Source organism: Zosterops lateralis (assembly GCF_965231275.1).
Source record: "Zosterops lateralis genome assembly, chromosome: 9".
NCBI lineage: Eukaryota > Metazoa > Chordata > Aves > Passeriformes > Zosteropidae > Zosterops > Zosterops lateralis.
Genome location: NC_139769.1, coordinates 2,394,589 through 2,465,710, shown reverse-complemented (window position 1 = coordinate 2,465,710; position 71,122 = coordinate 2,394,589). Strand labels below are relative to the sequence as shown.

The following is a 71,122-nucleotide window of genomic DNA, read 5'->3' as shown; positions in this document are numbered from 1 at the left end:
GCAAACCTTTGTGCTCTTTCCAGTTTCAATGCACTGAACTGGTTGTTACAAAGGAACTTAAGTGAGGATATTTGAATAAAGCAGCACTGTTTACTCTTTAGAGAACAAAATTTTTATTTTATTTCACATAAAAACCAAGAGACCACAATAATGTTGATTTCCCTGTCATTTCTTACCTTTATTACTAAAAAGACATCTTGGGATGGGTAGGTGATAGAAAAGATGGCAGATCTGGCCAGGGTGGAAATAGCAGCAGGGGGGACATGAGGCCGAAGCATTCCCTTCATTTGCTCAGAGTTTAAGTCAAAGTAGAAATTCTCTGAAATCTAAGGAAGAAATTGGGTAGTTTCAAGCATTAGCTATATAAATATCTATTTTTTGTAAATTCTTAATGAACAATTTTAAATTGTTTTAAAATACATGTTAAAAACTCCTCGTTTCAAACAATGTATGAAAAGAAAAAAAATCCTTTTTGATTAAGAAATCAAGGCAGGATAACGAGAAAGGAAACAGAGGAAACACCACAAACTACCCATAAAATTTCCTCCAGCTCCTCTGAGTTGTGTAGCTCTATCACAGGATTAGGAATTACAACAGGGGAAAAAGGGGGAAAAAGGGGGGGAAAAGGGGGGGGAAAAGGGGGGGAAAAAGGGGGGGAAAAAGGGGGGGAAAAAGGGGGGGAAAAAGGGGGGGAAAAAGGGGGGGAAAAAGGGGGGGAAAAAGGGGGGGAAAAAGGGGGGGAAAAAGGGGGGGAAAGGGAAACAACATCCCTTGAAAAGACAGACACTGATCTTTCTACCCTGAAACACCAAACCCTTGACTGCAAAGCTTTAGAGCCAAAAAGATGTGAGCAGATTACCAACACCAGAGGTCACTAAAGAACTTACTACATTAGAGCCAAAATAAAAGAAGGGAGTAATGAGATGATAAAATTGGCTTATGAAATGTGATTTAAATATTAAACAAAGTTCACATAATATTCTACATACTCTCATCTACATAACTTAAATCTCAATGCATTAAATTCAAGCCTTAAAGAGATAAATGTCAAAACGCATATTTTTAACATTTTTCTCTCCACTACTGCTAATATCTTGAACAAGGAAAACTAAGAGACTCTTTAAATATTAAATACAGAACATAAATAGACGAATAAATGTATTTTGCATTCCCTGTAACTCAGATCTTGAAAAGATTCCTCAGTTTTGTTTTGATTTTAGCAATTTTAGCATGTGTGACTTTCTTGTGCATTATTGAAGTGTTGCTTGGCCCCATGCCATGCTGAATCACCAAAAAGAGATTAGGAAAGTCATAAAAAACCTAATTTAAATAAAAGGTTTCAGTTACCTAAGTTCTCTCTGGGGAAGGGACTTTTGAAAGCCAAATTGGATTTTTTTTTTTTTTTTCTGATTTCAGGCACTCACAGATAATATTTTTAGGAAATTGGTGATACCTCAACTGCTCTACCAAGAACACACAAGATGGTTCATCAAATGCCTTCATCATTCCTCCAACCTCTAAGTCACTGTCCTCTCAAAGCTTTGCCACCAGAATTAATTCCTCCATTTTTGTTCTTAAATTTCAGTGGAAATGTCACACTCAAGCAATTTAAAACCTACCTTCTTCTTCTCTTTAACATCATACAAAGCCAAACTCGCAAAAATGGGCTCAATTTCTATTTCAAACCTTGAAAAGAAGGAAACACAGAATCAGTTGATTTGCATTTTGTCAGAAGGAAGAACCAACCCTGTCCCCAAATCCTCCCTGGGTGATGTGAGGAACAGCTGAGCCAACCCAAGGGCTGCTCCAGCTCCAAAGGGATCTTGTTTCCCAATTTCCACCCCACTCCTGTCCTGCTCCCTCCCACCAGGACCATGCCAGAGCTCCATGGACCTTCTAAAAGCCATTTGAACTCGCTGAAAGCCAAGCAAAGCAGCTCAAAAGCTTCTTCCAAGGGAGAGGAATTGTTATTTGGGATAACTGGAGCACCCAGCTCCCCTGATTCCCTGGAGAAGCCAATTCCCTCTGCTGCCCAGGCTAAATGCCCAGCTGCTCCTCTCAGCATCACTGGCCAGAGGGCTCCTGCCTCTGGACACTCAGAACATCTATTTTAGCAATTTTCAACAGTTAACTGTTGTCAGAAAATAGCAAGAACTCCCTCAGAAAGGTGCCAGCTTTTCACAGTGACTGTTACCCAGCATTCATGCAAATTCCAACACTCCCAACAGGAACACTGACCCACCAAACAGAGCTGAACTTGTTGTCAGAACACCTGAGGAGTTAAAGGAATTTAAAAACATTCAAATCCTGTCCCTGCACCACAGGGAGCAGGGGCTGAAATGCCATTTTTGTCTGCACAGCCTGCCCACAAAATTCATGCTGGGATTCCCTCCACACCCAGCCCTTGCAGGGAGCTCTCAGCTTCAGCCTGGAAGCTGAGACACACCATGAAACAGGTGTTTTCTCCAGTTCTGCAACAAAGCTGAGATTAACCTGGAAATGACCCTGCTCAGGTCATCTGAGCCTTCTCCCTGAGGAAAATGTCCTTGTTTTGTGCCACTGAGATGACACAATCCTGGATTACATCTCCGAGCACAGGCTCAGAGATTCCCAGGTACACAAACAAACATGTAGCTGGGCAGATTTGCCATCAATTGGCAGCTAGCAAGAGATGCTTAAAGAGCAGAAAACATTAATTTCCAGCATCTAACTTATTTATGCTAAAGACACCCTCCTTTGGAGGGAAAGCTGCACTGCTACTGCATATTATGTTGTTCCAGTTCATAAAAGGCTGCAAAATCAGTTCATCTCTATGGCTATATTAGGTCCTGGAGTACTCTACGAGCAGGAGAAATGTCCCACACATATATCTCAGTTATGAGCAGCAACTGGAGCTCTCTAATAAGAAGGGTTGACCTAACTGAGGACACAGAAGATGAATACAGCAGTGTGGAAAATCAGTTTTGTACTTTATTTCTCCAAGGGAATAACAGTAAAATTTTACCTTGTGTTATTAGAGAAGAGTTATAGGCAATGAACCAGCTGCAGGTAACCCTATATTCAGGAGCTCCACTTCATTAAACTTGTTTAACAGGTTTCTATTCCTCCAGTTAATGCTTACTAAGTATATAAAGTCTTCACTCTTAAAGGGACACAGTCAAGGTTGTTGAGCCTAAACTTTGGCAAATCTTTGGTTGTCTTTCTGATTTCAAGGCTCGAGCATTTTTAATCTTTAAATGTAATCTCAAATTTCCTCGTTAGGGAGGTGAACACCAGTGAGTGGCCAACTTTAGAGCCCTGGAGGAGTGTGGTGAAGCCTCATGTCACATGCCAGGGACATGGAACAGGCAGAGCTGGAAAGCAACAAGGAGAAAAGCCAAGGGAGGAGGATATTTCCTGCCCCATCACTCTGCAGGAAGTCTCAAAGATACAAATGCATAACTCAACCCCTATAAAATTAACCTCAAAGCTTATGACCAAACAATGCAATGACCCTTCCAGGGCAATAAACAAGGCAGTGGAGTTATTCCAGATGCACGTGGATACAGCAGCAGATTTGAATTCTGAATTTCTGCAGCTGTCTGTTGACGTGGTACTTACTTCAGGGACAAACACTTCACCAGGAGTCTTTGGCCAAAGTGTTCTTTGGGTACTTCAGGGACACTGAGTCTCTCTATGGGCTCCTCCTGGAATCAGAGACACAACCCCTTGTACAAATCACCAGAAGAATCAGGAGGCAAACACATCAACCACTTTTTTCTTTTAAGACATGGCACCAATTTAATCCGAGGCTTCCCAGCGTGGTGCATTCATCAGCAGCTATAAATATGCTAAATTAAATCCCTTTAATGTTTCTGGGGATTGCATAACCAGAAGGGAAACCCAGTCTTCAAAAAGTAGTATCTATGGGCAAGACAATGCACTGAAAAACACAGAACAGCTGCAGTTCTCATGCATGTTAAACACAGGTGATCTTAAATCCTTTAAATCAGTGCCAGACTGACAACTTCCACATTCCCTACACCCTTCACTTTTCCAGTCCCACCCACATATAAAAATACCTCGTCTGGTGCTGGGTGTAGTGCAAAAAGCTCCTTATGCCTGCTGGACTTCCTCTGGTCCTCATTGTGGTGGTCAATCTCCTCATTTGGGGTTCTGTCCAGCAGGTTTGGGAGAAGGGCATCGGGCTGGGAGTTCTTCAGGTCGAAGATGCTGCAGGCCCAGCTGCCCCGGGGAGTGTCGTCGATCGACATTGAGCGTCGCTTAAGGTCATCCTGAGAGCCAACAAATTAAAACCAACTTGTAATGGGAAAAGGACTGCACTTTTAAAGCTGGACCATAAATTAGGTTTTATGTAGCGAGGTTTTAAAGGCACATTACTTGTTCATCCTGGTAGCTGTTGCCATCCGGAGCCTCATCGGACTCGAAGACCTGTTTGGGGAGCCCTTTTTGCCTCTCCTTCTGCTTGTCCAAGGTGTTGGGGTTGAACCCAGTTCCCAGCTTGTGGTATCTGCAAAAAGAGGATTTCAAACACGTTCTTAGCAGCCCTTTTGACCCCGACCCCAGAAGCAATAGCCCAGTACAAAGCCAGCATTATCAGCGTGGGTGCTCCCGAGGCAGGAGCTGCTCCCTGCAAACACAATTTCCAGTCAGCTCCACTGGAGCTGGGGCATCATCCAACAGCCACTATTCCCACACTACAATGTGACTCTGTTCATCTATAAAGCCACTCTGGGTGATGTCAAAAGGAGGATTATCAAGGGCCAATTAAAGTCGTTGTAAAATGTGCCATTGTGATGCCAGGCTAAAAACAGGCCGGGAACACCAGGGCTTGGAGGCCAGTGGTTCTGCTGGAGCAGGAACTGCCTTGGAGCAGATAAAATGATTAACTGGAAAACCAAAACAGCAACTCAGGAAAACCCTGAGCACCTCTGGAGAACAACCTTCCAACTCTGAGTAAAACACGTGTCTTCAAACAGCACCTTTGCAAGGGAAGTGGGTCCCTCAGAGCTCCTACAAGTGAACAGTTTGTTTGCTGTGCTGACAGGAGCAGATCTCTTTGACTAACAAATTTTTGGGTGCCAAATAGCACCACCTCTGTATTTATACACACACACGGGTAGAGCCAGGGTCTCCCTGCAATACTCACTCCAAGTCAGCTCCTGGAATCACATCTAGAATTAATTGTTCTTATCATGCCCTGGTACTAAAGTTACCACAGAGGGATGGTGCAGACATGGGGAAAACTATAGGTAGGCTAACAGTGAATAAAGAGGGAAGAGAAAAAAGGAGGAAGGCATTTATCTTATTCTGCTGTAATTCCTGAGAGCTGAACAATAGGATCTGTATAATCCTCACCTGGATTTCTGCATTTCCATCACAGCTCCACCAACAAGTGTAAATTATCTCTAATTCACACCTGACTTCCTCAGTCTAGCATGCAGAAATTACAACATAAGCTTGAAATCAGAATATCCTAGTGGTTTTTTTTTTTCAGGCCAGTGAACTTATTCACCTTTTCCAATATCATTAAAGAAATTACTGAATGGGTGGATTTCCCTGCCTCAAAAACATTTTGGTTACAAAAAACTGGAGGCAGAGATGGACATAAAGATTTTTTCCCCTGGAGTGGGGAAGAAAAGGATGGAATGCCACAATTCAGCAGTTCTTCCAAGGACTTTGAACCTTCCAACAGGATGGATTAAAAGGAAATTGTCAATATCCTTACTAAAAAAAAAATTCAGTCCTTCCCAGCTGAGCTTTTGGGCTCTTCCCCTGCTCCAGGAGTAACTCTTCAATTTCTACCCAGTGCTCTGCCATGATTTTATGCAAGCAGAAAGTGCCACGACTCTCAGAGGACAAAACCCTATCAAATAAACCTCATCAGAGCAGGAATCAAGGCCAGGAATTCCAGGTACCAATGAAAGTCACTGAGAATCCAAGACTGTCCAGATCTGTGGTGGATCCAAGACTCTGCTGTCAAGGCTAGGAGTTAATAAAACATCTCCCTCACTCTTGGGTTCCTTTCTGGGTGGGTTGGATTTTTTTTTTTTTTTTTTTTTTTTTAGGTATGAGATTACAAAACACTTTTTTATTAGGTCACGTTAGCAGCACCAAGCATATCCTGAGCATCCCCTGAAGTGGCTCTCAGGACAACATTAAAGCAGTGAATTGTGGCAACTGCCACAAGGGCAGAGCTGGAGCTGCAGCCAAGTCATTTGTAGGTGATGCACATCACATGGATCACTCACCCCTTGACAAGCAGCTCTTGAAGTCATCAGACTTCCAATCATCCGAGAGAGCCTGTGCTCCAGCTAAAGCCTCTCTGAACCCTTCCTGCTAATTTGCAGGGAATAATCAATGCATGCCCATCCTCTGAACTGTTAACTCATTAGGTAAATGTTGTGATGGTTCAAATATTAGCAGTTATTTGTTTGAATGATGTACTTTCCCCCAGGTCTCTCTGGGAACCAGTGGAAGCTGCAGAGGGCACCTTGTCTGACAGGTGGTTGTGACTGCAAGTAAATCGTGCATTGCTGTGAAATTCATGCAACTTGTCTCTGAAAAGAACTAAAACCAGATGGAACAAAGGGAAAAAAAAAAAAAAAGCTGAAAGTAATTTTACTTGTCCACATTCTCTAACTGTTCTACCATGGTAAAGGAGCAACTGTGGACTGAAATGGCCTAGATTTTCCAAAATGCCCCAAGGGGTTTTGATGTCCAAGATCCAATTTGCCAAACACAAAGCATCAGTTCAGCTGAACCAGGCAACTAAAAGCCAGAACAGACGATCAGCAGCCAGGACGATATTTTTGAACCTCCTTGTAGTACTTGGCCAAAGTTTAAATATGAACTGAAGGTGACAAACACCAGAGGGGAACTCACTTTCTGTTCACGATGGCCCAGTCCTCCGTGTAACTCCTGACACAGTCCCTGACGTGAGGGTCCATCTCACTGTAAAAGAACAAAAAAACAAAGATCACAGAGTTGATGACGATTTCTTAAACACACATTTAATTCTCTGGAGCATCACTGATGCCTCAAGTTTTAGCTTTCATGTATTTCAGATTCTGTGGTGCCCAGGGGTGCAGCTCTGAGCTCACAGTCAGTGTCACTCAGCTCTGCACACAGCAGGGACACAAAACAAATCTTTTTCCTGCTGCACACCAAGGACAACTCTCAGGCCCAAATGCATGAACAACAGTGGACTGTAGGGAGGAACGAGGATGGGACCTCACAACCTGGAGCTGGAATTGGACAATTAAATCCCAATATGGAAATGGACCAAAACTCATAAAAGGGTGAGACCTCGTGACCAGTCAGTCATTTTGTGACCATTTGGGGTCCACCTTGGGTGTAGTCCTGGCCAGGCTCTTGTCCTGCCCAAGGTGCATCCTAGAGGCCTTCCAATAAATATCTCCTTTATTCTCCAGCCCTGTCCAGTCCCTGCTGCAGGTCCTACCTCTCCTCGGGCACAGCCGACACGAGCGTCCGGCACTCGCGGGGGGTATAAACCACCTCGATGTCATCAGAGGGAAACTCCAGCAGGTCCCGCAGGGGCCCCGACTCCATGGCCAGAGGGTGGGCACTGATATATTCCTCCACATCCACAGGATCCACAGTTTCTGTGAGAGGCACCTGGGAACACACCAACCACCACACGGGACCTTAAACCGAGTTGAACAAACAAAGGAAAATAATACACAAATTTTTCTGCTCTCTTTTTTTAAACCAGTTCCTCTGCCTCGGTGAGGGATTTGATGCAACAGCAGGTGATTAAGCCCAGTGGTGTTAACCTCAGCTAACACACATCACAGAGCTGTTCCTCACGTCTTGTCTCTTATCTGATGCTCCTCTGCACGTTCCTCTGGTGCGTGCCATGGCCACGTAAAAACGCAACTAGAGCCAGAAAAGGTTACATCTGGTTTCAAGAAATACAACAAAAGGAAACGTAGGGCTTTATTTCCCACGTATCTGAGCCTGAATTTGTTTTTGCCAGGCTCTGATCACAAAGGGAACCTTGATCCTGATCCAAGATGCAGGAACTCTTCCTCCCTCAGGCACAGCCAGAACCCAGAGCAAGGCTTGATTTACCAGGAGCTCAGGCAGCCACACAGCTCTGAGGACTGATATTATTTTGAATTAAACCACCTCTCTGGGCAGCACAAAACACAAGGTTCACCCACCACAGGTACAAGTTTAACCACCTCTTCTCCCTGACATTAGAGCCTTAAGTGCCACAATGACTCTGCTCATGCCAGGGAAGGGACACTGCCCTCAATAAAATAAATGGGTGCTTAAAAATCATCTTTACTGGGCACAAAGCCTTTAGCTGAAGCACAAGGAACAACTGAAAACGTGCAGGAAAACAGTAGATTTCACTGGCAGTGCTGATCTCACCATCCTGAGCTTTTTTTAGCTACATTACAAGAAAATCTGCATGAACTGGCTACACGCTCACATTGCATAACTTGCATTTTTACATATCCCATTATATAAATACATATAAATATTCTGATATGAGATCATTATGCTGTGAACACAGACATTAAGAAAATGAAACACCAAAAACAAGTTTTGGGGAAGCAGCTGACAGATTTCCTAGAATTCCCTGGCACGTGCCAGTGAGGCTGAGTGTTTTAACAAGAGTCACAAAAAACACATCCAAATTCAGCAGTTTTCTCTACTAACTTCCCCCTTCCTGTCATCCAGATGATTTCTGTGGGACAAGGAACTCTCCTTTAGCTTGTGTTGGGAGATGACTTTAAAAAGAACACTCAGCACTTCAGTTTTAAATGTGCTTCCCAAAAACATTGCTACACAAATCCCAAATTCCAGTTTTGAAACTGTTGCCAACAAGTCCTGAAATGAATCAACTTTTTGTTCAAGGAAGAAGACACTGCTAACACAGAGGGTACTGAAAGAATCTCCCTATCACAACCAACTTTAATGAATACTGCAATTTTTCTCAGAAAGCAAATCCTTCAGCAGGAGACCAGCGTGACTCCAGGGAGGTCAGGGGAGTTGGACCAGATGACTTTTTGCCAGATAAGAATCTGAGTCATGAAAAAAGTATGTAGTGGTTAGAAACATAGTATTTGATTCTGCAAATTAGGTTAAATAAACAAATTCATTTCTGTGTAAAAAAGTATAAAAGAATCAGAGAAGAGTTGGAAGGGACCTTAAAGATCAGCTCGTTCCAAACCTCTGCCATGGGCAGGGACACTTTTCACAAAAAGATAATGATCATCTCTTTAACTCCATAACCTTTCCCCCCCCTCCTAATGCAGAACTCTTGAAATGGACTCAAAGTACGTGATTTTGGAGAACTTTTGGAAACACAAACCAGACACTTTTCACTGTTTTCATCACTGCAACACTCGCCACGAGCAGAACTTGTCACTGCTCCTTCCCACACCAGAGCTGAGATGTCACCACCTCACCCTGCTCTTCACACACAGCCAGACCAGCTCCATTTGGCACGAGATCCCTGACAAATGTCACTGAGAGGTGACAGCTTTTCCTCTAAGGAATTGCTACAAGTGCCTGTTTGTTTCCAAACCTCCAGTGCTGCCCTGCCTCAAATCACCCCTTCCACTGACAAACCTCAGAACCAAACAGCAGGAACCAACCAGCAAGGGAGACTCTTTGCAAATGAAGATAAAAGTCACAAAATCACCGGGCAAAAAGCTCCAGGAACAGGGGATGTCCAGAGGTGCTGGGAAAAGAACCCCCTGACATCCTCCCATGGCCAGAGCAGAGCCCCATCCATGCAGAGATGGTGCTCCTTGCTGGACACTGTAAGCACAGTGGGGTAAGGAAGCCTCACAGGATGAATTAAAGCTCCTTAGCTGACTCTATTTTTAAGCCCTAACATTTTAAAACTTACTTTTTATCCCTCTTTCCAACCTGGCAGCTCCAAAGCTGAGGTATCTTCCAAAAGTGAGCTGCCTGTGCAAATGTTGTGTTTTAATCTGCATAAACTCATTTATCTGGGATTCTCTAACACACAGGAACCTATCCCACTCATCCTGATAAACAGAATTACAAAAAAGATGAGGAAAAAAATGTGTATTAATGCAGAGTTCACAGGGACAGGCAGGACTGAGGGTGTGAGGCTGCCACAGCCCAAAACACACCACATCACTTCATCCCTGGCATGTCACATCTCAAATTCCCCTTGTCCAACAGCAGCAGCATGATGCGTTGGGCAGGAGATGAATGAAGTGGCCATGCCAAATAAAAATCACCCAATTCAGGAAGGCAGGAAATGCTCAGGGGCTCTCCAGGGGTTTTTCCAAGCCCTTCACATGTTTCAGGATTAGGCCCAAGGTTGCACTTCACAATTTTCCAGTTTGTCTGTTCGGGTAACTCTTGTACCATGAAGATGTAAACAAACACAGAAGTCAAACCCAGAGGCCTGTGTTAGACACACCATCTGTGCAGCCAGAAATATTGTCTAGCACCTGAGTAAACAGGCCAAACATAAATTCCTGGCTATGGAGAGGAACTACTTGGTGTCAGACTATTGGCAGATAAAAGGCAAACACGTTATTTTAGGCTTCAGATATTTGTGGGGGAAGAAGTGATGAAAAAGGAGGAGGAGGAAAGAAGGATGAATAAATGCACCAAAAGGAATATGAACCTAAAAGATGTCCCCATGTGTGAAAGAACCATGAGAGCTCCTCTCAAGGCTCTTGCTGTCAATGGTTTAACATTTTCTCTGTCCTGCTTCATGCTCCAGCATCGCTCCAAAGGATGGGGACAGTGACACACAAAATCCCAAGGGCTGTTCCTGTGTTACTTGGGCAAAGCACCTGAAATTGCCACACAGACCCACCAGGTGAAACGTGCCCACTGGAGGAGCTGGACAAGCTCAGATAAAGACCAGGTTACTCAACCCCATCATCCCAATCAACCTCACTGCTGCTGGAGGAGCAGAACCTGCTTTCTTATCTCACCTCCAGCCCAGCTGACCTCCCGTGACACCAGGAGAAACAAGAGGCACCCAAGAGCTGATTGTCCTGACCTGCAGGAGTGTGACACTGATAAAGCTGATCACAACCATCAGAGAATTAATTGCCAGTCCCAGCAGCTGTACATAGAAAGGTTTGAAATCTGCTGCAGCAGGAAGGGGCAGCAGCTCAGGAGGGTAAAGCTGTGCTCTCCCTCAGCCCTGCAGACACAGCCATCTTCAGGGCAATCTTCATCCTGCTCCCAGGAAAAGCTTTTTCCACTCCTCCTGGCAGCTCCAGGGAAGCAACAGCAGGTGTCTCCTTCACAAAACACAGCCAGTTCTTCTTCACTGGACTTCCAAAGGCAGAAGGACAGTTCCAGCCCCATGTTTGCAAACACGCAGACCACCAACCATCACAGGATCCCAGAGTGGTTTTGCAAGAAAGGACCTTAAAGCTCATCCTCTTTCAACCCTGACACCTTTCCACTATCCCAGGGTGCTCCAAGCCCCATCCAGCCTGGCCTTGGACACCTCCAGGGATCCAGGGCAGCCACAGCTTCTCTGGGCACCCTGTGCCAGGGCCTCAGCAGCCTCACAGGGAGGAATTCCCTAATGTCTAATCTGAATTTCTCCTCTTTGAGTTTGAAACTATTCTCCCTATCACTGTCTGCCTGTGTAAAAAGTCACTCTCCTTGTTTTCTCTAAACCCCCTTTAAGTATTGAAAGACTTCCTCACCTGTGGTCACCCCCAATAAACCTAATGGGGAATACTGGAGTGTTACTACAAAAAATCCTTGCCAGGGGGTCCATTTCTGTTGAGTTTATTAAGACCCTCCAGAAACCAAAGTGTGCAAGAGCCCTGAGCATCTTCCCCACCAGGACCACAGAATAATGTAAATTAATACCAAATACATGCTAAAATTATGCAAAGGAAAGCTGCTCCCAGAATTGCTGCTCTTTAAAAAAATACTCTTTGATTTTGTGCAGGCTGCAATTACAGATGAAATTCTGGACAATTACCTAACACAGTTTTCACTCAGTCTTTATCCCAGGATCCCAGGCAGTACCACCTCACTCATGGCAAGCACTGTTCTGGTGTTATTAAAATCTACAGGAGGACAATGTGGGGAGAAAGGGCAGCTCAGGATGAGTAAGAGGGGCATAACCTGCTCCCTGCCAGCATAAACACTCTGTTTATCACAGCACTGATAAACTGAAAGCACAGAAGAAATCAAACAGGACTCCAATAACCCAAATCAAACCCTTCACTTGGAAATGACAATTCTGCATGTCCTTAACCTGACCACAAACATGTTCAATCAGTTAAATCAGACAGCAGCCTGCCTGATTTGCCTTCTCCAACCCATTTAACAGGCAGTTTCCAGAGGTGCCCCTGTGCTGCTGCAGCTCTGGCTCTCAGCACTTGCAGGACAAACCCCTATTTCAAAGGTTTACAGCTCTCCTGCAATGGGGACACTCAAGCTTTCTTCTTTAAGGTTGTGTTATTCTTCACTATTACATCCCCTTAAAAGCTGGAAAATAAAACTGCGTTCCCTATCGACTTTGCCCTTCTCCAGACAGCAAACGTTGTATTTTTGTGGAGTTTTAGTGCACATGTCTCTCTCCTATTTATTTCCTCCTTTTGAGCTCCTACCTGGATCATCATCTTCACTTACAAAAGCACCTGCACAAATCTGCAGGAGCCTCAGGGAGGGGATGTGGCATCACTCCATGGAGGGTAACACAAACCTTCAGTCACTTTAGCCAAGCATCCCAAAGGGATAACAAAGGGATAACGTGCAGGGAAAGCTACACCAAAGCTCACACAAGGAAACAAAAAACACAATGCAGAGGTCAGGCTTGTACAGGACCTGCACAGGTGCAGGTACCTGAAGAGTCAAGATTTGCTCTCCTGGGCACTGCACAGCAGCTCAGTAACAAGTGGGGCAGGAAAAGGGACAATGATTATCTCCATCTCACAGGGACTGACTGGAGCACAGTGCCCTGATGTCCACAGGCATCCCCTGGAGGACTTTAGCTCATCCCTCTCCTAAACAAAATGCTGGGCACAGGGGATGTTTGCCCAACTCACACAAGTTGTGCTGAGCATCATGAGGAGTCTCCTGGAAGTGACACACTCAAATCCCTGCTGTGGTTCTGCAGACTTTCCCAGCTTGTGTAAGACAGCCCAGCCATGGAAAACAACATTCCCTCCCATTTCCTTCTCCCTCCCTCACCTCTGCCCTCCCAGGATGCCCAATCTCACAGGGAACCCCAACAGCACTGAGAGGTTATGACATGACAGCCTGGCAGGATGCATCTGGCACAACAAGGATTTGAATTCGAGCTGCTGTGGCCCAATCCAAGCCCAATTTCCCTTTTAGCTCAAATAAGATACATCATTCCCAAGGGCAGAGCCCCAGCCCCTGTGAGGATCACAGCACAATTGAGGGCTCTGTAAAAATGACAATAGCAAAGTGTGGAAGGTTGTATCTCCTGCCTCCCGTGTGGGAGTAAAACTCCCAGCAAGGATCTGATAAGAGACCTTGAAAAATTAACCTTGCAAAGAGCTCCCCATCACAGGGAGGATCCTGACTGCTATTTTTACTTGGCTGCTAAAGCACTTCTTCAAAATCAGGGTGATATTTCTTGCCAATTTTGAAATCAGGACAAAGTTCCATCTTAACTTCGATACCTCCTTAAATATTAAGCGATTTTATAACGTGCTAAAACTGCAACAGATTGTGCCAAAGCTCCAAATTCTAAATTAATACCAACTTCCCACCCACTGCCTTCCCTGGACAAAAATCTTGGAAGGACAGAAGCAGCAGATGAACATTTCAGAGCTGAGCCCCAGCTTTCCCTCAGCTATCTCTGGGTCTCCAGGGCAAACAGGCACTTCCCTTGCTGAGCAGTCAGGAATGCAGATGGCCTGTGCCTGCTGTGGCCAAATCCTGTCACCCTTAAAGGGATACTGGTATCTCAGGGAATAGGAGTTAAATCTGGGAGGACTCAGAATAAATCTGAGAATGTAATATGCTAAAAAAAAAAACAACTGCATTACGATTTGCAGGCAGGTTAAAGAAGGTAACAGTTTAAAGAAATGAGCTTGCTAAACGCAGGCATCGGATCTATTTTTAAGTGTGAACTACAGGCAAGTCACTCTAAGAGGTTTTGAAACATGAGCAGCGTAATGTTAACCACTGACAACAGTCAAGTAATGAAAAAACATGTTTTACTTGCAAAAATGACATTTTCTTTCAACTAAACACTCCAAAAATAATCCAAACAGATCCGAATTCAAAGCCTCACATATCTGCCTGCTGCCATCCCTGCATTTCAGAAAACCCAAAATCCTGATGCCTGGTGAGCCCAGAGAACTCCTGCATTTCATTTTTTTTTTGGCTGCATTTATAACACATGGAAATATTCAAATGAAGCAAGGAGATTCCTGGGCAATCTCTGCTTTCCATCAGCCACAGGCAGCTCCCAAGGCTCACCAAGGATGACACCTCCCCAGGCAGGAGTGCAGTCATTACCTCCCCTCTGCCTCTGGAATGCAATTCCCCATCTCCTGCTCTGCTCTGCCTCTTATTCCTTCTTTTGTGTGATGTTCTGTGAGATGTCATCACCACAGAGAGCAGCTGATGAAATTTATTTATTTATTTCCACATTGCAAACGTGCCCCAAAAATGGTTGTAAGCAATCTCTGTGTCTGAAGCCTCTATTTTTTATTTATTTTTTTAATCTGAAAACATTCATTTTGAAGATCTGGAGTCTGTGAGATCTGCAGTGGGAGTCAAATTCTGTCACAATGAAATGTTAGAAAAAGCCTCTAATGAAAGGAAATGGATTCCCCATCCCTGGAAATGTCCAAGGCCGGGTTGGACAGGGTTTGGAGCAACCTGGGATAGTGGAAGATGCCCCTGCATCTTCCTGCAGGATGAGCTTCAAGGTCCTTCCAACCCAAAGCAGTCTGGGATTCTGTGAAATAATTACAAATATACCTAAAGAAGGATCCTACATGTAACAAGTAACAGCCAGTCCCAAAACCAGTGAGATGCTTTATGTACAAATACTGCCAGGTTATTTGCTGTGATAACTGGCTGCTAATGTAGGGAGCCATTTGGGTATAGAAATATTAATATTAATCAGAGATTAATTAGTTATCTGGGAATACTAAAGCAATTTCTTACCAACCCTAGAAAGACACGAGTTATGCCTCCAAGGACTGGTAAGAAGACAAGATCTTTGATGACTAAGAATTGTGTAATTTCACCAAGAGTATTTGGAGAACACAAAGACTTTGATACAGAAAATGCAAGTGCTGAGACTCATCTCCGAGAGTTTCCCTCTGATAAATTGTGACAAAACTGAAAGCACAAACTGAGGCAGTGGGAAACCATTCCCTGTGTCCTGTCCCTCTCCAGCTCTCCTGGAGCCCCTTTAGCCACTGGAAGGGGCTCTGAGCTCTCCCTGGAGCTTCTCCTCTCCAGGAGAGCATTCCCAGCTCTCCCAGCCTGTTTATTAACAATTACTTGCTATATTATCATTTAATTAAGAGTATTTATCCCTGCTAACATATGAACTGTTTAAATTATTGCAGAGACTCAGCAATTTCCAGTGGACACCAGACTCAGCAGATAAAACACTCCTGACCTTTGCCGCAGGGCTCACTGCTGCCTTTAGCCACAGAATAGAATGGGAGCAGCTTTAATGTCCTCCAAAAGAACCTGCACCAGAGCAGGGTGAACTGTGAGCAGCCCCCAAGGGGAGGAGAGGAGGGCAGAGGATGTGGATGCCTCTCCCATCCTCCCCTGCCTGATGAGGACAGACCATTCAGCCAGGCAGGGCAAAAACCTCCAGGAAATACAAATAATGAGAGGCACCATTCAGCCTTCAGCAGCCCTGAGACAGCATAAAGACTTGGCTCATTCTCCTCTTCAATTCTTGGTGATAAAATTACTTGGCTCTGAACCCTCCAAAACGCCCTTTTCAGTGTCACACAGGACAATGTCATGTTTTTCTTTGCTGTGCTTCCCATTCATTTGCAAAAACCACCTTTTCTTCTTCTCTTAAATTACGTTAAAAACAAACAATGGAAATATACAAAGGCACCTATATTCTCTTATTGAATAATTAGATGCTATCTTTGAATACATGGCCAAAGTCTGACATCCAATAAATCCAAGACAAAGCCTCAATTAGCCCAGATAATGCCCATAAAGCCAGCAGTGCTTTACACAGATATGGAAATGTCAGCACCTTCATTTTACAGGAGAAAATGAAGTGCTGAGAGCAGACATGGTCAGATCATATCACATCCAAGAATCCAGACCCTTTTATTCCCAAACTAATTAGTATCTCTTATAACAGTGTTTCTTTACATACTAACAATCCTCTCTGCTGTAACATACAGGAAATATTATCCCAAATCCCTTGGAAAAAGCTGTGATTTTTTTCTATAAAACATCAGAATGTACATTCACTCTGCTTATTTCCAAGTTTAGTAAAAACTGCTCTTCTAATTAAATCGCAGAGTCATTAAGGTTGGCAAAGTCCTCCAAGATCATCCATGCCCAAACTTTGACTGAACATCATCTTGTCAACCAGACTATTGCACTAAGTCCTATGTCCAACCATTAAAATATATCTCTAAAGATGTAAAGAAATAGGAAAAAAGAGACCTGAAAAGATTTGTTAAAATTAAGAGAAATTTTTTCTTGAAAAAAAAAAATCAAGGTTTGGACAACAACCAAAAAACATTTCAATTATTATCCTTGGCACTCAAAAGTGAAAAAAAAAAAAAAGTCCAAGATTTTAAAAGTCTTTGTCCACTTTCAGCAGACAGAGTTAACTGAGCACAAGGAGCTGCTCCACAGAAAAAACCAACTTGGGAAGAAAAGAAAGTGGTTAGTCATGAGGGATTACAATGGCCCATAGTAAACAGTCTGGTTCATCAAACAAACACAGCAAATTCCCCATCCTGCAAGATGCTGGGGAATTCTCCCAGGGGAAGTGCAGGCTCTCTCTGCTTTCCCCCAGTGGGGCTGGGGGTGAGAAGCACCAGATCCCAGCAGGGAAAGCTGAACCTCTGGAGGCTCCCAAGGTGAGCACAGCCCATGGATTCCAACCCAGAGCACACCCAGCAAGGTGCAAATGCACAACCCACTCACCAGTGGGCTTGAGGAGGCTTGCAAAAATAACTTAAAAAAAAATAAACCCTATTTCATGGAACTCTCAGAGCTCACAGCTCCTGTTTCCCAATAACAAACTGTCAGTGCCTTCTGCTGTGGGTTGCAAAAATAAAAAAGCTCAGAGCTGCAGGAACTGCATCCTGCCAGGAGCCCCAGCCTGGCACATTGGGGTCCACAGGAAAAGCCTCTGAGGGCCTTGGACCTGTGTCTGGGGTCTGAGGAATGTGCCATTAAAATCATCTGCTCCTAAAGTGGCAGAAGGGTGGAGGCTGACAATAATAAACTCATCTGAAAGCAGTGTCTTCTCCCCAGCTCTACCAGATACCAAATTAGAAACAGTTCTGGCAGCATTTTGTCTGCTGCCTGTGAGGCAAAAGGGAAGAGACTTGCTAAAATTCAGCTGGCAGGTTTTTGCATTTATCCCAGGTTCAACCAGGGGCAAGTCTGTGGAGTGAGGAACATCCCTGCACTGGCTTCAGCTGACAAGAAACAAAAGGCCCAAGCAATCACAGTGCTGCAGGCTCTTCATTCACAAAAACTCCATTTCTCCATAAAAATATCTCCACTGGACTGAGAAGACTCTCAGAAAAACCATCACAACCAGCTGCTGTTGGCAACCACCAGAGAACCAGTGCTGACCTTTCCTGGACCAGAATTCCCATCCCAGTGAACAAGATGGGCATGAAAAAACACATCTGCACAATCACTGGAGTCACAGAATCGTGGAATGCCCTGAGCTGGAAAGGACCTACAGGGATCATCCAGCCCAGCTCCTGGTCCTGCACAGGACAACCCCAACAATCCCACCCTGAGAGCATTGGCCAAACAATTCCTGAACTCTGCCAGGCTGGAGCCCCCCAAATCCCAACCAGCTGCCATTGTGGAGACACTGAAACTCAACCACACAACATTTTAGCAAGAATTTCCTACTCACTCCCACACTCCATGCCCTACTTTAAGCTTTTAAACCAGTGTGGCTACACAGAACTGAACTCTCCCAGAGCAAACACAGCTTCACACAGCGATGCTTTCCCTCTGCATAATGCTGATTATCAAACCAGGCCAGGCAGGCACAGCAGATCCTGACAGATGCCTCGGGGAGAGAAATTAACCCAAAATTCAGACAAGCAAACCTCTGTCGTATTATGCAGCCTCAGGATACAGACTCATGACTTAACTAAATAGACTTTTCCTGCAGAGGATCTCCTACAAGCCATCGCCCCGTGTTCATCAGGCTCCTGCAGAGCATCTCTGCTCAGCACCCAATTTAATGTGACAAACTGGGAGCTTATCACAGCAGCCATCACACGATGCACTTTGATAGGAAGAGCTCAGAGCCAGCGTGACCTTTTCCAGCATTTTTATAGATTCTTGCATATATTTACTAGCAAACACCAGGGCAACGGGATAATGAGAGCTACTGGTAATAAATACCATGACCAACAAGTCTGATCCTGTGTGAAAAATTACATGTGAAGATCAACAGGGCTGAGGCCTTGAGCAGCAACACTTGGGTGGTGGCAGAATGGAAAAACCTTAGAAATAGGAGGAAAAAGTGGAAGAGACAATTCAGAGTGAAAGGAGGTGATACAAGAGAAAACTGATCAAAAACATGGCTGGGTGAGGAGCAGCCTGGAGAGGTTCACAGAAGACATCTCACTTTATGAGAGCAGAAAGGCAATTCAGCCAACTCCTTCCAAGATGAAAGCCCAGGTGAGACAAGGGAGGCCCAGCAGCCCCTGGGATGGATATCCAATGGGAGTGCATTCCTCAGCTGTCCAGTGCTGCAAGGAAGTGGAGTCAATGACTCTGGTGCTCCACACACCAGCTAATAGCAGGGGATCCTCCCTAGTCTAATGCTGGATTATGCAAAAGACCATCCAGAACTGCCAAGTCAGGGCTTTGCATTATCACTGCACAGCCCAGCAGAGACACTGAGATAAGGCATTAGCCTGGGCAGCAACTCTCATTAACCCTTCTCTCATTAACCCTTCTGTCATTAACCCTCCTCCCTGCTCAGTCCCCACCACGCTGACACATCAGGCTCCTGCTGTCCCTGTGCTCCTGGGAAATGACAGCAATTCCAGCTCTTCTCCATCCCCAGGGCCTCTGGCACAGCCAGATCTCCTCAGAGATGAGGTTCGTGCCTGCAGAGAAGTCACTGCTCTGAGCTGAGGTCAGCCTGGACATCCCTCCTGAGGTGACACCCAGCTCTGAGGACACCTCTGTGCTCCACTGGAGGAAGCTTTAACAGGTCACACTGGACATGAAACAGAGGGAATTCCCATGAACTCATTCCCACAACTCCAGGAACTGAGGAAACACTACAGGACCCCACTCCAAAGAGCAGAACTCTTGTAAACTCACAGCACTTTGCACAGACTATCAAATCCAGGTCACATTTCCAGCCCTGCCTGACCTAACCACCCTTCTCTGAAGAAAACAAGATGCTCTAATATTTGTTTTTCAAGTTGACTGCAGCAAAAGGAACTGCTGTGACCTCGAGTGAGACCCCAAATTAAACATTTCCAGCCTGAAAAAGTTTGCTGCACTCTTGAAATGTTTACCACAATAAATCTGGAAGGTTATTGGTAGGCCATGCAAGGAAGTCTGATTTCAGGAAGGGTGATTGTGACAATACAGCTCTTCAAAGTGGGCTGTAAACTTGTAAGTAAATACACATCCCTGAGGAATAGCCACACTCAGCTTGCACAATAATATTTAAAATACTTCAGAAGAGCAGATAAGTCGCTGTGGTCCTGCTCTCCAGAGTGACAAGGACAGGAATACAGCAACTTGAAATGCAGGAGCTTGCACAGAAAGAGCTCTCCATCCAGAGAACCACACACATGTGGAATTTAATGCCCAATCCAGGCTGTTTGGGGATAAAACAACTCATATCTAGTCAAGAAAGATATTGTAGGCCTTGTCCTACAAAGGTTCTGCAGAAACACAGATTCCCAGCCACACTAACTGATGTGCAACACAGAAATGCCCAAAAATCAGTGGGTTTTGCATGGAATTATGTCCTTGGTGTTATCAGAGCTGCTGACATCAACAACCTGCCAGCACTGCAGTTTCCTCCCAGATGGTGAAATGGCCATGGGCAGCACCCTGAGCCCTCCCTGCCCCAGGCAGGACTTACAGAGGTGTGATGGGAGACGCTGCCGCCGATGTTGAGGTTCTTGAGGAGCTGTGGGGAGCCTCCATACTGCCCCGAGATCTGCTTCCTGACCTCGGCTGCCACGGTCCTGCAACGACACAGGGACAGGGTTATCTCTGACAGGGACATGGCAGGGAGCACACAACCCTCCCCGTGCTGCTGGAGCCAAACCAGGCTCTGCTCACTGCAGTCAAGGCCTGATCCTGGGAGTAGATCCTGCAGAATGAATTTCCAGGAATCATAAAGTTCTCCCAAGGCTGCAGATACATGTTTTTAACAGCAATTAATTTTGGTGGTTTTTTCCCCTTTTGTGAGCTGCTCTTCTGTGCACATCTGTGGCAATAAAATGCACAAATTAAGTTGTTCCCAGCAGGCTCTTCCACAAGGAAAGCTCTTCTCCAGAGTTCTCCTCTCACCCTTCAGCAGTTCCTGGTCACACAGCTGCTCCTGTACTCTGCATTTTCATCCCCCTGCCTATTTTTGGGGTTTGCAGTCACAGTCAGACAAAGGAACAGGAAACAAATGACTGGGTCAGAACAAAAAGGTGTTTCCCTTCCCATGTAGGAAAGGTAAAGGTGACAAGCAGAGGAAATATTGGCACAGAGCCTTGTGTGTCTCTGCCAGAGAGAAATTCCACCACTGGGTGATTTTCTCACCAGGAATGGAAAGCACAGAGCAGCCCTTCCATGCCTGGAGGGGGAAAACTGTGACCCTCCATGGATTTCCGTCTTGGCTAAAGAACCACATTGTCCCTGGTAAGGCTGGAAACACAACAGGTGGGTAAAGACACCTGGACAGGGAAGGAAGAGGGAAATGCTGATGGCCAGGGGCTGTCTGAACAAAGAGCCCCAGCTCCAGCCCCACCACAGGCATCCCCAGCTCTCCATCCTGGATCCAGCAGGAAGCTGCAGCCCCTCTCAGCAGGGATAGCCAAGCCTCTGACATGGGTGGAAATGGTTTTGTTCCAAAAACAAACCAAAACCCAGATTCCTTCCACAAAAAAAAAAAAAAAAAAAAAAAAAAGAAAGCAGCTGTGTAGCTGAAAATCTGCTGAGTAGCCCTGGCCTAGGGGACCTGACCAAAACAAATGTTCCTTTACAGGAGTCAACACCCAATTTATCAGTGACAAACCCACCCTCAGTGTCATTCACTGCACTGCTGGCAGCTCTGGCTCCCAGAGCAAATTCCCAGCTCCAAGGAGACACCAACCAGCCCATAAAGCAGATGAAGAGGCTGCAAGGACAAGGAGTGATTTTTTTTTCTGCTGTATCAGTGATCTTTGAGCATCCTCATGGCTTGAAAGGCTCCTGATCTCACCAGGGGGACTGTGCTGTTTATCAGCACAGCACACAAGCTGCTAAAATTCTGCCAAGGAGGTGGTTAAACCTGTCCTGAGCTAAACCTGGGTGATATCAGGGTGGGCTCCTGCCTTTGGGATTGCTGGTGGGCAGGAATAGAGAAGGGGACTCTAAGAGGGAACTGGCTGGGACAATTGAGGCCACCACAGAGAGCAGATGTTCCCTCAGGCCAGAGGATGGACATAAGATTAGCTAGAGGAAGCATTAATTTGTCTTTTTTTAAAAGTAGACTGCAGGAGGGAAAAAAAAAATATGCATTCTGGCTGCAAGAAATTATTTCCTTCATGTTTGCCTTTATCCACAGGAGCTGATGTTTTCACTTCTGCAGAGTGGCTTCTGTCCTGCTGGGGACAGGGAACATCCAGGAAAAGTCATCTCCCTGTTCCCACCACACAAGAGAGCAAACCACAGGTGCTGATAGCTTTTGTAGGGAAATTCATAGAGAAATTTTGTAAGAATGGATTAAAGTCAGAACTGAACCTCCAATGGGTTCCACCAAGAAACCAGCATCGCTCTCAAGCCTGAAGCACTCCTGCCTCTCCAGCTTTCACAAGCACCCACAGAACTCTTCCCATGTGAAGGAAATGGATACTGTCTAAACCTCAGAATTCCTGAGTGGAGGCTGCAGGAGTTACTGCCATTCATTCCAAGCCTGCAGTGCAATCCACAGCTCAGGTTCACTCCTTCCTGTATCACTGCACTCACAGAGGGTTTGGACACCACTCCCCTACCAGGAAGCATCGTGCCTCTGACACTTAGAAACCATCTCCTAATGTATCCTGATCTCCAGGTGTATTTATGGGTAATCTATACCCCTCTGGGTTTGTGGCAGCATGATCAGGTTCAAGAGCCCTCTCCCACTCCTTTCTACCTGCCAGGTGTCTCCTTCCAGCCTTTGGGCTCCCCTGATCACCCAATGGCTTCTCTAGAGCTGTTCCAGTTGGGAATCTTCACCCTGATCAATCACTCCAGAGAAGGAGCAGAACCTCTGGAGAACCAAATGAGTATTTCTACACTGAGAAAATATCTCAGCTGGCTTCTTTTAGGGCTGTTTCCTCACTGTTTCCTCCCAGAGGTTCCCAGCTTCCCTAAAACAAATAACACCTGGTCCAGTGGAAGGTGTCCCTGACCACAGGATGAGCTTTAAGGTCCCTTCCAACCCAAATCATTCCATCACTATGAACACACTTGCCTTCTCCTCCTCCTCCATTCCCAAAGGCTGTTTGTCCATGACAAACTGTTCATGACCAGCAGTTCATGTCACACTATAACCCTGAGCACTATTTCTAACCTAAAGCAATGCTGGTGTCACACCAAACCTCATCAAGAAAAGAGAAATAAATATTCTCCAAATATAAAAAAAAAAATTAATTTGGTAGAGCTGAAGAGCCACTCAAGCTTTGATAATTAAAAGGACAAATAAAAAACTGCCTCATTAATAACTTATCTGATATTCAACACGTAACCTGGGAACCTCAGACAAACATTCCAGTTAATTACAGCCCAAAGCCTCATGAATGTCTATGTTTAAAGTACATCTTCCCCAGTCACTTCCTTTTTGACCTTCTTCACTGGTTAATTATTGTGTGTGCATGTGGTTAACACAGAAAAAAAACAAAAAACAAAAAACAAAAAAAAAAAAAAAAAAAAAAAAAAAAAAAAAAAACCCACAAAGAAGAGGGAAAAAAATTCCCCTTGGAACTGGCTCCTAAAACAAAACAAAACTGGTCATTCTCAAAGTACTCCGAGCTGCAAATAACAAAATGAAACCATTTGTTTGCACTCCCAGGGTTCTTTAGTACACACAAAAATCATTTCTGTTTCTATGTGCCCTGCCTGGTCAAAGCCAAAAACTGTTCCTTTTAAAAAAAAAAAAAATTTATTTTTTTTTTTTTTTAGCTTAAGCAGCGAACTGGAAATATCAGTTCTTCTTTTTGCCTTCTCAAAAAAAAAAACAAACAAACAAACAAACAAACAATAAAAACCAAAAAAAAAAAAAAAAAAAAAAAAAAAAAAAAAAAAACTCCACAAAATCTGCCTGGTGATGCTGAGCAAGGTCAGGAACTCTCCTGTTTCCCAGCAAAGGTGGGGTCAGGGACAGCCTGGGGTGATGTGAGGAAGTTTCCCTTTTCCACTGGGACAGAAGGCAAATTGCTTCTCCCCATCCTGGCTAATGGCAGAGCTGCTGCTCCTGCCTGTTCCTCACCCTGAGTGCACACCCAAAGGCAGCCTGGCACAGCTGCAGCCCCAGCAGAGCTGCTTCTTCTGCCTCAGAGAGAGAAAACTGCATTTACACATCATTTACTTCTCCAAGAGAAAGCATCACCCTCTGCTCAGCCAGCACTGGAGGCACCATCCATCCTCCTGCCTCACTGCCTTGGATGTGAATTCCCCAAGCCCAGTGGCACTGGCTGTGTTGTCACCTCTGCAGGGAGAGGACCTGGCCCTGTGTCCCCAGAGCTGCAGCTGGGCTGTGCTGCCTGCAGCCCCATCCAGGTGTGAGTCACCACCCAGGGGAGCTCTGCTGCATGAGGGAACCTCCTCCAGGGATGTAGGGAGAGAGCTCTGGCCTGGAGCCACCCTGCCAGTCCAGCCCTGCACCCAGCCTTCCTCCTAAATTCCTGTTTCCTTCTGAGTGAGCTGCTTCCCCTTGGAGTGAAATGGGTTTGATTTACAGCTGAGGAAATGCCCAGCCTGATGATCCTGACCGCTGCAGGCTGCGTGTGGGTTCTTAAATTAACACAGATGAGCAACAACATGTTCCCTTTTTCCTCACCATTGATTAAAAGAGAAAACATCACACAACGCTGCCTGTGGTGCTCTTCTGAAAATATTTCATTATTGAGGCTGAAACGTCACCCCTGGGCTGCAGAGGAGGGAAGGAGCTCCCAGGACACTCGACTGTGGAAATCACCACAGGACTGGATCCTGCAGCACAACAAAGTCACACCTCGAGACAAAAACACAAAGAAGGAAGCCTTTGGCCAGAGAAGCAGCTCTGTAGCAGAGCCCTGGAGATGAAGTTTTGTCCCTGCCTTCTCCCTTGCTTTAAGCAGCCAGGGATTTTCTTGGGCTTCCCAAGTGCTGCTGACTCCCACACTGAGACATCCACAGAGGCTGAACGGGGACAGGCAATGGGAATTCTGGAGAGAACGGGAAAGGGATGCTCTGAAATTCCTGCTAAAAATCCTTTCAGTTGTCTGTGACAGTGTTTTGACAACGCAAATGACATCTGGATGTGGGAAGAGAATAAACTGTGATGAATATTCTGCTGTGACCACGTTTCTGGCCCAATCTGGTGCTCCTGGGAGCCAGTGACAGCTCTGCTGTTGGTTTCAGTGGGTGCAGGTTTCACACCATCCCTCTTTACCCTGGGGCTGGGCAAAGGAGGCTGTCAGCTCCCCTGACACATCATTCAGGGAGTGTAAAAGGGCTCCAAATGAACATAAGTGCAGATTTAGCCTTCCCAAGTCCCCCTTTACAGCACCCCATCAGTGTAAAGGGAGCTGCAACAGAAATAAGATGCTCTGAATGTAGTGAGCACAAGTATTTTCCCCTCAATTGAAATCCATAAAGACAAGCTGTGATTACTCCAGGAATCCCATATAGTATAAGAGCCCTGGGTGATGGGGAATTTCCAAGTCACTGAACGTCTGAGAGCAGGATCAGCCCCAACAGCAGCACCTCATGGGGCTCCTGTTCACATGGAAGCACCTGGGAAGGGGCTGGAGCCACAAAGCCAAAACTCTTTTCTCTGGACTCCACTGACAGCTGGGCACAGGAAAACTGGAAATTCTCAGCAAAAGAATACAGAGCAGTTTTAAAAATCCCACTGTGGGGTTTGTGTGAGGACGACATGCACTGTCAAACAGAGGGCAGGGCGGGTGTGATGCTCCAAGTCACAGGGATCCTCTCCCACTGTGGCAGCAGGAAAGGAAGATCAAAACTCTTTCCAAGCACAAACACATCCATGGTGATGGTGTGACCCAAGGAGCAGCTCTGAGTTCCCCAGATAACCCAGCCTCAGGATGGTGCAAGAGCACTGACAAGGCACTGAGTCAGGGGCTCACATGAAAACCTACACGAGTTTATCCCTGTAATGTTTTTGCTCTGTGAGGTTTAAAGGGGGAGCTTTTCTTTTTGAACCCTAAAAAGCCTGCACACCTTTTCCTCTGTCCCAGGAAACACTGGACTGCTGGGGCATCCAGGGACCCAAAACTGACCCTTTTGGTGGGGGGGTTTCCACATCCTTTTTCTTTGCCATGCAGCCCCATATCCAAAAAATGTGCTGTGATAACACAGCTGGGAATGTGCACCTCACACAGGTGGCACTGAAGCTCCTCTGCTCTCACACTGAGATGGAATCAACAGCCTCAGTGCTGCTACAGAAGCATCATTTCTGCTCCATGTGTGCTGCAAAAGGATGTGATCCACTACAGCTTAATAAACAAACTCCTACCAATATATTTCCAATAAAAAATTAGCAATTTCAGACAAGATCTCAGGGATTATTAAACCACTATACTAAATTTAACTCAGGAGTTTCTTCTTCTCAGGAGTAAAGAAGAATTAGTAAGTACCTTTGATGGCCAAATTCCAATTTAAACCCATCCCACACAAATGCAGCAGGACCTAATCATGAAGACACCTTGTAACACAGTCTTTAAAAGAGATTTTAGAACTGCTGGGGCAATTACTGATAGCCTCAAGATCTGGATGCAATGCCCAGGCAGAGCACGGCACTGACACTCTGATCATGCCCTTGAGGGGCACCACGGTGGCTGAAGAAAGGCACAGCAGGTAAATCTGAGCTCTGGGGACACATCCCTGGGCTTTCCAAGAATCAACTCAGCCCATCCCACGTTTGTTTTTCTACCTCTACTGTAACAACCAGTTTAGAAACTTTCAGCTGGTCTAAAGGAATCCGTGTTGGTGGATATGAACAGACATCCATTTGAAGCACAGAGGCAAAGCAGGAGCAGCGTGGCTATTTCCTGTGAATAAGAAAAATGCTACGTCTACCTCGGTGAGTCAGCCAAACCGGAGGGCAGAGTGTGAAAATGTGAGGGATCTATTCTTCTTGAAACAATGGAACTGGGGGAGGGCTTCCAGCAGCCACCAGCACAGCTCTGGGACTTCCTTGCACTGCTTGCTCCAATCTCTCCCCCCTGGAACAGTGACATTCCCAGCAGCACGTTCTGGGCCAGCAGGAGAAGGGCAACAGCCCAGCCTGGGCATCCCCAGGTGCAACACTCTGCACACAGGTTTTTGCCTCCCATGTGCACTGGATGTGCAGGCCACGAACCAGAAATTCAAGATTTCTCAGAGTATGACAATAATACAACATGGGAAACCCCATAGAAAACACAACAATCCCACGAGTGCAAAAGAAAGCTGGAGATGCAAGAGCCCACTGACCTCACTGCAAAGCATCCGGGTCCTTCTACAGGTACAGGTGAAGCCAACCTGTTTAAGGACCACAAACACACTGGGAAATGCCCAGGGTGGATCAGGTTGGCCCAAAAGGGGCACAGAGGTGACACAGCTGTGCTACAACCCAGGGAACCAGGCAGGAGCACTGAGCACCACCGTGGTCACCCCAGGGCCATCTTATTTAACTTCCTGCCAGGGCTGCACAGCTCTGACCTCCAGTGCTTGTCTCTCTCTCTCATGTGATTATTTCTATGACTACAACCAAGAAGCAGGAAAAACAGCCCGGCAGCAAATCCATCTCTCCCCATTCCTTGACCTGTCACATGAACCCCCGGCTGGTGCACGTCAAAACGTGCAGAGAACCTGAAGAGAAGAGCAATGTTTTCACCTGTTTCCAGCTCATGAGTGGGGTGGGACTGATGTCACTCCTACCCAGCCTTTTCCTTTGGCCTCCTCTCCCTTTGTCCATGACCCTTCTCCATCACAGCCTCTCTAACTGCACCTATTTGTACCTACAAGCTTCTCACTCAGTGGCATGACAATGAGACTCCTTTTGGTGCTGTCACAGCCTCCTGAACAGCCCTGGCAGAACTGATGGCTCTGGCTCTCACTCCAGTGCTGGTTACAGGTAGGAGAGGTCACCAAAGGCTAATGCCCAGACCTGCAAACAGAAAATCTGCTCCCACCTGGAACCATAATTTCTATAAATGCTCCTATTTAAAAAAAAATAACCAAAGTTTGGGAAAACACAAGGATGCTCAGCACGGCGAGGCTCAGGCAGCTCGGCGGGTCCAAAGGAGCGGGGACAGGGCGAAGCAGCCCCGCTCACACACACACACACACACACAAAAGGCAGGGAAGGGCTCCAGGGGAACGGAGCTCTCTCCATTTCCCCGCCGGAGGGAGGTGGGCGCTCCCCGCCCGGCTGCGGGCCCGGGGCAGGGCCGGGCCGCCCATTGTGCGCCGAGAGGGGCTGCACAAAGCGCCCGGCCGGCCTTTGTTCGCGGGAGCGGAATTCCACGGCTCTTTTCCTCCTCTTTCTCTCTCCCTCCCCCGCTCCGCCGAGGGAGCTCCCCGGGGTGGGGGAAGGCCCCGCGCTCGGTGCCCGCTCCGGGCCCTCTGTGGCGGCCGGGCCGGGCCGGGTTGGGTTGGGGCGGACCCTGCGCGGCTCCCCCGAGGCCGGCGGGGCGCTGGAGCCCCGGGGCCGGGCCGGGCCCGCTCTCCCTCCCCGGGGCGCGGCTCGGCGGAGCCCCCACGGCCGGGCCCGCTCTCCCTCCCGGGCCGCCCCGGTACCTGCTGATCTTCTGTGCGAAGGCGCGGCGCTCGGCCATGGCCGCGCTGCGGGCTCCGCGCTGCCGGCCCCGGCCCCGGCCAGCGCTGGGCCGCCGTAAAGCTCCGCCGAGCCGCGCACAGGGCGGCGCAGCTCCTTCCCTCCCTCCTTCCCTTCCCTCCCGCCCCCCGCGCTCCGCTCGCTGCCTCCGCCCCCTTCCCGAGGGGCCGCTCCTCGCGGATATACGGCGGGGAGTGACCGCGGCCGGCCCCGTCCCTGCTTCGGTCCTGTCCCTGTCCTGCCCCTGCCCGTGTCCCCATCCCTGTCTCTATCCCCATCCCTTGTCCTCATCCCTGCCTCTATCCCCATCCTTTGTCCTCATCCCTGCCCTTATCCTCATCCCCATTCCCTGTCCTCATCCCTGCCCCTATTCCCATCCCATGTCCTGTCCCTGCCCCTGTCCCTATCCCTTGTCCTCATCCCTGCCTCTATCCCCATCCCTTCTCCTCGTCCCTGCCCCTGTTCCCATCCCTTCTCCTCGTCCCTGCCCCTATCCCCATCCCCTCTCCCCCTTCCTGCCCCTATCCCCATCCCCTGTCCTCATCCCTGCCCCTGTCCCCATCCCCTGTCCTCATCTCTGCCCCTATCCCCATCCCTTCTCCTCATCCTTGTCCCTGTTTCCATCCCTGTCCCCATCCCCAGGGTTGTGACCCCCGCCAGCCTCAGGCTCCAGCCCGTCCCCGTGTGGTGTGACTTTATTCCCGTGTGAAAGCTCTTGGGTTGTTCCCGGCACTGATAGGGACCCGCCGGTGGTTTGGGAAAAAGGCTCCCCAGCATCACCCCCCGGCCCTCAGTCCAGGCCAAGCCTTGGGAGCACCAGAATCCCAGGATCTTTAAGGTTGGAAAAGCCCTCCAGGAGCTTTGAGTCCAAGCTGTGCCCCATCCCCACCTTGTCCCCTGCCCAGAGCTCTGAGTGCCACCTCCAGCCCTTCCTTGGACACCTTCAGGGATGGGGACTCCAAACCTCCCTGGGCAGCCCCTTCCAATGTCTAAACACCCTTTCCATGAAGAAATTCTTCCTTCAGCCTAAACCACCCCCTAGTGCAGCTTGCTGGGTGTCATGGGTCTGCAGGGCATGGCCAGGTGCCTTGGCCAGACAAAACTGGGCTCCCAGTCAATCCTGCCCCATATCATCCCATCTTTTCCTTCCAAAAGGCTAAAAATTGTCCCTAATGATGATTCAGAAGATGGCTGGAAGATTCCAACCATGCCATCACCACCAGTGTCTCCAACCACGTCGTGGTTTGGGGTTATTCTAATGGGGAGAGGATCTAGAAAGTGGGGAGTCTTTAAAAAAAAAAATTTAGTTTTGTGAAAAAAAGACTGAGCCCACGACACGATCTAGCAGATAACTCCAAGTCCCTGATACTCGACATATGCTGTGCATTAATCCAAACCAGGGAACTATTAATAGTCACCCAGGAAGTGTCCAGAAGCAGGAGTGTTAATTCCCCCCACTCCATCTGTTTGCATGGTGTGAACATTTCCCACACACTGAGGACACCAATCTCTCCCCTCACTGATTTCCAGCTGTGTTTTATTCCTCTGCTTTGCTGTTTGTGTGTGTTTACACAGGCAGTGCCCCAAAATCTGCAAATATCTGTGTGTGAGAGTGATCCCAGTGGATTTAGTGCAGCCACCAAGCGATTCACACACAAAGGTGCTGTCATGGGTCACACACAGACACGGATCCTGGGAAGCAAAGGTCCATTGTAGGCACTGAGAAAGGGATGTTCTTCTCCAGGGGGGAGGGGAGGGAATATCCCACAAATGTCTGCCAAGACAAAAGACTTTTGCTCTGGAGTTGCTGCCTGCGTGTGGAATTGCACACCAGAGAAGTGGGGATGGGATAAGAGATTTATCTCCTTATATCCATGGAAAATGTGGCTGCCCCATCTCTGGAGGTGTTCAAAGCCAGGTTGAACAGGGCTTGGAGCAGCCTGGGATAGTGGAAGGTGTCCCTGCCCATGGCACGGGCTGGAACCGGATGAGTTTTCCAACCTAAACCAGTCTGGAATTCCATGACTAAATTCTCACATCTGAGTGAGTGTGTGCTCACAAGAACAGACCAAAGCATCAGGGACCACCAGCAATGCTTCCTCTTCCCATCTTTTTTCTTCCCAAAGTGGCACCAGTCTGGAATGCAGGAGGGCAAAATATCCCTGCCTAACCCAAACTTTGAGACCAAAACTGGGAATGCTGCAGTTCTGAAAGGGAAACTCTTCCTGCTGCCAGAGGGTGCAAAGAGCAGCCCAGCCCCAGCAGCCCTGACACAGAGCACGGAAAATCCAAGGTCCACTGGAGACCTTTGGGGCTTTAGGTTTCATTTTCTCCTCCTGTCAGTTATTACCACAGAGAAAGGACCTTGGTTGTGTTCTGGGCACTACTTGCTCAGTTTTGATGTCACCTTTGCTTTTCCTTGACTTTTTCTGTAGCTGAGAGCTGGGCCAGAGGAGCTCCAGCCATCCCATCTGGATATAAAATGGACCTCTATCAAATACATATATATATATATATATATATATACATAGATATATATTATGTTCTCACATCAGGAGGGCATTGATTGCAGAGAAATAGGGTTTCTCCATACACCTGGGTTAAATATGAGCAAAATCCCTCAATTAATATTTCAGAAAAATACAGATTCCTCATTACTTTTCAGATAGTGACCAGCAAAAGTCTACAAAGTCTGTGAGTTCAAATAATAAGAGATCACTAACATTGGTAGTAATGTACATGTGATCTTGCAAAAAAACCCCAAGAGCTTCTGTAGATTGACCCTAAATTTTGCAGTGCATGGAGCATTAACCAAGAGAAGTCAAGGAAAAAGTGAAGAAATAAGAGGGGGAAAAAATTGCATTTTGACCATTATAAATCAAATAATGCCAAATATAAAAATTCATGATAACAACATGGGGGGGATATTTTTGTGGTGGTGTCAGGGTGTTAATTTGGGTACTAAGGTGAGTGTTGCCTCTCACAGGCACCAATCCTTGTGCCTGTTTTGTCATCCTAGAAGTGAATTAACTGAAGGAAATGCTTGGTCTGAAGAAACAAACTCAAGCTTTGCAAAAAAGAGAATGTGACCACCAGAGAAACCTGTTACATAGAATTACAGTCTGAAAAAAAACCCCAAAAAACAAAACAAAACAAAACAAACTTCTTTAGGAACTAGATCACTCTAATTCAGAAACAACTGTTGTGTGGCAAGTTTTCCTGCAGCAGAAAATGGAACCATTTTCTTTTAAAATAGGGGGAAATTGTATGTGGTTCATGTTGTACTTGGAGTGTTACACTGTTTATTTTGCACAGATTTTGTGCCCATGTCTTGTCCTCAGAGTATCTCAGAGTGAGGGTGAAGACAAATCAAGAGTGGAGGGGCTGTGTACATGCAATTAATATTCCAGACAGCCCAAGTTAATTTAAATTAACTTACATATTCCTAGTAAGCAATTTAAAACCTGGCACTTTACCAGCATTATGAGGATACTGCACAGTTACTCTTCTTTAACACACTGTAATTCTTCACCACCTTTTAGGAAGCAAAGAAGGAACCTGGCTTGTTCCATACTGGATTCCAAGAGAAGAACACATCAGCCTTTGGGAAACATCACTGCCTCCAAAAAACAGTCCATGGCCTGGATACAGGAATCTTTTCTACTGTCACACTGAAAATGGGGAGAATGAAGAAGCATTTTAATCAATTCACCAGGGTACCTGTCCATGAACCACCTGCATCCTTTAAAACATGTGGCCAAAATGACTTTTACTGGGCTATAATCAAATTTGGTCAATGCACCCCACCAGCACTGATGTAACTCCTCGAGCCTGACAGAAATAATCTTACAAGATTAGATCCAGCACAGGAAAAATCCCTTTGGATCAGAGCCACAAAACATTTGGACAAAAGTGAACCGATCCTTGCCCTGCCTGATAGCAGATTATTTACTGAGCTTCCTTGTTCTCCTGACGTGAACTTCCTCCGGGCAAACATTTTCCAGGGAAAAGGCGGAATTCCATAAACAAAGCGGTAAATAGGGACTGCAAATGCAGGGAGCCACCTCCTGGCGGCTGCGGGGAACGAGGAGAACTCGGGAAGGGCCAAATCTCTGCCTCTCCTGGCAGATGTTTAAATGTAAAGAGTTACATTTGTGTCACATAAACTGCACAAACACCATCTCCTCCGGACAGCTCTGGCAAGAGACAATGTGCTGCTCTTCTCAGCCTGCCCAGGACCCAATTTCTGCTGGATTAATTAGAAACCAGGAGATTTTAAGGAGTGAGGACTCTCCAAATTCCTGCAGCTTTTCCTACATCCCTGACATCCCTGTTATTTCCTTTATGGACTCACAGAACTGTACCAGCCTTTCCAGAGCCTTCTTCACATGGTGATATTTGATGGCAGCTTCACTTCTGCTGTACTGTCTCCTGGCATGTTTATTTTAGGATTTCTTGACTTCAAAAGGTGGGTTCAAGAAATGAAATCTCTCCAGAAAAGGACTCAAATGTCTTCCCAACTGCTCATGTTTATCGTTTTTGTAGTTTATATTTCTACCCCAAGCACAGCTCTCAGCCTTTTCCAGTTCAACACTCTATAAATGGTATTAATGTGTTTTATTTCCTCTTACATAATAACTAAGATATTACATTAAGGGTAGCCTGGGCACAGACTCTTCCAAGTATCCTACTGAAGCCTCCTCTTCCTAAACCTAATCCTGGGATAGAGAAAGCAAATCTGGATTTGGAGGCACTGAGTGGTACAAGCACAATTTGCTGGCTAAAATTTGGGGGAGACAACCACATCAGGGCAATGCAGTTCCTGCTGCCACTTTCACCCTCACTGCACAAATTCACATTCTGAATTTCCATGTTTTCTCCTTTTCCTGCTCCAGGGTCTCCCACAAAAACTGCAGTTGTTTTTAAACATTTCTGAGGCTCTGCAGACTTGAATGGCAGAGCAGCTTCAAAACTTTCCAGAGGGAAGCAGATCACAGATGGTTTACTTCCCCAGGAAATGAAGCTAAAAATAAACGAGGAAAAATTCCCTTCTCTCCAGCTACTTGACCCAAGGTCTGCTTCTCTTCAGACAACAATGTTTGGGAAAGCACATTTGGCCAAATGTTTAATAAATGTTTAAATATATTGCAGATTACTGATGATGAAACAGTGGCAGGAACAGGAGCAGAAGCTTCATTCCTCACTGCCCAGTGTTCTCTTACCATTGTGCAGTGTTTGGAGGATAAATGTTGTGTATCTCCATAAATCAGAGTATCTCCTCTAACTTTTACTCTTGCCATTGCCACTGGGTGTTACCCACCTTGTTCATCTATTTTAAAAAAAGAGACAAATGATATTTTCCAGGAAAATGGATTTTTAAAATCTCATGACATTCAAATGGAGCTCAGAGATGGTTTTATGCCATTAAAATGCTGAAAGTGTGAACTCTGTGACATTTGTTGTAAGTTTGTTGAACTCAGCTCTCTGCAAACCTTTCCTACAGAAATAGGAATTGGTGGATGTGAAGAAAACTCTCTCTTTTACAGACAATTCTTTATGGTTGCCTGAGTGATTATTTGGCAATCAAAGCATTGTTTTGTGTGGGGAAAAAAAGAAGCAGAAAATAAATATCTTCCCCCCCATAACCTGCCTGCCCAGGAGATTTACAGTGTACACCTTGTGTGGCCCATCAATTCAGGGCATGGTTATTAAATTTGAGAGCAGGAAGGTGCAGGAAGGGGAACAGCCTTTGATTTCCTCTGATCAGCTGGATAATTCTCTGTACAACATTTAGGCAGCTCCAAGCCCTGTCAGCTCCTCAGCTCTCCACCTTCCAGCCCCTCCACAGACAGACAAGCACATCCATCTCTGTCTCGGGGAATAAAAGCAAAGATAAAACTTTAAACAACTATAATTCCTAAAACAGATCATGAAATTCTGGAGGCCTCTTTCTTTCTGCACTGCCATAGGCTTTGTGAATTTATGCAAACAGCCACAGGGTTTTTATTTTTAAATATTTTTTTTCTTTCTCTTGGGAGCAAAGGGCAAGCAGGGAGCTGAAAGGCAGGGTAGGATTAGAAAGGTGATCTGCTACATCACCACTTCAAGCCAAGAGCAGGCTTTTGGAACAAGATGTAGTCTGCACATTAAACCCTCCAATCCTCTTTACTGATCAACCTCCTATGTGAAATATATCCATGAGGCTGCAGGAAAATAAAACAACAAACGCCAATACACACACACAAAGCATCCATTGTTGGCACTTGGCACTGCAGCTAAATTTTAGATCATGGGCTGATCATAAGAAATTAAGCTCAGCCTGATCCTCTCTGACCAGCAGAAGGCAGTAAAATCACAAAATGGGGAAAAAAAACCCCACAGGACTGTGTTTCATGAGCCCAAAATTGGGCTGGTGAGTACCAGGAAAAACAGGAATAATATCACCCTTCTCAGGATGTGGAGCACTAATGCCACTTCCAGACAGTTGAGAAATTCAACTCAATCCTCCACAAATCCTCCACTTTTTTTTTTTTTTTTTTTTTTTTTCTGTTAAGCTCTCAGCTCCAGATACAGCCAATGAGTATTTTTAAGCAGCTTAAGACAAACAGATTAATGAAGAACCTACTTTAAAAAACACTTTTTAAAAAAACCTTTAAAAACCCTCAGGAGAGTGAGAAGAGATGCAGTGGTTTGGATGGGACTTTCAGAGAGGAAATACAGGAGAGAATTGAATCAGAGCACACTCAGCTGGGTATTTCGGCTGGAAATTGAAATCCTTATGGGAGTTTGGAGATATGGGAGGCATTCTGCAGTGGAGGAATCAAAAGGCACGGAATTAAAAAACACAGTCAAAAACAAACAAACACAAAAAAAGAACGAAACACCCAAAAAAAAAAAAAAAAACAAACAAAAAAAAAACACCTAAACCAAAAGAAAGAAACCACATCAAAAAAAAAACCACACGCACAAAAAAAAAAAAAAAAAGAAGAAAAAGAAAACCATAAAAAAAACCAAACCCAAAAAAACAAAAAACCCCAAAAACCCAAAAACCACCCCCTCAAAAAAAAAAAAAAAAAAGAAAAAAAAAAAAAGAGAAACGCTGTTAAAGGACAGTCTCAGAGCTCGTGAAGGGACTGGGATTTCTGCTCTCCTTCCCGGGATTTCGTTCCCAGCCGCAGCCCGGCCCCTCCATCCTTTTCCTCCCTCCTCTTCCTCCGGCCTCTTCCTCCCTCCCGCCAGACTACACTTCCCAGCGTGCCCCGCGCGCGGCCCCACAGCCCGTCCCGCCGCGCCCCTGCCGCGGCACCCGCCGGGAGTTGTAGTTCGCGCGCCGCGGCGCCGCGGCCGGAGCAGCGCCGGGAGGCCCCGGCCATGGCGGAGGCGGCTCCGTGAGGGGTGAGCGGCGGGCGGCGGCGGCGGGACGGGCTCTCCGCTCTCCTCGGGGGCGGCTCGGGCTCGGCCGTGGCCTGTGGGGCCGGGAGCCGCCGATCCCCTTCCCACGGTGCGTGTGGGGCTCCTGCTCGGCTGCGGGTCCTGTGTTCCCTCCTTGCTGCGGGACTAAGGACTGATCTGGTTCTCTTTCCGAGCCGCCTTCAAAAAGTGTCGTTTCTAATTGTCCTCGTAGGTGTTTGCAGCTCCTCAGAAATGACCTCCGGCCGCCGATCCCCGTCCTTCTTCCGTGTGGGTTTGGCTGAGCGTCGCCGCTGCCGCTCCGGGCTCCTCCAAGGTACAGATGAAGACCAAAGTCTTAATTAATAACAGATAATACATCTTGTAATTATCCCATTGAGGCTTCATTCATCCGTCCCGCTGCGGTCTCACGGGCAGTTTGCGTTGTTTTCGTGGCGTTTATGGAAACAAAAGGTGTTTTTGGGGGGGTTTTGGGGTGTTTTTCCCGGGTTTGATCCCCTCGGGATGGGCAGAGTTGGGGTTCGAGTCCAGCCGTGTCCTGCTGCTCCCTCAGGGAACATCATCACCCTCGTGATGTGCATCTAAAGAACTTCATAAAACCATTCGGTTTGGATTTGATTATTTGATATTAAAACCCACTAGGATTCATTCTGTATTCCCTGGGACTTTCTCTGGTGCTGTTCCATTAATTTCAGTGGAAGTCTTAGCGATGCTTTCTCACATTGATGGGAAGAACTTGTGTTTTCCCTGTGAAAAAATTACACTTTATTTGTGCTAGCATTCTTGGAAGGCTTTTTTTGCATCTTTAGCATAATGTCAGGGAAGAAATGTACCGTGAGGAAAGATAAATGTGTTGTGGTGACCATTGTCTTTTAAAAGAAAATGAGCTTCTTTCTCATTAACATAATTTTGTCTTTAGGCCCTTTCAGCACTGTGGAGTTTGTTTCATTTCTAATTTTAGCCAGAGGAAGCTTTTATAGGAATTGGTTCTCAAGGCAATCAGTGATGCCTCTATAAATGATGAATCATGAGAGGGAAGACAGGACCAAACACATCTCCTGAGGAAGTTCATCTTTATCAGCTTTGCTGTCTAGAGCTGGTGATACAGTCAGGCTTTCCTTTTTATTCCTACAGAAAAAAGAGGGGGGAAAAGGCAGGAAGAAGTTAAAACCCAGCTTGAAATTTTCCTTTTCTTCCTTCCTCAGCTTAACACAAGGCTGATCATAGCAGGGATGTAGACACTCGTTATTTTCACTAGAAAAACTCATGTTTTTGAGTTGGCATTGGTTCTTATTCTGTGAAAAAACAGATTTATATGAAGTAATAGGAGGGAATAGTGGGAAAATGTGCTCGGGGTGGTTTGGGCAGCCAGGATTGCAGATCCCCAAAAGGTGGATCTGTGTGAGCACCCTCAGGCTCAGAGGATGCTGTGACATCTTCACCCTCTCCTTAATTACACTGTCAGTGATTGGGTTTGCTTAAAACACGTTCCCAGTGGAGAGAAGTGACACAGTTCAGTCTTTGTCCTGCTTTTGATCCCTGTTCCGTGGAGAACAGCACATGGAAAGGTAAATACAGTTCTAGACACTCCCTTTAAAGAAAGGAGGGTTTTTCCTGGCCCAGGTTTATTAACTAAATGAGGAAGTTCACTGTTTCTGATGTTATCAGCTGGTGCTGTCAGAACTTAAATAAAACTTCTGTGGAGGTTGCAGTGATGTCCCACTCTTGATCAACTTTTGGTGTCCCACAAGAGCTGCTGTTGAAGCAGGAGCTCTTAATTTTTCACCTGTCTGTGGAAGGGTTTGGGCCACCAAAGACCAGGAAGAAAACTTTCTGTGTCAAGTATTTCAAGGTGATCCATTGACAGAATACAATGGTGAGGGAAGTTCTGTTAATTAATAACAAATTTCCTGTTACAAATGGGGCAGCTGGACTGTGGAGGGGGTTCTGTCCCATTTTCCCAGATTTATAGCAACAGGGATAAAGGCATTACCAATTACCTATTTATTTATTTATTACCAATTATTGCCACTTTAGGTTGCTTTTGAGCTGAAATCTGCCTTATCTTGCAGCACAGAAAGAACCAGTAAAGGTGCATTTCCTTGGAAATTTTATCAGTTTTTACAAAATTCACCTGCACTGTGGTGCATTTTAAAACCAAAAAAAGTGCTTTTTGTTTTCTCTCCAGCAGAACAGAACAGCATCTTTTCTACTTGGTGAGCTGCACCACAGCTCTCCACCTCACAAAATTGATTGTGCTGGTTTGCCAGCACAGGTTTTTGTGCTCTGGAGCAGCTCGTGGTGCAAGGCAGAGCTGCTGGAGAACATTATCTTTTATTTAGCTTTGTGTAGTGCTTTTATTGGTGTATATTTGGAATTAAATTATTTGATTACTTATTCATGGGACACGGGATTGCTTCTCAGTGCCTGCTGGTGGAGGATTCTGTGAGTTTATTGCTGTTTCTGGCCATGTTGGGGCTTAAGTGCCTGAGTGGGGGATGCTGAGTGTTTGTATATTTTGGTTTTTGCAGCAGCAGAGCTGAAAGCCTCACAGGACAGCGATGGCTTTTTCTCTACAGTTTGAATATGGAGGCCACGGGGACAGATGAAGTAGAAAAGATCAAATCAAAGTTTATGTCTGCATGGCACAACATGAAATACAGTAAGTGGGGCAGAGTGTGGTGAGGTCTGTCCTCGTTAAAAGGAATGGAGTGTTTCTTGTTGACATGAATGGAGTCATATCTAATTAATACTAAAAATGCAATGTGGCCCTTGAAACAGTTTTTTCCTTTGATGTTATAAATTAGCCCCACTAAAAACCTTCTTTAGCTTCTCATTTTTTTCGAATAAATCTTTCATAATTTCATTTTAAATGGCTTCTTTTGGAAATAGCTTATATATTCTCTAAATTATTCTAGATTTGCACAGGCTTTTAAACAGGGATAATATGGAATCATCTGCACAATGTTTTTTTTGTTTATAAATGTTTTGTGGGAAAAAAAAGTAGGATGATGTGTGAGATACAAACTCCACTGAAGAATCTACCCTTGAGTAACATTTTTTTTCCTCATCTGAACATCAATAATTTGTTTATGAACAACCAGATTTTCAAGTGTGCCCTTAGTAATCTGTCCTTGATTTTCTGCTTTCTCTTTAGGACTGAAGTTGCTCAGATTTACCACCAGATTTCTGCTAAACTTTATTAATCATAACTGAGTTTTGGAGATATCTGACAAGATGATAAGATTTTTTTTTCTGGTTTCTTTAAGGCTGTCACATGGTTGAAAAGGAATAGTAGATGGATTTTTTTTTTTTTTTATGAGACCAAACCCCAATTTCAATGCTTTTCTTTAAATTCTCCTTTCAAGGGTTATCTTTGGCTTAGCCAGATGCCGTGAGCATTTCCTTTTGCAAAGTTCAGTCACAAATTTGTATTTGTTTTGCATCTGCTCTAGGTTGGGTGTTGAAAACAAAAACTTACTTCAGCAGGAACTCTCCAGTCTTTCTGCTGGGAAAATGTTACCACTTCAAAACTGAGGGTGAGTACAGAGCACTTCACCCATTCCTCAGCAGGAGTAAGGTGTTTTTAATCTTCTAGAAAGACTGGCATTAACAATTGCCAAATCCAAAATGTAAATATGAAAAGCTTAAAAAATACTCATTTAAATGTCTAGCTCCAATGCAACCCATTCTAACCTGCTTTATTCAGATTTTACACCAAAACCTTGTGCTTTCTGAAAAAAATTGCAATTTGCACTTCATTTACCATCAACTGGAGATTTTCTTTCTAAAAAACTCCATATGGAAACAGTGGCAATACCTGCTCAGGGTCACTACACCAACACCTTTGTTTGCACTTTCCAGTGTGCAGATTTTAAAGTCTCTCTCTTTATTTGACCATTCACAGTTGGGTGAATTAAGCACTTATTTGTAGGTCAGTGATTCCACTGGCACAGTGGTGTCTGCATTGTTCTTTTGATTTTTCTTTTTTTTTTTAATTCACCTGGCACATTTCTGTTCTGTTTGCCTTCCAATTTTCCTTTCTTGTATTTGAGGCAATTGTGAATTTTTGTAAATCCGTTTTGCTACTAAATTTGATATTTGCTTTCTATTAACAGAAGTCCCTTGAAAAATTAGAGCTTAAACTGTTCTTTGCCTTTCAGAGTCTGGGGAGCTCTCTGCAGATGGGTCCAATTTTGATAAACTCCAGACGGAGATTTCGGGGAACGTCGAGGAGTTCCGCAGAGATTTCATCTCTAGGATCTGGCTGACCTACAGAGAGGAATTCCCTCAGATCCAGGGCTCTGCTCTGACCACTGACTGTGGCTGGGGCTGCACGCTCAGAACGGGGCAGATGCTGCTGGCTCAGGGTCTGATGCTTCACTTCCTTGGCAGAGGTGAGTTAGGAGAGGAGATCTCTGTGTTTGCATTCTGAAGAGGCCAAAATGGCCTTTTTTTATCCCAAATCTGAAGGGCTGTGGGCTCCTCATTCCTTTTGGAATTGTCCCGTTGCACCAGAGATTGAGGTTCCATTTTTGAGAACCAAAGTGTGCCAAAGCAAACTTCAGCCGAGTTCCCAATATCCAAGTGTGAGTTCAAACATCACAAAAATGAGATCCTCCTACCTGGGTATTCTTACCCATGCACATGCCCAGTTCTCTGGAAATTGGACTCTTTCTTGAGCTCCAGATGTAGAAGTGAGTTCCCCAGCCCATAGCTGTGGGCTATGGCAGAAGTGATGTTCTTTTATCAGTTCTAAAGTTGTCCATTATTGAATTTCTTCTGCTGTTAATATATTGAGTTCCTAAAAGGATTCTAATCTAACTCCAATACATCATTCTCTATGTGGAGATGTTCACTGTGTCATTCCTTCCCTTCCCCCCATGTACTTAAGGAGGAACTTTACTTTTTTCCTCACCTTTGTCTCAAAGTCCTCCCTCAGTCACAGCCAGCTGAAGCTTTGGGAGCTGTGGAACACTTTCTGCTGTCACAGGCTGAGTGTCCATGTCCTCCTCATTCTTCCAGGCTGAGCCCTGTCCTGCAGAGAAGTATTTGAGGTTGTCAGAATTAAACACCTTTTCTTTCCATCCCATTTCCAGTCCCTTCCATAACAATCATCCATTTCTTGCTTCAGAATGACCCAAGGCATGGGCCTGAAGCCACCCCAGGGGGGTGGAGAGAACACAGGGCATTGTTTCCTCAGCCATTTGTGGGATCTCAGGGACACTTCAGCAGAAGAACCTTCTGAAAGGCTGTTTTGATGACACTTTGCCCTGCACAGCTCTGATGTCAGCTGGGAGCAAGGTCCCAGCCCAGCTGCACCACAGACTCTCTGTTCTGGAGAGTCAGGACTGAGCTGTGGGACTGGCTCAGTGAATGTGCCTTTGGCTGTACATATTTAACTCATAAAACACTCTTGATCTCTTTCAACCGACTGCACATATCAAAAAGTGTGTAAATACTTCTGCTGAGAACACAAGTCCCTTAAATATCACTTTTCTTATACATACATTTAAAAGAAATTCAAGATCTGCCCAGAAGACTCCCTGGGAGCAGGAGTGTGTAATGGCTCATTTGGAAGTAACCCCAAACAAAAAAGCCTCAGGTTTCTATCTTTAAAATCCATGGTTCCAAAGAATTCCTTGCATGTCCCCCTTGTACCCTAATTTGGAGGGTGATGGGGTGATTCCAAAGTGCTCTTGTTCCTGTGGCAATCCAAATTCCACAGAAAGATGGAGTAAGGATGGTCTTTCTGGGCTACTTTGCTCCTCACTTGGTCTTCTGACAGCTGGTGAATTATCTTTTGAAAAGCTTTTTATGAGGTCTGGGCAGCTTTGGAAACATATTTAGGTGTTTACAGGAAGTTTTTCATGGCTGTTTACTCTTTTCCCAGAGATGTTTTCATTCTCGTTTAATGGTGCTGTTTCTGTTAGGAAGCAAAACTTGCCTGAAGTTTCTAGCTGAGATATTTACACTTCCACTGCCATGTGGAATGTTCCAGATATTGCTGAGTGTGGTTGTGAATGAGTTTTGATTTTAGATATGAAGTTTTACGCTGATATGCCTGTGCTTGAGACACTGACTGGAAGGTGAAGCTGAGAGGACAAGCAAGGCCTGTGAGGATGTTACACTGAGCTGGGTCTGTGTTGGGAGTATTTGTTGGAATTGTGGAGAATTCCAGGCACCTTCCCTGGGACTCTGAACCCCATTCTGGAGGAGGAATGCTGTGTGGGATGCATCATCCATAGGGAAACCTTCAGCTGGAAAAGACTGAAGGATATTTAAACAAGTTTGCTTCAGAACCTAAAAGCATTAAAAAATTTAGTGAACAAAAAATCCTGCCTGTTTTTTTGCTGATCTCCTTTGCCATTTTGCCAGGAAGAAATGTTTGCTTTTACATCAGTAATTCCTCAGCTCTGCCTGTTTTTTTAATAGCTGAAAAATAAGAAGAATTAAGAGCTTTTGAAACTTCTTGTTTGATGCAGATAAAAGGTTTTCAGATAGCATTGAAGTAATGTTCATATATTTAATATGTAGGAGAGTTCTAACCTGTAATCAGGTGTATCTTGTTTATTCAGCTGACTGGGATGGTCACCAGGAAATTAAATTCTTTAAATTCTTTGTTCACATATAAAATCCACATTATTGCTTTAAGGATCGCGTGAGAGACGAAAAGAAGCGCTTTGCTTATTGTGCCATACAATTAATATTAATTTGTGTTAAAATGTATTTTCCCTTTTGCTGCTGCAGCCTGGGTGTGGCCAGAAGCCCTGGACATGGACAGCTCTGACTCAGAGTCCTGGACCAGCAGCACGGTGAGGAAGCTCACGGCCTCCTTCGAGGCGTCGCTCACGGCCGAGAGGGACCCCAAGATCCTGCCCCGGCCCCGGCGCCGCCCAGCCAGGAGGGACCGGGATGTCACCGAGATGAGGAATGAAGTTTATCACAGGAAAATCATCTCCTGGTTTGGTGACTGCCCCCTGGCAGCCTTTGGGCTGCACCAGCTGATAGAGTACGGGAAGAAATCCGGGAAGACGGCGGGGGATTGGTACGGGCCCGCCGTGGTCGCGCACATTCTGAGGTAAAACACCTGCAGTTCTCTGCTCCTTTCCTTTGTCACATCACACAGGAGCATTTCTGAGTGTCCTGAGATTGCTTCAGCCTAATTGAGCAGCAAACTGTTCATTATTGGCTTTGTAAAACACCCATATCAGCAGCAATTCCAGAGCTTTTTCACAGGCAGGAAGGGAAATAGGTGCAGGAACTGAATGCTGAGCTTTTGTCAACCTTTTTTCAGGAAAAAACCACAACATTCCTGTTTTCTTGTAGAGTCTCAAATACCTCTCCCAAACCTTTTTAAGTAGAGCTGCATTTAATGAAATCTTCTAAAAACTAACCACTCTTTCAACCTTGGAACATGCATAACATTAGAGATTTTTTTTTTTATACTGTAACCTGGGGGCTGTAATGTACTGATAGTGTAATGAAATGTCAGAGCTAAAATTGATGTTTTCAGCATTTCTTTGCACACATCAAATTCTTGTGAAACTGTAAATGTATGGGACTATTAATATTATAATTATATCCCAGTAAAAGTAAAGGGTCTGTGACATTCAGCATGGTTAAAAAAAAAAGTCGAAAGTCAAATTTCTCCATGCTGTGAGCCTTGAGATCCAAGTCTTTGAATGTTTTGGGGCTTTTTTTGTAGTCTTATATGTTTATTTTTTTAGTGGGTTCCAGTTTACCTATAAACTGAATCGCTAATAAATCATTTAAGCAGCAGAAGGCAAAGTTCATGCATTTATATATTTTTATATATATAAAAATAGAAGAAATTGATATTTAGTGTAAATGTTGTGTTAATCTGAAGTGCAGCTGCACTGAAATAATCAGGTGTGCATCCCTGCAGATACAAACAGGGATGTAGGAGTTGAGCATTTTTAATGTGTTTTATTCTACTTTTTTCTCATGGTGAAAACAGTCAAAATTTTTTGCTTCCTTAAATAAATTATGTATGAAATTTTTTGTCTCCCTAATGGGAGCAGGAGGGGTTTGGTGCAGAGTTACACTCACCACAACCCCAGGGGTGATTTCCAGCCCTGCAGAGTTTCCTTTCTTGGATCTTTTCTCTCTTCCAGCAGCACTAACAATGTACAGCTCCCTCATAACTTGGGAATGGCTGCATTAAACAAGTCCTCAAAATATAGTGGGGAATAAAGGGATAGTGAGCATTTAATGCAGGTGTGTGTTTGAACTCAAAGGTAAATCCTCTATTTTGAGCAGTTCCCTTTTTTTACAGATGTTGTCCCTGGTTGATGATGATGGTTCTGACTATCCACTTGTATTTTCTTTTTACTTTTTAGGTCTGTTATTCTTAGTCTTTTGAGCAGAGTCTAATATTGTAATTACCTTTTTGAAAGTTTTGGTGAAACTTTTTATTTCCAGGTGCTAATCTGTGGCTTGTTATAGGAACTGAGGTCAAATAAAGAGATCTGATGAGTTGAAAATAGGATTTTTGTCAGCAAACTTCATCGTTATCATTAACACACATGACAGAAAATGGTTATAAACAGAAAGAAATAAAGTACTGAATATAAATTTTATTGTAAGTTATTATATGTGGGATTTGGGGCCTTTTCTTGTGGGTTTGGTGTTTCTTCTGAGTAGCCAGAGATTGTCATCTTGGCTTGGGAAAAACATGGTGCCAAGATATCCATGGAAGATACAGGCTGAATCTTGGTATCCAGTGTTTAAAAACAAATCAAAAATCCCACCCCACCACCTGTGTTTATCAGGAAGGGAAGGTGTCTTGAATTAAACAAAATAACCCCTATAAAAACCCAAACAAACAAAAAACTCTCACAAACAGTTAAAATCAACCTCTTTCAAAAAAACCCAAATTATTTGTTTGTTTATTGTTAATTTTTTTAAATGAATTTTAATTTGTGTTTGTACTTAGAAAAGCTGTTGAAGAAGCAAGAGACCCTGAGCTGCAAGGAGTTACAGTCTATGTTGCTCAGGATTGTACAGGTAACTGTGATTTTGTAGATTTTTTCAAACATTTTAGATTCTTTTTATGCTTTTTAGTTAGCACTTAACAATAGAGCTTTAAAGGAAAAAAAAATCCCTATGAAGTGGATCCACAAAATTGAGATTATGTAGAGAAAGGGGCTCTTGATATGTGCAGATTGTTCATTGCTTGTTTGGTATTTTATAGTGGAATTCCAAATCAGCAAATCAATTATTGCCTCTTCTCTTTTTACACATAGATATTTCTGTTAGTTGGAAGCTTTCAAGTTTTAATTATTCCTTTTAGAAGTTTATATGCAGCAATAAATATTTATTGGCTTTCTCCTCACCTACCCCTCCTGCATTTCCTTGGCATTGCAACTGAGCAGCAGCAATTCCCATTCCACAAAATATTTCTGGGAATGAGGAGGCTCAGCACTGGTTCTGAGTCACCCGGGTTGTGTTTTAGGACACTTTTTGTTGGAGCTGTATCTGTAAAAGCTGCAGGTTGTGTTTGAACTGTGAATATTTCTGTGTGTCTCAGTCTACAGCTCGGATGTCATTGACAGGCAGTGCTCTGTGCTGGACTCTGGGAAAGGAGGCACAAAAGCCGTGATTATATTGGTGCCCGTGAGACTCGGTGGGGAGAGAACAAACACAGACTACCTGGAGTTTGTAAAGGTATGAAATCAGAGTCCAATCATTGCTCAAAGAGGAGCACAAGGGGATATGAAAAGCCACTTCACGAGGGTGATTCTCCCCATTAAACGCGTGGTGGGGATTTTACAGTTGAAGGTTGTAAAGTTTGACTTTACAGATTTGAAATTTCCCTATTACAAGATCAGACATAATTGCAGAGCACATGATGTCCCTTGGTAAAGCAGTGATAACTGTCCTGCTCCTCCAGCAGCCACCTGAAAAGACATTAATGCACTGCCTCAAATTACAAATGGTAATTTAATCTAGCAGGACTCTAATAGCATATGTAACTAAGGATCAGGCAGCATTTTAAAATATAAATACACTCCATTCCTTACTCTGTTTCTTGTTTTCTTAAATAAGAAAATGATTCAAATGGTTTAAAGTTGTTGCCTGTCTGTTCTTCCCATTTCCTTTTGTCTCTTTGTTCTCATAGAATTATTTGATATTTTTATTCACTGCTTTAATTGCTTTTTCACTGTCTGTATGAATGTTTCTGAGGATGGGGATGCAGGAGTAGCAGGCAGTAAAAATGAGCTGGAAAGAAGGAAAACTCAAGGAGAAGGCAGAGGGAAGAAGGTCTGTGCTGTGTTTTTTTTAGCAGAGGTTCTGCAGACACTTGAGGATGTGCTGTAATCCTGCCTCTGCCCCTCTTAGAGCAGGGCTTGTTTTCTTAGCCCTGTTGCTTTTATTTCATTTTCCATGCTCGTCTTTATCTGTCTTTAAATTTGGGGTTCATTTCTAACTACCCCAGTGCAGCAGCACGAACAAAAGCCGAGTCTGTAACATGATTTATCTTGTGGCTGTCTCTTCACTGTAACATTTCAGGAAAACATTTTGATCTTTACTGCCATGAGAAGACAGACTGGTGAAGGCTTTTAAGCTGTGAACTTAAATTGTTGTTCTTCCCTGATGATTTTCCTTGTATTTTCAGGCAGTTGGTTTGGGAAAGTTTTAGTTTTCAGCTGGTTCCACTGAGTGATTCCTGCTGCTCCCTTGCCAAGGCTGTTCCTGCCCTTTCCAGCTCTCAATTGCTGAATCAGTCACTCCAGGGTCTGCCTTGACTGTTCCCAAGGAGTGGCCACATTTCTTGGAGTCTGGCTTTAAGTTAAAAATGCAGATTTTAGAATGTAGCACAAGAGGTAATTTCTACAAAGGATTTTATATTTATGGGTCAAAATTGATAAACAAGAAGCTTGCCGTAGATTAAACAGTTATCCATTACTCTGAGCTTTGCTCCCTCTTTGCTCTGCCCTCCTTGGAGCCTTTGCCTCTGATCTGCCTGAATGTTCTGTGAGCATTTGCTAAGGAAACCTTCTCATTTATATTTTAAATAAGTTTTCTAAGGAAACCATCTCATTTGTATTTTAAATAAGCATCACTTCCTTAACCTGTATAAACCATGCTGGATTTGACTCTGTAGCATCTCAGAGGAGGCTTTTAAGTGACTTTATCCTTGTCTAAGCAGGGAAGATTTTAAATTGAGGAGCCTTGATATTGGTAGTCTGACACTATTACTCTTTTTTTATTGAAAGAAAAGTTCCCTACTTACACTTAGCATTGTTCCCTTCCCAAAAGTTCTGCCTTCAGATAGTTCTGGTTCCTCTGCCCTCCCAGGCAACCTCCAGGGAGATTTTTGGGGCTCTTCTGTGATGTGTTTCTTTCTCCTCCCTGGATGTGGGGGCAGCTGTTTTTGGAGCTGGACCTTGTAATTACTCTTGACTTCAACTGGCATTTCTCCCCAGGATGTCAGAGTTGATGCTCTGGCCAGGTTTGTCCCTTTGAGTGCAAAAAGAAGAGAGTCCCCAGGGGCACAGAATGTAAATGTGTGTAAAGAGCTGTAAATCTCACTGCTTCGGGATATTTGGACTAAAGAACTGGTGCTCAATGTGTGACATCATGTTTTGTCTCCTCCCCGAAAACGTGTGGGTATCTCATGGGAAGGGAGGACTTTCTCTGGAATATCTGCTGCTGTGGTTTCACTTTGGTCAAGCCCCAGGAAGTCATGGAGTTGATCTTTAAAAAAAAACCAAAAAGAGCAAATATTTTAATTCAGTTTAATCCTTTGGTTAATTCTAATGATTCCCCATTGTTGTTTTAGGGAATTTTAAGCCTGGAGTACTGTGTTGGCATTATTGGTGGCAAACCCAAGCAGTCCTATTACTTTGCTGGATTCCAAGGTTAGTGTTTGACTGTGTTATGTCTCCTCAATATTTTTTTTTTTTCTCTCAGAGTTAGGGAGTTAATATCGAAGCAGTGGGAAATAACGTGATTAAAATAGTAAAATGAGCACCTTATTAATTCATCACATCTCCCCAAGTCCAGCCATTTGTCATTTACCCCACGGAGTAATTGGATTCTGTAAAATGTACATTTAATTTCCCTTGTTGCATAAACAAGGCATAATTTATCTGTTTCACCAAACTTGAGGAGCGTTTGCTGTTCCTGCCTGGCAGTTCTTATTTAGGTATTTACTCTCTCCTGCTTTAAGTGGTGTTAGTTGATGCTTAAATGACAAGCAATATATTCTTGCTGTCAGGATGAAGCAGGGCGATACATTTTTCATATGCAAACTCCAGAATATAATTGTGTGTTTGTAAAAGTAATTTTATCACCAAAAATTAAATGACAGTTTCATCACTTTATAAAAATTCTGCTTATACAAGCATATTTGATTATGCAAAAGTTAATCTGTCCTGCAAAAACCTATGCTTCAGTCAATGAGTATCAGCCTGGCAAGCAGTTACTCACTGGCTTTTTTTCCAGCTGTTCTGCATAGAAATTGGATTGTAAGCAGTGTAATAATAAGGTGTTTTTTGAATTACTTGTCTTCTGTTTTGTCCTTGCAGATGACAGTTTGATTTACATGGATCCTCATTACTGCCAATCTTTTGTAGATGTCAGCATAAAGGATTTCCCTCTTGAGGTACTATGGATATAGAGCTGGCACTGTTTTCTTCCCATATGAATCAAACACTAATTATTTAGAGCTGTTCTAGCTAGCTGCAGCTTTATGGTTTTACAGTTACATGTTATTTATCAATGTCCTGCCCTTCTTTATAGGCCTATAATCAACAAAAATGACCAGAGGTTAAATCTCAATATGGAGGTTTAATTTTTACTTCATTAATCTTCATCAGTTTTCTTTTTAATGCTCATAAAAATCTCCAAAATAGATGATCACTTCATTCAAGTAATTTCCCATCAAAGAAAACAGATTATATTTTTTTGTAGATCTTAAACCTGTTTGGATTTGGGGTTGATAGTTTGTCTTTTTGGTCTTTTTATGTTTATTTAAATTCAAATTACAGTCAACATCAGGGAGAATTCCTGTGGTATTCAATAGTAGGAGCCTGGAAATAGATGGAGCTCAAGGAGAATAGATGGAGCTAAAGGAGCTGATTAGAAACCTCAATTTACAGCTACCCTGGGAAAACATCATCAGCTGTAAGGGAGTGCTCAGTGGCCTCAGCCCTCACAGTCCCATCCTCAGGGCCACCCACACAAACTCTCCTTGGTCCTGTGCCCAACTTCAGGTGAACTTCCAGCCACTCTTAGTTCAGCAAGAACAGCCTGAGGGTGCATCCACAGCCAGGACAGCAGCAGCTGCTCCAGAGCAGAGCTGGAGCAAAATCCCATCAAATACTGTTCAGGAAAACTATTCATATATAAATACAAAATCTCAAAGGACCCACAAAGGGCTGATGCCAAGTCCTTAAAGCAAACACTTCATATTTTTTGTTATTTGTTCTTGAATTAACATGTTACATAATATAGGAGTGGCAGATTCTCTAGAAAATGAGAAGGGTCTGAGTGAAGCAAAAGAACACAGCAGCAAAATGGGTCAGAAAATATCCCAGGCAGGAAGTTTGGGTGTGTTCAGAGATCCTTTGGGTTTGCCCCATTGAGATCCTTGGAGGAAGAGCTGGTGAGTGCCAGCTCAGCCTGGGATGATTCCCCAGATCCTTCCCCTTTATCCTCATCCCTGTGTTTTGCTCCAGTGCCTCTGAAGATTTTACAGTTTGGGAAAAACCAGACAAAAGATGGGAATAGCACAAAGCAGCAGAGCTGAAGTTGAATTCCTTAAGGTCCTGCTATGGTGCAGTGGCCAAGTTACAAAAACACATCTTTTTGGGTTCTGTTCCTATGACTCAGCCTCAAATTGTGCTGCAGGCTGGCATTAATCTGAATTTCTAAATAATACCAAGGTTTTCAGCTGTGTTTGGAAGGTATGCAAGGTGCCAGCTTGGCTTGATCTCATCCTAATGTTTTCCTGCAGACGGAAAATAGATTGCAATTTAATGCTTGGTGCATTTAATAGTATTATATCTTTGTCCAGAAATGTCAAAAGTAAACAGAAATTGCTTTCTTAGTGTGGATAGTTGCTTGTTAGATTTATCTGTAGGGAGTATTTTCAAAATTGACAAATTGTCCAGAATAAGTTGGAAATCAATCTACTGTGTATTGGCTTCCAGCATCCATTTGTTTGGAGGGATGGGAAAAAAAAAAATCCTCCCCACTTCTCTTTGTTGTGCAGTGATTTGTGCAGCATTAAACCTCCTGCACAACTCCAGGGTTGCTGCTGGAATGGGATGTGGAAGGCAGGGTTTGATTCTTTATGCATTTGATGACTCAGGAATTAACATTAAAAATACAATTGCTGTTTGTAAAATTGGAACAGCGAGGAGAAAAAGCAGTGACTAAAATCAGCCTTGCAGAAATAGCCCTAATCGTCTCTGTGGGTATTTTTTAACAGAGGTTTTACAGAAATACCTCTCAGGTTTGTAATCACCAGGAAAGAACAATATATTTTATTGTGTAAAACTGCTGCAGGGATGGTTACGCTCAGATTTGAGAACCAGTGCTCTCTTCTGTGGGTTGATTTTTGTGATTGGCAAAAAAAAAAAAAAAAAAGGGAGGGATTTAATAGAGGGAGGATGATGGGTGTTAGAGGCAGAGTAGAGGGGACTGGGTCCCTCTGAGAGCAAGTGAGGAAATAATTGCAGTTATTGGACAAAGAGCTTCACCACAACTGCAGTTTCTGTAATAAATAACCCCAGAATTCAGGATAGATGGGATATACTTATTTTTCCTCTCATAAACTGAGTGAGGAGCATGGGGAAGGGGGTTTTGTGTTTGTTTTCTCTTACAGCAGGGCTGCTGAAAAGTATCAGCTCACAGCACTGGCAGGGCAGCATCTGTCAGGGAAAGAGATTTCACGTTAGGAAAAACCCATTTGTAAAGCAGGGCATGGTTGGTTTTTCCCTACTTGTGGCTCATTGTAATATGGTTTTGCTTTTTGTGTGTTTTGTGGGTTTTTGAACCCATTTCATTTACTGAAGGAAAATGCATGAGGTTGGTTTATTCCATTATGTCTCTTTTATAGAGGCTGGGGGAGGGAAGGGGCACTGGGCAGTGGTAGTAAAGCAGTAAGATAGTGCAAAAGCTGTTACAAATTCAATTTGCAGAAGAGCATTCACCTTCTCTGCCTTGGGAATATTCATAAAGTATTGCTGGGAGCAGCAGAGCTTTGACAGATTCCAAACTGATCTGGTGTGTGGGGAAGTTTGGGGAATGCAGCCTGAACAGCAGGAGGTTTTACACGGCTGGGGAAGGCTGGAATCACTTGAATATTTCAGGGGGTGGGAGAAATTTCTTCCAAAATGTGTGCTGGGGTTTAATCCAGGTGATGCAGGGGATTGGATGCTTTAAAGCTGTTGGTTGGGACAAAAGTAAATCCATGGATCTGTGCCATTCCTGACTGTAACTGTGTGTTCTGTGTCTTTCCATGGGGAAACTCGCAGTCATTCCACTGCCCTTCTCCCAAAAAGATGTCATTCAAAAAAATGGATCCCAGCTGCACGATAGGATTTTACTGTAGGACTGTGCAGGACTTTGAGAAGGCTTCTGAAGAAATCACCAAGGTATGTGCTGCACTCCCCAAATCCATCATCCCTCAGCCAGGACGGGGTGTGGGGCAGGGAGGAGACTCAGCTTTCCGAGCAGAGCCGATTGTTTCTGTGGCGTTTCTCGGTGCATTTACAGCTGTCAGAAATGCAGCTCGGTGTTAATTCCAGGGGGCTGTGCCCGTGTGAGGCCGAGCAGAGCCCGGCGGGGCCAGGGAGGTGTCAGAGCTCGGGCCGGGCGGGCCCACGAGGTGGCACTCGTGAAGTGGCAATGTCCCCTCCAGCCCCAGAGCTGGGGACAGGGACCCGCGGGGACACTGGGGAGCTGTGGGGACCACCCGGCCCTGGAGAGGAAGGGAAATGTTGGAGCAAACCCAAATTAGGCTGTTATTTCTCCCCAGCACAAGGGGATCTTTCTGCTGGGAAGTGCAGGGCTCTCGTTGGAGCAAATCTGTGTGACCCCATCCTTCCCCTGGAAAAACTCTGCTCTGCTTTCATTTAGGTCCAATTGGAATCAAGTTTTTTTTCTCCTTAGTTACTTCAGTATGTGAGGGTGTGAAATGCAACAGCATCAATGTGTTCTGTGAGCTGCTCTGTGTTTGGTGGGTTCAGAAAATGCTCTGTGAAAAGGATGGGTTCAATGTTAATATTCCAAGCATAGCAGTTAACACAAGGAATTAATGTTTGTCCAGCATTGAGAATGTGCTGATAAGTGGTATGAATACTACAGCCAAAAAAGCTTTTTTAACTTAATGCTGATTATAATAAGTAGATACTGATTGATGCTGAAGTTGTTTCTTTGATTCTTACTCAGAGAGATAGAAAAGAGATTTAAAGAAGTTCTAAGCAGCCAGATCCATGGAAAGTTTAAATAGTGAAGTTTCTGTTCTTCCATGTTTTCCTGTTCTGTCACATAGAATGTCATAACACAGTAAAAAAATCTCATCACAAATCAGTTCCAGTAGAAGTTGTCGTTTTCCCATTTCCCTGTTTCTGTTCTTTCAAGTTTAGGATTAAGGACAGTTTTTTCCTGAACACCCTTTGTGAAAATACTCTTGATGATCCAAGTGTTGGAGTTATTTTCCCTAGGTAGTTTAGATAGGAGCTCTTTAATATTAGTGGCATTATTTTCTGTAAATCCATTTCAGGCAGTATCAGTTTGAGAAGAGAGGAAAGTTTGGATACAGGGACAATGCCAGAAACATTTGATCAACTGATCTTGCAATCCTTCCTTCACATCCTTTGTGTTTTCCTTCTCTTCCATTATTCTTTCCTTTGTTTGCAATTGTAGTGTGATAACTGTTGAACTATAAAGCTCAGTGTATGCCCTGTGGAGGCTGGACTGAAAAATCCAGGTTTTGCCTGCTTTTTTTTTTTTTTTTTTTTTTTTTTTGGGTAATAATAGGTGAGAGATAAGATTTAGCTTTAATACTTGAAGATAAACATTATGGGCCTTATATGTTTGAAGACAGATAAATTAGGGCATCAAAACTGAGGCCCAAGTGGAGTGATGGATGCAACTCCATCCAAACCACATTCAGACTCCCCTCTGGGAGTTGTTTCCCTATCCAAACCCATGCCAGAAAATAAATGATCCCTTGGGATTATTATAGAGCTGCACGTGTCTGGTTGTGGCCCAAATGTAGCAGAAATGAGAGAAGAACTGAAGCTGAGGGAGGGTTAAATGTGGGTTCAGTTCAGCACAGAGAATTCTTGTTGCAGTGACAGTGTAACACTGAAATACTGAAAATACTGATCTTTATCAATAAACTCCTTTATCTTTTACTGTAATGGTGTCTAGAGGAAACTTGCAAGTTGTTTAGCGTTTCAAGTTCTCTGTGGTCAGTGCTGAGATGAGACGTGATGAGAATTACACAGATTTTGACCAGGTTCCCCTGGAATTTGTTGAGGCATTTCCTTGCCCAGTTTCTGTGTTTAGGGTTTCCTCACCTCTCTCAGTACATGGAGGATGGAAGTTTCAGTAAAGCTGAACACAGACAAGGCAGTGGAAACCCAGGATTTTACTGGGATTTATTAATTTTTTTCTTATTTTTTAAGCACCCCCTCAACCCTTGACTGTCATTTTTGAAATAGTCCTTACTATTTAAAGATCTCTTTGGGGATTTTTTACTGTTTTAGACTGATTGTTCTCCTGAAATGGTGCTCAGTGATTTTTAGTTCTGCACACTCCGTTTCTCTAACTTGATGTAGTTCTGCAGCCTCTGTAACAGTGGGCTGGTTTTTCCCAAGCAGGTAAGAAAAACAAATTAAATCAGTGGACAAAACACCCCGAAAGGCTGAAATATCTTTCAATATTTGGTGAGGTTTTATCTGCTCTCAAAGTTGTTTTGCTGATCTGTTTCAGTCTTTATCGTTCCCCACACCTCCTTTCTCCATGCTCAGTTTTCTGGTTTATAAATACAGATTTTGGGCACCCTGGTTGCCTGTGACTGTCACCAGTCTGGTTTGAGCCATGTGCTCCTCACTGCCTTATTTACATTGGTGAATGTGTTTGATAATAAAAACACTGATTCTTGCACATGCTGATTCTACAATAAAAATCCCTGCCCAGGATCCTCAGTTGTTGCAAAATTCACACCTGGGCTTGAGGAGACCCTTATGGCCATTAACCATTTTGTAGAGGTTTTTATCCTCTGTCTTTTATCCTTTTATCTTTCTCTTTGTTGCACTGAGGCTGACAGCACATCCAGGTGATCTGTGTGCTCAAAACCAGGGACAGGCGGGAAATTAGCAGCTACCTGAGAGAAGGAAGTAAATATCTAATAGGAGGAGGAAATATTTGGGTTGTGCAATGCTTTTGTTTAATGAGATAATGAAAATAATGCATTTTTTGCTTGGTAGTCATCATCAGGTGAGTATCAGTGCTTGCTGTATTTCTCCATTCCCAATTCATGTTTTATCTGGTTTGTGTCTTACATTGTAGATGCTGAATTCTTCGTGCAAGGAGAAATATCCCCTGTTTACTTTTGTCAAGGGTCATTCTAGAGACTATGACTTTGCTTCCAGTCCACTCCATGAAGAAAATGACCTTTTCTCCGAGGACGAAAAGAAAAGACTAAAGAGATTTAGTGCAGAGGAGTTTGTCTTGCTTTAAGGACATTTTACACGAGAGCATCGGCAGCTGTCCAGGAGAACACTTGCCCTTTTAACTCTAAGAAATGTTCCTGAATTCCTCTCCCAACAAGGCAAGCCTGTGCTGAAATTGGTCTATTTTCATAAAGATGATAATGTTTTATATGTTAAAAGTCTTTCAGATGTCAGTTATTAATGTATGTACTAATTATTTTCGCTCACTGCTGGCTGGAGGAGTGTCTGTGCCGTGGTGGTAGTGAAGGGAGCAGCTTTGCTCTGAGCCAGGACTGCCAGCTGTGCCTGGGATTTGGCACATCCAGAGGTTGTTCCTGTGGAAAGGTGAGGTTGATGGATCAGGAGTCAGTGTCACTGGCACTGCTGCCATAATTGTATAGGCTGAATTGAGAGTTAAGATACTATTTAGCAGTATGACTTTCTAATGGTTTCTCATTAAGCTTGCTTTGGAGCCTTAATATGAGGAGTGAAGATAAAGTATTACCTTTCCCCACAATTTTTAAAGGTTATACTATTAATATTAACTGCAACCAATCAAAGCAGCTGGAGACAATTATTGGAAGAGAGCAGTGTTTGTTTCCTGTTTCAACTACCATAATGGCAAAGCTTCTCCTGCCAGAGCAGCTTTTAAATCAAAGCAAAGGGGGGTGGATGTGGAAGATTCTGGGCTGTGATGATTTTTTTGTTTTGATACATGTTGTTACTGTACAAATGATTACTTGATGGTGTATGTTCTCAGATTGCAAACAAATGTACAGAAAGAGTTTCATGTTTTAACAAAGTAAATGCAATATTTAAAAAACCATATTAACGCTGCTTGGGAAATAAAAGAGGTTTGAAAACATGAAGTGCATGTGCCTTTTATATTAATATTAGATCCTCTAAGAGTGAATATAATCCTGAATCTAAACCAATATTGTAAGGTGTGAATACTCTGTTTATTTGCAATAAAGGCAGATTTTATTGTTGTGTTGTAAACCAAATGTTACCTGGTCTAAGTGCTGCTCAGGCACAGAGGCACAAGTGTTGCTGATCCAAATAATAAGCATTGTGTTTGTTCATTAAAGCACCTTTTACTTTTATGAGCAAGAAGTGACTAATGGATAGATTTCAGGCAGAACTAGACCAAGTCTGTGTCTGTATCAGGGCTGGAGGGTGCATTTGCATGTGTTAATTAATATTCTGAAAAGCCAAAATGTTCATTTGTTTTCAAGGAAAAAAATATTTGTCTAAATCAATAACCTGTGCCCTGCTGCATCCTGCTAATATTTGGCATAATTTGACTTTTTACTCACAGGTATGTGAGGATGTTTGACTTGATCTTTGTATTTTTCATTAATAGCCCAGAAGAGGGAGTAAACAACATATTTATGGAATTTAGATGTCAAAAGGAGGAGAATTGTGGATGTCAGAGCTAGAAGAGAGAAAATTCCTGGTGAGTGCAGCACAAGGAGATGCAGCTTTAGCAAAGATCAGGCAAAGCCTCAGGGTGGTTCCTTTGGGTGCAGTGGACAGGACATGAGGCACAAAGTTGTGCTTTGCTTTCACATTTAAGAAAAGCAAAAGCAATCGGCTGCTGCATCATTAACAGCTCCTGTCACAGAGCAGGGGGTGTAATTGGTCTAATTCAGGAAAATCCCATGTGCACAGACCCACCTCAGCCTGTTGTGTCTGCAGAAAGGAGCTGCTCTTCCAAAGGCTTTTGGTTCAGAATTGTTGGAATAGAAATGGTCACGTGGAATTACAGGAGATGTAGCACAGAAATGTTAAAAAGGAAAATGTGGTTCTGCCATTCCAACAGCGAACTTCCCTAGGAGGATGAAATGGTTTCTCTTCTGTCAGTCTTTTTCCAACTGGATAAAAAATGTGGTGGTTGAAACATCTTTGAACTTATTAAATAGTGAAAGTTTCTCCCTTTTTAACTGAGGGAAACAAAGTAGCAGGGCTAGAACAGCAGCTGGGTTGTGGTCCTTTAATTTGTAGCAAATCCTTTAGTTCACCACAGCAGGGTTTTCTTTAAAGCCTGCTACAAATAATTGTTAAAAATTCATGACTATTTTCATCATGGTTTTTTGTCCAAGGTTTAAGCACAGACAAGCCCATAGAATGCCCTGGTGCACTTGTGTGCAGGGGGTGACACAAGTTAAATTACCAAGTTCCTAGAAATTAATGTTTTTGGGTAACTACAGGGGACTTTAATTGGAAACTATGTTAATCGTGTAGTAATTCTCTTTACCTCGTCTGCATTAGCTGCTGAAAACCAGGCAATTAATTTGTGTCATCAGTGTTGCTGCTGCTGCCTTCAAACACAAACCCGAGGAGCATTAGTTACTCACACACCCAGCAGTGGCTGAGGTTCTGAAAGTGATCCCACAAATCACTGGCTGCTCACCTGCCTGATGAGCCAGGCACACACTGCAGACCTGGAGCTTTTCACCACCTCACAACCTTCTCTCCTTTCTGCCATTCCTTCTCTCCTCACAACCTTCTCTCTCTCTCCTTTCTGCCATTTCTTTTCTCCTCACAAGGAACCTTTCTCTCTGTGTTCATAACATCTGACATCAGCTTGAAACAAGCTCAGGCCTCTCAATGACTATGTGGGACTCTGCCTTCTCTCTCCAGCAAGGATATTTGCCTTGTTTTCCAAACCTTGGCTCTCCCTGGCAGTGACCAAACCCCATCACACCCCAGAGCTCTGCTGGAGGTGCTGCCTCTTCCCTGGGAGCTCAGAGCTGTGGGATGAGGGATCTCTCTCCTCCGTGGGGAAAACTCCCCAGCCACCATTTCTCTTTCCTCTGCAGCCTCTCCCATCTCTAGCCCAACCTTTAGAAACGCCCTCCAGGCACTCAGGGAAGGCAGCAGCTGATTTCTGACAAGTTTCCAACAGAGCTTGAACTGGGCTGGAGATTGGGGGAGAAGCTCTGACTCCATGGGACAGAAACCCTTGGGGATGGCTCTTGGGAAGGGTGAGACTGGAAGGTTGGATTTGTCACTCCTGAAATGGGAATTTCTAGAGTGGTTGTTTAGGAGAGGGAATTATTTACTGATCTCAGAGGGAAACAGCCTGGAGAATTGCAGCCCAGCTTCCAGAAGGGCTGGAAATGGGAATGTACTCAAATCATTACTAATTACTATTTTCATAGAATACCAGAATCCCAGACTACTCTGGATTGGGAGGGACCTCAAAGCCCATCCAGTGCCACCCCTGCCATGGGCAGGGACACCTTCCACTGTCCCAGGTTGTTCCGAGCCTCACCCAGGGTTTCTTTTGTGATGCCTCTCTTTAAAGATTTCTTTTCCCTCCCACCAGTCCCCTGTGCTGCAGCAGAGCTGGAAAACTGGGGGCAACCTGATTTGTTACTGTCTTTTGTGCTTTTTTTTTCGGTTTGTTTTCTTTTTTTTACCCCTCCAAACCCAGAAGCTTTGTCAGTGTGAAGCAGTTGAGCAGTTCAGTTGTGCCCAGTGGAGACAGGGAAGGGATCTCCTGTTCCCTGCTAATTCCAGTAGGAAAATGGGCTTGCTCCAGGGACCTGATTTATTTCCATCCTTATTGACAATCTCTTAAAGGGGATGATGGAGTGAAAAGCAAGCACCAGTGAGTTATGAAAGGTCAATAATGCCACAAATGAACACAAACAGCAGGTTTGAAATCCAGCCCTCCCCACGTTCTGTTTCCACAACCATTTCATCCAAGGTCATCGGGCTTTTCCAGGGAGGCCAGAGCAGCAGGAGCCTCCAAGAGGAGACCAGGTTACTTCATGGCCCCTTCCCACCTTGGAGCTGATTATTATGGGGTGCATTCCCCCAGCCCTGCATGTGCAGAAGAGCCAGGTACAACATCCAGCAGCATTTCAGCTCCTTCCACCATCTCTAAACCCAGAGCCTCTGGCAGAATATTCCTCCAGCACAATAAGCCTCCCAGCAGCTTAGTTTAGGCCATGCCAGCATCGTATAAAAGGATCTTAAAACGCTGGTACCTCATTTGCATTGACAAAAAGGTGCAAAGAGGAATTTGAGGGCATCAGGATCCAGCCCTGGGCACTCACAGTTTGACCCTGAGGTTTGGTGTCTTCACAAGATGCTTTTGGTGCCTAATTGGATGAACTGAGCTCCATAAACAGTTCCCTTCCCTGTTTGTAAGCAGTCCACGGGCAGCTGTAATTGTCTGAATCCACCGTGTGAATAGTAAAAAGAGCTTTACTTAATGACTGCAGCAGCCCTGCTCGAGTGAGAGCTCTCTGGTATTTATTCACACCAGAATTCACGAGGCTTTTGTTTGCCATGAACACTCCTGCAAATAAAAACTTGCTCACTCTAATGTTTATGAATAAATGTGCTCGTAAATGCCATCAAAGCAAATCAGCAGGGTTTTATTTATGCAAGAAGATGCACAAATAAATGTTTGCTGTTTTCACCCAGCTCTGGTGGGTGTTTAGGAGCGTGTTAAAGCCAAGGCTTTGTGAGCTCTGCTCAGCACTCACACATTATTCCTGCTCTCCATCTCCTCCTTTCCTGCATTCTGATCCTGCCTGTGAATCCTTGTGCCCCCAGGGAAGGTTGTTAAAGTCAATGTTTTAGGGATTATCCACATCCAGCATCCTGCAGGGTCAGTGGGCAAGGTCATGGAAGGGACTGGGATCACTTTTGGATGCCCAGGACTGGGAGGACAGGACAGAAAGGGGTTTGTGATCACAGCTCTGTGATGTTTGCATGGCACACAGCAGATACCAAACCTGCTTTCTTTGGCATGTGCTGGTTCCTGGAGCAAGGTGAGGGTTCTGTCTTACACAGAAGTGTGGGAGGTTATTGCCATCCTGTCTCAATCAGTGCCCTAATTAAATATAGGAGAGGATTTTCTTTCTAAAATGTAAATGTCAAGCCTTGTTAAGGAGAATTAAAATGCACTGAAATGAATGTGGTAGGAGCTGTAGAGGTGCTTAAGTAGAGTATCTGTATTTATTAGAAAGGGAACTGAAAAAGAAGTATTTTTGGAGCTCAGTCCTTAAACTGGGCCATAAGGATTTTATGCAAATTTCCCTTCCAAACTTGCAGTTAAAGACTGGTTCCAGGGGTGAATTCTATGTCCAGCCTCTAAAAACTATGAAGGAATATCATCTGAGACTCACCTCTTTCCAGGATTTATCTGAACTTATCCCTCCTCTTGCCAGGATCACTTGGGATTCTGTGCTGGCCACACTTGCTGTGAGTTGGATTTGAAAATTCAGGTCATTCCTTCCAGTCCCTGTTCCCTCGAGTCCAGCAGAGGACAACAGTCCAGAATTTAAACCATTAGATTTTACAGAATTTAAACAAGAGATAAACCTTTACATTTTACAGAATTTAAACCTTCATTCAGCAATGGGGTCATCCCCATTTACAAATAACCTTCTCTAAGGGCATTATTCTACTTCAGCCCACAGTGAGCCTGGACAGGAGTGTCAATCAGAACATGCAACACTCAAACCCAAAGGTCTGGACATGGATTAGGAAAATCAGAAATTGTTTCCAAGGCTCACAGGGCAGAACTTCAGCTGCTGCTCTCAGAGAGGCTTCAGCTCTGGGCTGTGATCTCAACCTGACCAAGGTCAAAACCTGAGATGTGCTCACATCTGGAGCAGGTGAGATGTGTCTCAGTCTGGCAATGAGGAGACACAAAGTACAGCATTTGTTCAACACAACAAGCTCATGCTTTGCAAATATATGAAGTTTTTTGGCCTTCCCAGTGCAACCATTGGTTTGTTGTTTCCATGCTAATACAAATTCTTGTATTAAAAGGAGCATGGCCTTGGGTTCCTCCATCCGTATGGGAAAAAGTTACTTGTCTGATGGTAAACAAAGAACAGAAGAATCGATTCACTGTCCTCACTCTTAAAAAGATGGTATGAAGCCATAGTGAAGCAATTTTAATTGTGGCTGTGTAACACTTGCCATCAGTAAGATCACTTGTGTTCTGTTTTTAGGGCTGGGGCTGCTCTGGAGCACACGGGGCATTAGAAATGCAAAACATGACCGCATGTTCTCAGGGCTCTGGCAGGCCCACATGAAAGAGCACTTGTGCTGGGATGCTCAGCTCTGAGGGTATTCTCTGTTCAGCCTGTATTTACAGAGATGTATGAATATTTGATTAATGAGTCATGGTCTCTGGAGAAATTTAATAACTGTACTGCTGTACAAAGGCAGCTCCTTCACTGTTAACACAGCTGCCAATAGTGTCACTGACACTGGAGCCCTTTCTGCAGCTAATATGTGCTGGGGAGTAAATTCCTTCCCTACAAGGGAATCCGTGGCACACATTATTCAGTTATCTGTTTTGAACTGTTGCAGGCTCAATTTACAGACCCTGATTTGTAAAGATTTTTCCAATGGAAACAAGCAGTGACACGTGAGCCAGAAAGCAGCAGTTTTCACCAGGCTGTGGCGGGCCCAGAGTCACTTGGAGGGTCAGTTCAAAAGGAGAGTTGCTTTAAAAATTCCAAAATGCAGAAAGGAACGATGGATGAAAATGTTCACGGAGAGCAGAGTGCTCCAGCAAATTCTTACTGCCTCAAAAACTGTGTTCAGAGGGATTTCAGAGGTTGTTCAGGGGTGCATGACTCACAACATGGGGTAGAGGTTTTCTTCCCCCATGACACCAGACCAGAAATATTCTTCATTGTTGCTGAGCAGTTTCCCAAGGATAATTTTGCTGCTGAATTTATAATTTTCCCATTTTTTATTCCTAATACTTATGAAGAGATCCATTTTCACTTAGGAAGTTAGGTGTATATCTTAGTGGTGTTACTCCAGCTCAACTGCTTTAAATAACGGGGGGGAAAAATGTCAAAAAAAGATAAATTTAGTGCAGAGGCTTTCACTAGGAGCTTTAACTGCAGGTTAGAATTATACATGCTATGCAGAATTTCCTGCAACACTTCTCCTTTGGGCCACAATGCATTACAGCAGACGTATAATGAAGCTGCTATAAAATCCGTGGTAATTAAGGGGGATTTGACAGTAATTGCAACAGTGAATCAACTTAATTATTACCTGCTTCAAAGAGAGCTAACCTGATGTTATAATCTAACCTTTCCTACTTCTAAAATGAGAGATTAACCAAGTATATGTAGCATTTAAGAATTAAATCTGTTGAGATAGAATTATATTAATATACTTTGCCTATACATTTCCTGTACATGTGGGTACAAAGCAGCCAAAGGAGCAGCATCAGGAGCTGACAAGCTGCAGACAGGCTGAGTGTGAGCACTCAGAAAACAAACAGAGGTGATCCAGCTCCTCTGCTGCCTGCTGAAAGCACAGGGACTGCAGCCAGAGCAGTGCTGGAAAATGCTACAGCACACACCAGCCCAGCTCCCTGAACAGCCTCGTGCAGGAGGGCATTTCCTTTCCATGCCTAATTTTAAGCAAATTATCCTGAAATAACCCAATATAGCACTGGTCTCATCAATTCTGATCAATGCAGCTCTTTCAGCCCATAAATCCAAGCATCACTTTTGCTTTGTTTTCAGAGCTTTTGAGATGTGTTACCTGAGAGCAGGGGGTGGCTGGGGCTGATCCAAACCCTTCTCCAAACCCTTCCTGTGCTGGTGCCTGCAGCTCCATGTCTGCAGCAGTTCTAGAAGCTGAGAGATGCAATAATAAATCTATAAAAATACCAGAGAAGTGAGAATTAGCAGCAGCAGCATCACCAAAACTAGCCACAACTATTTTCACAAGAAGTTCATCTGGAAAACTGACAAATTCACTTCAGCTCTGCTCTGAGGAGGGGTTTGATCATCCAAGTGAGGCAGTGACTTTTGCAAACCCTTAAAATAAATCTACCAATGTTTACTTCTTGTTTTTCTGGCAAACAATAAATTAGAAAGACTTCTTTGGCTTTTACATGTCCTGGCTCATAACATGCTGCAATTAATACCTAATTTTTCTTACTCTTGGCCCCAGTTTTCAGGCAGTTATCAAATTATCAGTTTTGGGGAGTGGACACACAGGTTGAAGATGTCACCTGCCATGGGTGTGTGATTTGAAACTGCACTAAGCTCAAACCATCTCATCTTTAGGACATACCTTTAGAAGATTACCGCAGCTTAATCTGCCTTAAATAAAACCTGGAAGTCCACCAGGCTTTGAATAGTGTTGTACACTAAAAATGGTACAAAAAGTTTGGGGGTAAATTTAAAAATCTCATTCTATTGCTGACCATGTGACTGTAAATTGAGAATAAATATCCAACTTGCAGGGGAAATCAGGCTGAGGTTTCTCTTTATGTACCAGGAATGGAATCTCTCCAGCAGGAATCCTACCTGCAGACTGTGGAAGATTCAAGGTGCCTGGGGATTCATCCCACTTTGTGGCCAAAGTGCACCACACCTGGATTTCCTAACAAGGCTTTTATTTATGACTCCCCTTCCTGAAGGCAGAGGTCCTTTACAACTCTTAGTAAAGACACTTCAGGCTCCCGGAATGCAGGAAAAGATCCCCTGGGAATTAACACAGCCATGCTCCAGCCCTTTGCTGGGTGGCTGTGAGAAAACCATGATCCTCCTGCAATTCCACACTGGGAAATGGCTGAGATTCCTGAGAGCTCTCCACAAGCAGCTCCTCTCTGAGCTCTGCAACTCTCCCAGCACTCATTCCATCTGTGGGGATGGCCTGGGATGGGTCCTTTTGTGCTCTGCTACATTGGGAATGTGCCTGAAGAGGGACAAGTTGTGGTGAGGTGCTCATCCCTGTTCCTGGGAGCTTCTGGAGCGCAGCTTATGGGATTCCATCTCCCTGTTCCTGCTGGCAGCAGTGACTCTCTGCTCCTTGGAAGGGGAGGAAATGTCTGACTTTAAATAACAAATTTTCACTGATGCCTTTTGCTATTTTTACAAAGCATTTTAGAATAAATGAGAGATTAACACAGAATAAAGAACTTCAGGTGCATGCTCAGTAACTGTTTTTTCATCAGGTTTTAATGGATTCAGGGTTGAGCTCCACTAAAATCTGGATTTATTAGAAATGGTCCATGCATTTCAGTAGAGTTTTTCTCATGAATCTAGAGATTTTACATTATTTCAATAGAGCTGACCCTCTGTTTCATTAGAAATGCTCCAATATAACCCATGGAGCATTTCTAATGATTCTGGTTTTACAGCAAATCCAAGGGTCAGCTGTACTGAAAACAATAGTGCTAACCTCTTGGTTTATTAGAAAAATGCTTTCTGTCTCAATGGAGCATTTCTAATAAATCAGATAAATAGGAATCTCCCACAAAAATGCTCTGCTGGTGAAACAGACAAATGGCTTTGTTGTTATTGAGATTTGTTTAAAAAACAAAGATTGTTTAATAGACTTTTTTGTTGCTTACTGTAGTGTGATCCTCTTCTATCCAGAGTCTGAGTCTTTACCATGAAAAGTGAAGCAAATATTCCTCACAGGAACAAGCACTGCCTCAAGTTGTCAATCATTTTTCACCTCACCCATGAAGAATTTACAGCCAGGCCAAATTCCAGGATGGATCTGTCAGTGCCAGGTTGGGATTCAAGGGTTTGGTGCTGTGCCACAGGGTGTGATGGGTCCTTCTCACTCTGCTACAGAGAGAGGGTGAGTGTCAAACAGCTCAGCACAGGGACCACCACTGACCCACAAGACATTTCATTGCAGCAGGGGACAGATTTTTTGAGGCCTTTAAGCTCCCTGTGTTTCCAAAGTTGTTCTAATTCCATGTCAGGCACAAATCACAGCTTGTGGGATGCAGCTGTGGAGTCCCCTGCCCATCCCTGGGATCATCCATCCCTGGGATCATCCATCCCTGGGATCATCCCCTGCTCTGTGTTTTGAGGTACCTGTGCAGGTGGGGTGGTGGCACTGCCAGGAGCTGCAGGGACAGCCTGGGTGTGAAGCCTTCTCCAGCAGGGCTCCTTCTCTGCAAGAGGAGATTCTGCGTCATGGCGCCATCAGGAACAGGAATCCTGGGCATGTTCTGATGAACTCATGCTGATCCAGTCCAGGAAGAGTAAATGCCAATGCTGTGAAATGCAAAAAAAAAAGAAATTAAAAAAAGCCTTGGTAAGCTGAGACAAAGCTTTCTGTTCAAGAGGAAAGGCTAATGAGATAATTTCAGTGACTCAAGATTTGGTTAGAATGTTCTGTATTTATGGAGCAGATTCTGTGCTGTCCCTGTGGTTCAAATGCTCCCCAGTTCCTGCCAGTGCATTCCCTGTTCTCTCTGTGGGAATTGCAAGCCCTGGGCTTCAGGCCAGTGAGGGTTGGAACAGGATTCCCATCCTCTTCCCCACACTCCCAGCAATTTCAGGGAATCTGCTGACCACTCTCTGTGAAAACCTGGAAATAAAACATTCTGCAGTGGTGACAAATCCACAAACCCAGAGACTCCACTTTAAAAAATGATTGGTGTGTCTGAGTGGTCTCTTCTTTTTTTCTTACCAAGTTGGATGATTTTGCCCAGCAGTGAAAACAGAGAAGTGCACAAAGGAGTCAAGCAAAAGGACTTTTACCTTTTGTGAGGTGCTGCTTGTGCTGCCTGGAGGACAGGGCTGTGGGGAGATGCTGAACCTGCCTGCTCTGAAATTCTTTGCTGAGGACCAGGAGTGTGTGAGCACCACTGATTCCCCTGTCAGGTTTCTCCTTGCACAAGTTCATCCTGCACGACCTAAATGCTGAACAAGTCCTTTAGCCAAAAGCTGCAGGTCAGGGCAGGAGCTGCTTGGTCAGGGGGATTTTAGCAGCCCCAGCAATGGGATTTGAAGGCTTTTCCTGCCCCAGAGGCCCCGGCAGCAGCAGCAGCACCAGGCAAACCCCCCTGGCTCTGAGAGGAGCCTCAGCAGTTCATCATGTCAAGCCTGGCTGCTGAGTGCTGTGTCTGGGGCCTCTGGCTGTCAGAGGCAGGATTTCATCTCGGCCTCCCTGAGGCCATATAGAAAGCCTAAAATGTTCATTTATGTTTCTTATTGTCTGGCCAAATCTGTGTGTGCTTAAAAAATATCGGGGAGTTTAAAGGCTGATCCCTGATTATCACGGGTTGGAAATTTATTCGGTATTTTAAAAGGAGTTAAATGCATTTATTGTTACAAGCAGCAATGTTTTTGTCAGCTCTTACTTCTCCTACATAAAGTGTTTGTGTATGAAACGTTTCTTTCCGTGGTGTTACATCCCCAGATCAATCCCTCCCATTATATATTTGCAAAGCTGCTCCATTAAGGATAAATATCACTGGAGGGTCTCATGCAGAGATATCTGTAAACACTTTCTGTGTAGTGCACGAGTATTTATGGAGGTGGGAATTTGTACCTCGGCTGATCAGAATTTCCATGTTTGTGCACAGAGGGATATTCCTGGGATAATCCTGTGTTTATTCCATGTGTGGATTTATGTGCTTTATCCATTCAATGTACCTGTGTAGCCGTAATTTGATCTGCTGTTCAGGATTTATTTCAGCTTTCCACATGAGCTCTCTCAAACAATGCTAATTGTTTCAGAACCAAAATCATTGATGATAACTCTTTCAGGAATTGTCATGTTGTCTATAAATATTTAGCGACTGAATTGTATTTGCCAATGTATCCCCGGATTACAGATGAAAAGGGAAGCATCTGCCGAAATTAAAAGTGGCCACATTTCCACGTGCGGCTTAATTAAATGCCAAAATTTATCTACATTAACAACAAAGTGGTGAAATTTATTGATCAATTCACATGATATAAGTTGACAAATGGCTTGGGCAATTTCCATAATTTTCTACACGTGTTAAAATTTGTAATGAAATAGGAATCGTGCATTAGCGGTGGCTGGGAAATGAAAAGGGGGCTGGTGATGGAGCGGTGCCCCGGGGCACAGAGTGTGAGCTCCGTGCCCTGTCCAGCCGAGCTGTGTACAGATGGGCCTTTGACAGTCCTACAGCTGTTCTCCTAATTGTCCATTAAGTGTTCTATTGATTCTCTGATTCAAAGTACATGTCTTTCAGGCCGAGCTTTCGTGTGAAGTGGCAGACACATTCCTGCCGGAATGACAGAGCTGCTTGAAACCTAAAAATGTGGGCTGCCACTTTCAATCGAGGAGCTTCGCTTTCAAAGGAGAAGCCTCGCTTAAAGGAGCTTTGTGAGAGCGCCTCGCCTTTGAGTTTCTAAACTTTGGGCGTCAATCAATTAAAGCGGCGGCGGCACGAAAAGTTGTAATTCCTCGTTAAAATCCCGCCTGCTAAAGAGCTGCCCGAGGATCTGGGTGGCCACAACAAAGATTAGATCTGCTTTAGCTGGATGCAGATTCTGCTCTCAGGCCCCTCTGACACGTTTAATGATATTCTCATTTGATTTGCAAGTTCACTTTTAGCATTTTTTTTTTAAGGCAAGATCATCTGCAATTCCAGTTCTTGCCAGTCAAGAGCCTGTTTAAAATCATCCTCCTGTAATCTGAAGAGTGAAAGATAAGATGCAGATCTGTTGCAAGGGCCATAAATCTTCAAAGAAACAAATAGCCACAGATAAAACTGTAAAAGTTATTTAGTTCTCTTCCGAAAGAGGTTTATTAATCTAAAATTTCCAGTCCATTGTGTCGCGATTTGGTTATGGCACTGTATCTCATTTCCTGCAATTGTGTATCAAGCAAAGAGCTGAGAGGCTCCCGGCTGAAACTTGATCACTTATATTCAGGGGAAAAAAAATGGAAATATAAAAAAATAGCCACCTGAACAAAGATCTGGACTGCGAGAATTGTTGTTTCCCATATTTCCTCTTATTTTACTCTGATGTTTATGAAGTGTGTTTAATACCAAATTGAAACTGAATTTTAAATTCTTGTTGGTCGTTTGTAAAGCGTAATTCCTGGTAGGCAGGACACAAATGAAGTGTTTATGGACTCGGTATTTGGGTACCATCACCAGTGATTGTGCACAAAATGAGCTTTCCCCATATGCCACCAGCACTATTTACCTTCATATTTTTCTTTTTTAAAATCCCCAGCATTTCAAAGAGACCTGAAAGTGGTTTTGATAGAGCTTAAAATAAGGAGAGTTATTTCTCATCAAGAAGATTTTTATTCCTCTGTAGGTAATGAAAAACCTCTCTGCTGTGAATGTTTAATAGCTGCTTATTCTTTGATCACCCCTCCTTGCCCACGTTGGTGTTTGCACCCAGTTCCCCCTGTTTGTGTCTGAAAACCTTCCCCAGCCCCTCTTGGTGGGGATTCCAAATCCAATTCACCAACGTGTGGTTACGAGAGGACTTTGACCCATCAATCAAATTAGTTACAGCCTTTTAATTTAAACAAGATTACTCATTTGAGCAGAGTTAGGTTATTTTTTTTTTAAACCTGAACCTGTTTTTCTTTGGGACATCAAATTTACAAGCAAAGGCAATGTTTAAGCTAAAAAGTGAACACTCAGATGGGCATTCCAAGACCATGAATGAAATTTCTTCTCATACATCAAAGGCAAACAAAGGAAAGAAAGGGGGAAAAGAAAGGAAAGGGAAGGAAAAAAAAAATGGTATGTAAGAGGAGGCATTTGACATTTTATAGGCAGAGTTTCTTTCTCTGTTCCATAAAAAAGAATATGTGTCAAATTAAAGAAATAGTAGAAGAAGCTATAGAAAATGGTACCAGGCACTTCTCATTTTAGGAGTGTAAGTTTAGGGTTTGAGGATGGGACAAACCCACCAAGGGTACAGGAACCATCCTTTTGTTTTCATCCTCCAGAGAGGAAACTGAAGAGTCTCTCTGATATAATAAACCAGATATTGATACCTGCAAAACATTCTGTGAATCTCCTTCATCCCAGCACTTTCAATTACACCATCACCTGGTTTTTTAAAAAGATTTTTAGAAGCTTTCAGCTGTGGACTTTTGTCTTGTTGAATGAACTTCAGCTACACTAAATTTTAAGTAAATTTGTGATGACTGAGCAATATACATTGGCTGAGCTAGAATCCAATAACCCACAGGACAAATTAATTTTCAACAAAAAGGGCAGAAACCTCAAGTGCCATGAGTATATGGAATCTCAGTCTATCTCTCTGGAGCCATTTTTGCAAATCACTACAGCTATTCATAATCTAAATCAGTCTCCTTTAGCAGCAGAAAGATCTTTTTTCATGACAAAACAGAAGATGACATTCATTAGTGCCTAACTTGCATAAGCTACCTTAAATTTATTGGTGCTCTTCTACTTATCTGGGTAAGAATTCCTTTGTCTACAGCTATAGGAAAATTCCGGACGTACTACTTAAAAAATATAAATTGTCACTTTTATCAGAACTTTTGGCAGTTTACTTTATTTTAGAAGTAAAACTGGTGGTTAAGGTTTTAAGACTTCCAATGGGTGTTGTTTCAATCATGGTTAATGTGCACCCAGGATAGCAGTGCTCAGGGAAGGGAGGACTTGCACAGAAATCTGGAGAGCTGGAGCTGCCTGGAGCACCAGGTGTGAACTTTTCCCTGGGTTTGAGCAGAACTTATGGCGTTGCAAAAGAATCCTGTGGATTCAGGGTGGAAAAGCCAAACCCTCATCTGGGAGAATTGAGGATCCCTACAGAGTTTTCTGGAGTTTTCTCCTTCTTCTCCTGTCACAGGTCATTTGTTACAGGGAAGGTCACAGAATTCCAGACTGGTTTGGGTTGGGACCTTCCTCTTTCCAAGGTTGCTCCAAACCCTGTCCAACCTGGCCTTGAAGTTCTCCCAGGCCCAAGCAATCCACCTGCAAATATCCCACATCCTCCAGGAGCTGCAGAGCCTGATTATGGTTAAAAATGCACATTCGAGTCAGTATATAGGAAATAAAATATAAATGGATTTGCTTTAATGTGATGCAAGTGAATACTGGTCTTCATCCACCTGTTTTATAAACTCCATTTCCTGTCTCGGGTACAGATTGTTAATTCTTAAATGCCTTTAGCTTGATGTCTCCTACTTGGGATACAACTGCAGGAAGCATTGTGACCTAAAGATTGACATACATGTCATTTGTGCAACTGTGCTTTATTTCTTTGTGCAGGGAAAAAAAAAGCGGCACAAGCATCTGTGGCAGCTTTTGTTACAGCCTGGATAAAGCAAAACCATCACAGAGTCGCTCTTGCCTCAAAACACACGAGCATGATTTCAATTATAAATTCTTTTATAGGGTGAGAGTGGACAGGGCTGTTGGAATGACAAATGAGAGAGATAAAATGATGAGGATGGTGCTGGCTCTGCCTGCTCTCTGTTTCAGGGTGGGATGGCTTTTTGTGGTGGGCCCATGAAGGTGGGGAGTCTGCAGCAGGAATTCAGGCTCGGGGAGGTGAAGAGGTGATGAATTTAGAGCAGGTATTTAGGATCAGAGAGGTGGAGAGGTGATCTCTGTTACAAGTGCTGTTATAAAGCTTTAAAGAGTACATGTTGATCTGCTGAGTTTTTCAAAATGTATTCTGGGTTCTGTTTCTCCTTCTCAATTTCCACCCTGCAAAGTGAGCACTGAGCTGCTCCCAGCCCGAGGCAAGGGAAGAAACAGCTCCCACAGTGCTGCAGAAGCTGCTCTGGTTCTTATTTCCACCAAGGGGTTTTGGTTCTAGCAAAGGGAGAGGTAAATGAGGCTGAGGCTTAGCTACAGCAAACACATCAGAATTATCATTATCTGCATGTGTTCATGTGCTTAGGAAATCAGGCTGAAAGAATGAAATAAAATGACCTATCCAAGCCTCTTCCCAGGAATACAATTTCTCCTGCATTCATTCCTCAAGCACAGCTCCTGTCTCAGCTGGAGTGAGAGCGATCAGACCCAGAGGCTTTGTGATGTAGCTGGAAAAAAAAATCTTTTGGCTTTGCACATTTTTCCCCCCAAATCTGAGCAAAAGTTCAGGTGAGCTCTTATTTTGGGGCATCTTTCTTTGGAGGAAAGGCAGCTGTGTAATTCTTGTTTTATGGCTGCGTGCAGCTCCCGCCTGTGCCTGGCTGGATGACCTTGGCCAGTCATTTCCTTGCCATAAAGTGGCAATCGGGCTGTTTACTCCCTTCCCACAGGTGCTCGGGAGCTTAATTAATATCTGCTCTGAGATCTTCAAAAGGTGCTAAAGTGTTGCTATATACCAAAAACAATCTTTGTAGCTCTAAACATAGAAGAGGAAAGGGACTCTTAAGGATCTGCGGGTTTGGAAGGTGCTGTAGGAAGCAGGGAATGAATGAGTGCCTGATGTCCTGAGGGCACAGTGTCCCTTCCTACAGCTCACCTCTGCAGGGTTCTCCCATCCAAGCTCCACACTCCACCAATGCCTCTCCTCCAGGCTGGTTTTGTCAGGAAACAGGGGAGCAACCCTTGGGACATCACTGCATGGGCAGGAACATGGCTTGTCTCAGGAGAGCTGGACGTGGAACAGAAATCCTGGTGCTTCTGTGCACATGGAATGAGGAATCTTCAGCGTTTTCTCCAGCCATTTATTTGTGAATCATGGATGGATGGGCACCACTGGTGCCTCAGCACAGCCTGGCCATGCTCAGTGGTTCCCTCACCTGAAGGATGGGGAGGACACTCATGGGCAGCCAAGAGAAGCTGCCAAGCAGCCTCTGACATCCAGGAGAGATTGCAGAGCTC

General features: G+C 44.2%; 2 protein-coding genes across 5 annotated transcripts in view; one reads left to right on the top strand and one right to left on the bottom strand.

Annotated features, from left to right (window-relative positions):
* DOCK7 (dedicator of cytokinesis 7) overlaps positions 1-28,465 on the bottom strand; it is a 92,220-nt gene extending 63,755 nt beyond the window's left edge. For all 4 annotated transcript variants that reach the window (XM_083867528.1, XM_083867529.1, XM_083867530.1 and 1 more), the window contains exons 1-9: positions 28,402-28,465; positions 20,300-20,405; positions 7,463-7,638; positions 6,886-6,954; positions 4,381-4,510; positions 4,062-4,274; positions 3,601-3,686; positions 1,620-1,686; positions 177-326 (exon numbers count right to left, since the gene is read on the bottom strand). In XM_083867528.1, the coding sequence (XP_083723654.1) occupies positions 177-326; positions 1,620-1,686; positions 3,601-3,686; positions 4,062-4,274; positions 4,381-4,510; positions 6,886-6,954; positions 7,463-7,638; positions 20,300-20,405; positions 28,402-28,439 (1,035 nt within the window). In that variant the 5' untranslated portion in view covers positions 28,440-28,465. The remainder of the gene's footprint in view (positions 1-176; positions 327-1,619; positions 1,687-3,600; positions 3,687-4,061; positions 4,275-4,380; positions 4,511-6,885; positions 6,955-7,462; positions 7,639-20,299; positions 20,406-28,401) is intronic.
* Positions 28,466-35,747: 7,282 nt separating this feature from the next.
* Positions 35,748-55,418, top strand: ATG4C (autophagy related 4C cysteine peptidase). The gene is made up of 12 exons (XM_083867570.1): positions 35,748-35,833; positions 36,063-36,164; positions 38,380-38,510; positions 39,304-39,387; positions 40,012-40,245; positions 42,599-42,929; positions 44,808-44,878; positions 45,402-45,538; positions 47,658-47,736; positions 48,406-48,482; positions 51,361-51,480; positions 54,407-55,418. Exons 3-12 carry the CDS (start codon positions 38,435-38,437, stop codon positions 54,575-54,577), a joined length of 1,380 nt encoding a protein of 459 aa, XP_083723696.1. The 5' UTR covers positions 35,748-35,833; positions 36,063-36,164; positions 38,380-38,434; the 3' UTR covers positions 54,578-55,418.
* Positions 55,419-71,122: the final 15,704 nt, after the last annotated feature.

What these genes read in the sequence shown, in the direction of transcription:
- ATG4C (XM_083867570.1), top strand. Translation starts at nt 38,435, where the DNA reads ATGGAGGCCACGGGGACAGATGAAGTAGAAAAGATCAAATCAAAGTTT. An exon ending in GTGGTCGCGCACATTCTGAG is followed by an intron (nt 42,930 to 44,807) that starts GTAAAACACCTG and finishes GTTTGTACTTAG; the next exon opens with AAAAGCTGTTGAAGAAGCAA. An exon ending in CTTCTGAAGAAATCACCAAG is followed by an intron (nt 51,481 to 54,406) that starts GTATGTGCTGCA and finishes CTTACATTGTAG; the next exon opens with ATGCTGAATTCTTCGTGCAA.